The sequence below is a fragment of the Hemitrygon akajei genome, chromosome 16 (assembly GCF_048418815.1).
Source record: "Hemitrygon akajei chromosome 16, sHemAka1.3, whole genome shotgun sequence".
Classification (NCBI taxonomy): domain Eukaryota; kingdom Metazoa; phylum Chordata; class Chondrichthyes; order Myliobatiformes; family Dasyatidae; genus Hemitrygon; species Hemitrygon akajei.
The window spans coordinates 89,403,211-89,475,299 of record NC_133139.1 but is presented as its reverse complement, the minus strand read 5'-3'; the positions used below and the strand labels follow the sequence as shown (position 1 = coordinate 89,475,299).

The 72,089-nt window shown below is 44.3% G+C and overlaps 1 protein-coding gene across 1 annotated transcript; it reads left to right on the top strand.

Annotated features, from left to right (window-relative positions):
• The first annotated feature begins 36,450 nt into the window (after positions 1-36,450).
• LOC140740282 (uncharacterized) lies at positions 36,451-66,578 on the top strand. Its single transcript, XM_073069415.1, has 9 exons — positions 36,451-36,609; positions 42,764-42,868; positions 48,725-48,799; positions 50,195-50,269; positions 51,661-51,735; positions 54,085-54,144; positions 55,070-55,221; positions 57,055-57,167; positions 62,968-66,578. The coding sequence occupies exons 1-9, from the start codon at positions 36,516-36,518 to the stop codon at positions 63,098-63,100; spliced, it is 882 nt and encodes a 293-aa protein (XP_072925516.1). The 5' UTR covers positions 36,451-36,515; the 3' UTR covers positions 63,101-66,578.
• Positions 66,579-72,089: the final 5,511 nt, after the last annotated feature.

Genomic DNA, 72,089 nt, shown 5'->3' with positions numbered 1-72,089 from the left:
GAGAGGGAGGAGGAAATGGGCAGGTGTAGCACTTCTGTTGCTTGCAGGGATAAGAGATGGGGGGGCAGAAGAGGAGATTTGTGGGGAGGGACAAATGGAGAAGGGAATTGCAGAGGGAGTGATCCCTGCAGAAAGCAGGCCCAAGGGGTAAAGATATGTTTAGTGGAAGGGTCCCTTTGGAGGTGGTAGGGGTTAATGTGATGCAGAGGCTGATGGGATGGTAGGTAAGGACAAGAGGAATTCTATCAGGGTAGAGCAGGCGGGAAGATGGGGTGGGCGCGGGTGTCCAGGAAATGGAGGCGTTTCCTTCTCTACATTCCTCATTCTGGCAATGCTTTTCCTCTTGTGCTACCTTGGAATACTTACGTATGGAGTACTCTGTCTGGATAGCACAAAGACAACATGTTCTCGGTATACCTTGGGCATGTGACGATAATAATCCACTTATCAATTAGCAAACGTCAATGAATCCAGCGTATGAGCTAAGGACCCAAACTGACAATGGGTGTCCAGTCAGAGTCAGGGGTCACGGGTCAAGTGTGCATTCAAGCTCAAGGTTCAAGCTTTGGACCACATCTACATGAAACATTGCTGTAGAAAAACAGCATCCATCATCAAAGATCCTCACCACCCAGGCCGTGCAATTTTCTGTCTGCTGCCATCAGGCAGAAGGTACAGGAGCCTCAGGACTCACACAGCCAGGTTCAGGAACCCCGCAACCATCAGGATCCTGAACAAACAAGGATAACTACTCTCATTCAATTTCTCGTGTTCCCAGAACTGTCAGTCTCACTTTAAGGACTCTTGTTATTTCATGCTCTTTGATTTCATGTTATTTCTCACTCCTTATTTATTTAGATTTGCATTTGCAATGTTGTTGTCCATTGATCCTGTTTACTGTTACTGTTCTATAGATTTGCTGAGTATGCCCACAGGAAAATGAATCTTAGCATTGTATGTGGTGACGCATATGTACGCTGATAATAAATTTCACTTTCAACTTTGGATTCGGGGGGAGGAATGAAGCTGAAACTCACTGGGTTTCATTCCCCACTCCATTTAAACCCATTCCGTTCACTAGAAAATTTATTGTGCTGCTGTGTAATACGTTAAAACAAAATTAATGTTTTAGGTTATTAATAGAAGTAAAATCCAACAGTCCAGAAATCCATCAAATTTCTGAGCAGACTGGGATCATTGGAGTCTCTGTTAATTGATGTTGATGTTGTGAAAGTCCCACCCAGAACTACCAACCATCGATGATCAGAGGCTGATGACTTCTCCGTGCAACTGCCAACATTACGAGCCACAGCCCAGGCCTTTGTCACAGTTCTGGTTCCCTTTTCCCTATTACTGCAGAAAGAGGCCATTCAGCTCATCAATTCTGTGCTAGCTCCCATTCCTCCATTTACACTCAGTGGCAACTTGATTAGGTACCTAAGAAAATGTGCTGGGATATCTAGTAAAGTGGCCATTGTGTGTAAGTTGCCTCACATGATATTGGTGGGCACGGTGGTCAGCACGGGGACGCTGGGCTGAGAGGGCTGTATTGCTCTGTGACTCAGTGACATGCAACCTCTTGCCCCTCTGATTCTCCTAATACCCACCTGCACTAGGGGCAATTCACAGTGGCCAATTAAACCAGCAGCTCTTCAGGATGTGGAAATCAGAATCAGATTCAGTATCTCGTGAAATGTGTTGTTTTGTGGCAATTGCTCGTCAAAAAGGAGAACTGGCAATCTCCCCACAAACAGCCATGAGGTTACAGAGCGTGAGACAGCAATCCCACCAGCTGCTGCACCGTGGTGATGAGTCATTGTCTTTGACTTATTATTGTCACTTGCATCGAGATGCGGTGAAAATCTTTTTTTTACATGCCATCCAGACAGATCATGCCAAACATAAGAACGTGGAGGTAGTACAAAAGAATAAAATAATACAGATTGTAGAATATAGTGTTACAGTTTTAGGTAAGTACAGTGCAGGTAGACTATGAAGCGCTAGGTCCACCATGAGGTAGACTGATAGGTCAGGAGGTCCTGTCAGTGAGATAGAAGCTGTCCTCGAGCTCAGAGGCACAGGTTCTCAAGTCTCTGTATCTTCTACCTGATGGAAGTTGGGAGACAAGAGAACGACTGGGTTGGGAGGGGTTCTTGATGTTGCCGGTTGCCTTCTGACACAGTGGGCAGTGAGGGTTTTTATGATGGTCTGAACTCTGTCCATTCCTCGCTGAAGTTTCTTGCAGTGCTGGACAGAGATGTGATGCATCCAGATTGGATGCTTTCTAGGTGCATCTCTGAAAACTGGTGAGGGTCGTCAGGGACATGCCGCGTTTCCTTAGCCTGCTAGGAAGTTGAGGGATTGGTGTGATTTCTTGACCAATTGTGTGTGATATTTACTCATAGCAACATAGACGGTTAGGGACTCTAGGAGTGACCATTGTCATAACTGTGTGCACTTTGTTAGCAAGAATATCACAGTCTGATTTTACGCATGTACTCAAAAAGGCCATCAGCTCAAACCTTCCAACTTGCTCCCATTAAACAGGAAAACAGTTCTTCAGGGAGAGTGAAAATAAAGAAGATCAGATCTGAGAATATAAAGGTCTGTCACTTCTAACAGGCAGGCAGGTGTTAGAACCAGGGACACTGTGGGGGAATGTGAAGTCTCAGAGCACGAAGGAAGAAACTGTGAGCACGAGGGGAGATGCATCAATATTGTCGAGGTAAGTGACTCTCCGAGGGATGTACTGTAGGAGCTTGTGATTCAGTTTTTTTTTTGCTGAATCATAATGTCATTTTCATACTGCACAGCCACAGGCCCTTTGGTCTAACTGAGACACAAAAGATTCTACAGACACTGGAAATCTTTAGCAACATACACAAAATGCTGGAGGACCTTAGGGAGGGAAAATGAAGAGTTGATGGGTTAGGCCAGACCCTTCATCAGGACTGTTGGACACAATGACTTTAAAGGAATATTCATGGACTTGATCCAAATGGACCAAATGGGACCAGTTCTGATGAAGGGTCTCAGCCAGAAATGTCAACTCTTTCTTTCCCTCTAAAGATGCTGCTTGACCTGGTGAGTTCCTCCAGCATCTTGTGTGTGTTGCTGTAGACTTTGGGTATCTACAGAATCTACAGAATCTCTTGTGTGTCTAACTATAAGTGTTTATTCAAATCATGCTGTTGTTCTCATCAAATCCACCTGCATTGGGAGAAGGTCTGACAGCAAAATGTGGACATTCTGAAATCTGTGATCCACCACAAGACACTTCAGAGCCGTTCCACCATCAGCAAGCTAGACATGTGTGGAAACGCTCTCCACCATACTGGATCAGCGCAGCTCCAACAACACTCAGGAAATTCAATCCTTGTTTGTGCAAAACAAGTAACGGCAAAAGGAATCAAGTTGATGGGCATGTGTGAAAGAAATTAAGTTGTTGGCATACAAAGAAACAGGGTAAATTGAAATGGGATTGATGAGATTGCTCTCTGGGGTGGCAGCATGGTTTCAAGGGGTGAAATAGCCTCCTTCTGGGCTACTATGAGAATATATACCCAGTGGCTACTTTTTAGGAACCTCTGGAATCTAATAAAGTGGCCACTGTGTGTATATTCATAGTCTTCTGCTGCTGTAGCCCATCCACTTTAAGGTCCAACATCTTCCGTGTTCAGAGATGCTCTTCTGCACACCATTGTTGTAACTGTTACTGTCACCTTCCTATCAGCTTGAAGCAGTGTGGCCATTCTCCTCTGATTTCTCTCATTGACAGGGCACTTTTGCTCATAGAAATGGCGTTCACTGAATTTTTTTTGGCTTTTACACCATTCTCTGTAAACTCTAGAGACTATAATACATGAAAATCCCAGGAGATCAGCAGTTCCTGAGATACTCAAACCACCCTGTCTGGCACCAACAATCATTCTATGGTCAAAGTCACTTGGATCACATTTCTTCCCCATTCTGATGTTTGGTCTGAACAACAATTGAACCTCTTCTTCTAATTCCAACCGTTAATGGTGGTCGGCAGTCCAACTTAAAGGTGCATTACCACCACCAAGCAGACTGGAGTGTGGTTCAGAGAATTGGGAAATAAAGCTCCTACGAGCTCTTTATCAAATGGAAACTATATTAGCCCCAAAAACCCTATAGATTGTAAGTAATGAAAGATAATTTTGTGAAATAAGTTAAAGTCACTTCCATAGCTTAAGAACATTTTTAAATGAAAAGTATCAACCCCCAAAGATGGGAGTGAAGCCTGCATTGGATTTATTTCAACCTTATATGCTTCACATTGTAAAAGGATGTGTTCAACTGTTTCATAATGATGACAAAACTTACACACTCCAGAGTGATGTTTTCCAACAAGATATAAGGAATAATTCAGCAAAGTATGCCCAGTTCTAAATTGAGTCAACATAATCCCTTCCTTTCTTGCTTTACCTCCTTCTCCCATCAATCCAACAGTTTTGTGTATTCATTCTGTAAAGGCGTCTCCCTTTATGCCCACTATCCCACAAACCTTGCCATAATCCTTTAATTCTTAGCCCCAACAACCCCTTAGGTTCTGATTTGCTAAATGCAAGGTCTACATCCAGAGATGAACTTTTAACAGCTTTTTTAGCTAAACAATCAGCCTGTCACTCCCCTCAACAGCCCTCTGTGCAGAGACCCATAAGAACCAGGCATGTAAACCAATACTTTGAATATGAAATAATGTTTGAAGAGCTTCTGTCGTGGTTTCTCGTGCCCCACAAACGACCAGGAGACGCAGAAGATTCTTCAAGTATTAAACTTTAATTTGCAAATCAAAGCTGAGACAGTCATTGAGCTAGTCGCTGATTGCCCACCAATCCTTGTACATAGCATTTTTAATAGCAATCTCCTGGTTTAGTTGCATTAGCTTATCCAATCAGTCTACAGTTGTGTATCACAAGTACATCCGCCACTATTGTTTCTACCCATTGACTTAATCATGTTCTAATCTACATCTCTTAGCTACCTCTCATTAACACACCATTATAATCTACATTCTTAAGATTTCATTCTCCTACTAAATTGGATCCATGCATAGCAAATAGCAAACTCAAAGCTGACTACATAGTTCTGGTTACACAGCAAACAATGCAACTTTTATACTCCAATACTTCCAGCAGTAAATCAGACCTACTTCTAGAATGACCTGTTTTAAGACTAATCAAAACTGAAAAAGAATCTGAACAAATCACAACTTTGCAAAGACAGATTTCCTCCACCCACTGTAGGCCCAAAATGATGGCAACCAATTCTGCTGTATTTACTGATAAATGTTTAGTGAGGCATTTCTTTATTGTTTTCTGTAATTCACACAAGAACAGCCGCACCAACATTCCCAATTAAATTACCTTTTGATCCATCATTCAATGTCTGTAGTGAGATGCTGAAGATGTTCTATAGGTCAGTTGTGGAGAGCGCCCTCTTCTTTGTGGTGGCGTGTTGGGGAGGAAGCATTAAGAAGAGGGACGCCTCACGTCTTAATAAGCTGGTAAGGAAGGCGGGCTCTGTCGTGGGCAAAGTACTGGAGAGTTTAATATCGGTAGCTGAGCGAAGGGCGCTGAGTAGGCTACGGTCAATTATGGATAACTCTGAACATCCTCTACGTAGCACCATCCAGAGACAGAGAAGCAGTTTCAGCGACAGGTTACTATCGATGCAATGCTCCTCAGACAGGATGAAGAGGTCAATACTCCCCAATGCCATTAGGCTTTACAATTCTACCGCCAGGACTTAAGAACTTTTTAAAAGCTATTATTAATGCTTTTTAAGATAGTGATTTAGATGCATATCATATTTTTTACTGAGTTAAGTATTGTATGTAATTAGTTTTGCTACAACAAGTGTTTGTGACATTGGAAAAAAAGTTGAATTTCCCCATGGGGATGAATAAAGTATCTATCTATCTATCTATCTATCAGTAAAAATGGTTAGCATTTCACAATAATTCTCCTTAACATACTGATGAACCAGCAGACTCTCGGGCATATGAGGATCCTTGGACTTCATTAAATCGTGCAATCTAAAGTCAACAAAGTCATTGGGAAAGACCATGGTGGGGTTACCAAAAAAGTTGCAGAGGGACATATTGCATAATCCAACAAACCCATACTCCTAGCATGATAAGAACCCGGCCACCCAGAACTAAAAACACTCTTCTTGTGATGTTCCCAACGGTCTTCCAACACACTTTTAACAGGGTGATCATTCCTCTGTCCCCTCAAGTTAACCCAGTATGCTAACAACAACTTCAATTTCTGCAACTGTAAGGGCAATTGTCCCATTTCAACCAGAAAAGCCAAACCAGGGGACAACTTACCACACCACAACACAGTCTTAAAGCCTGAGCTTGTATCACATCCAAACATTTTAAATTTGAAGATGAAGCTGATCCATAAGCCACACAGCCATAATCAAGTACCGATCTAATTAAACAAATATAAATGGCCAACAGAGATTTTCATGCAGCACCCCAAGAATACCCACATAGACACCTAAAGATATTTAATGTCCCTATGTGGCGACCCACTTCCTAGCACACTTGAACCGGCTCACAAATAGCCAGCGCGCCGGCACAAAGGCCAGTCCCAAAAGGGCGCCAGGTCTGCTTCACCAACAAAGGGAAAAGCCTGCGGGGGATTGTGAGTACGTCCCCCTTACAGCATCTGCGCCCGGGGAGGGCGGGATGAGGGAGGCTTTAAAGCAAGGCTGTGAAGTTCGAATAAAATCTTCTTTAACTACAGTTTACCGACTCCGTGTCGTTATTTTAGCGCTGCGTGTAGCACACTGCTACATCTCTACATTTGTCAGTTATCTCACTGATACGGTGCTTCCATGTTAGCTCATTATCCAGCCACATGCCGAGAAATCTTACCACTGACACTTGACCATATCATTTCAAATCAAGTGCAGGTCTATTAATCCTCTTTGTAAAACACATAACTTGGGTTTTAGCTACAGAAAGCTTAAAACCCCATTTATCTTACTCACCGTTCGACCTTATTAATCGCTAATTGCATCCTATATACAGTTAAATTGAAATTTCTACCTCTGACCCATAAAGCTCCATCATCTGCAAAAAGCGATCTACCCACCTATTTCAGAGAAAATATCACAAAATCACAATAGTAAACAATAAAGGGCTATAAATACTGCCCTGTGGGGTCCCATTCTCTATCTCATAGAAGCCCGAATATACCTTACCTACCTTTACATGCACAGACTGCCCCAATAAAAATTATATAGCCTTCTTCTCTCTCCTAATTTCCATAATTTAATCAAAAGACCTTCCCTCTGTAACATATCATATGCTTTTCTCTAAATCAAAGAATACTGCTATTCTAACTTACTCACCTGTGCTTTCCTAATATCATCTTCCAAGCATAAAGTTGAATCCAATTCATTCTACCTTTCCAAAATTAGCTCTAATAAAATGCTGTATCACCTCTTTTTTCCAGAATATAATTCAACTGCTCTACTACCATACATTCCATAAGTTTACACAAATGGGAAGTTAATGATATTGGTCTATAACTAGGAGGATCCAATGGGAGGGGGTTTCCCAGGTTTTAGGATAGACAATATTACTAACATTTTCCATGAGGAGGGAAGATGGCCTAAGCTCCAAACATGATCCATAATTTTTTAATTATCTCAAGAGAGTTGTCAGCCATATGTTTAAACATACAATAACGTATATCATTCCTTTCCAACTGAACCTCTTGACCATGCACGTGTGCATTTATGCACTGAGTTGCTGCCGCATGATTGGCTGATTAGATATTTGCATTAATGAGCAGGTGTACAGGTGTTCCGCTGAGCGTAAGTAGAGGCAGTATATCTGATACACATATTCGCTACCACTACCAGCAGGGGAACATGGACATTTACATAAAGTTCTGCCCTTCTTCAATATCATTTCCTAAAGGTGAAAACTCCAGCGTCTAAGGTTCCCAGGTTCCCAGGGCACTGCCACTCATAGTGAAAGAGGTGGGCACCAGGTGCATGGGAACATCACTTAAATGGTGCATTGTGGTCTCTGAAGGCCCCTTTTGAAAACAACTTCCTTACTCTTGATGTCGTAACCAAGCTACAAAAGGTCTGGAGGGGCTCGCGTGTCAGGCAGCGCCTATGGAGTGAAAAGGGCAGTCGACATTTTGGGTCAAACCCCTCCATCCAGACTGAAAGAGGGGAGAGAGCCAGTATGAAGAGGCAGAGGGAAGGGGTGGAGCAAGAACCATCAGGTGATAGATGGATCAGGAAGAGGAGGGTGGGGGGGGACGTCACGTGATGACGTAGGATCGAGATGCTGGAACCCAGCTCTCCCGTAAAAAATCAATAAATTAATGTTTAAGTGAAGAAAAGTTAGTCAATATTTTCTAAAAGTTACTTATAAACTACTCCGGATTGTTTCAAGTTATGCCTTATAAACAGAAGATGAAGAAAACTACTACCGTGAAGACAACGCAAGTTGGAACAGAATCAAGGCCCACTTCTGCCAAAGAACCGCGGGCTCAGGTACATTTTACCTCCGGCGATACAGAACAGGAAACTGCGGCAACATTGACCATTTCTAAAGAAAAAGACCAACGAGAACTGCGCAAACGCGAAGGAAGGAGCATGCGCAAACGGGAGCAACCAGAACTACAAATCCCAGTTACGACTGAAACCGAAAGTGAAAGTGAATCTGAGGGAGAGTCAGATTCTTTGGAAAAATCAGATGAAGATAGAGGTAAAAGTTTTTCTGGAAATATAGAAAAGACTTTGATGCAAATAATGCGTAAATTAGGCGCATTAAAAGTAATCAAAAGAAAAATGACAAATATGGAGATTATGTTTGATAAAATGACAAAAAGACAGGAAAAAATGGAAAAGAGAATTATAGATTTGGAAACTACAACAGAAGACATGGTTGAAAGAATGAATAAAATGTAAAAATGATACTACTGCCTGGACATCAGAAAGAAAACAATTTATGGAAAAAATTGATAAGCTTGAAAATTTTAGTAGACAAAACAATATTAAAATTGTTGGACTCAAAGAAGATATAGAAGGAGAAGATCCAATAATTTTTTTTCAAAAATGGATCCCTGAAAAATTGGAAATGGAAGGAGAAACTCTAATTGAGATTGAAAGGGCTCATAGAGCCTTAAGGTCAAGACCTCAAGCTGATCAAAATCCACAATCAATTTTTATAAAATGCTTAAGATACCAAGATAAAGAAAAGATCCTGAAGGCGGCTGCCTAATGTGCCAAAAAGAAAAATGGGCCATTGATGATAGCAGGGAAGGCAGTTCTTTTTTATCTTGATATAAGTTATAACCTTTTGAAGAGAAAGAAGGAATTTAACCTAGCGAGGAAGAGGAGGGTAGTGATAGGCAAAATAACTGAATGCCAAGATTAAGGAAGGTATTTTTGTTGATCCACAAATCAAACAGGTCATCAGTGACAACCAATTCAAAGAACTCCTCGTGGGACCGGAGAAAGTCACATGGAAGGCATTCAGGGATGTTGTTGAAAAATTTCTTGGCAACTACAGAGCAACAGACTATGTGCAGCTGGTTGACAACATGCTTCAAGCATACAAAACCATGAAGTGTAACAGGTCACTGAAGATTCGTTTTCTGTAATCTCATTTCAATCAAGTCAAGTCAAGTCACTTTTATTGTCATTTTGACCATAACTGCTGGCACAGTACATAGTAAAAATGAGACAACGTTTTTCAGGACCATGGTGTTACATGACACAGTACAAAAACTAGACTGAACTATGTAAAAAAAACAACACAGAGAAAGCTACACTAGAATACAGACCTACACAGGACTGTGTAAAATGCACAAAAACAGTGCAGGCATTACAATAAATAATAAACAGGACAGTAGGGCAAGGTGTCAGTCCAGGCTTCGGGTATTGAGGAGTCTGATAGCTTGGGGGAAGAAACTGTTACATAGTCTGGTTGTGAGAGCCCGAATACTTCAGTGCCTTTTCCCAGACGGCAGGAGGGAGAAGAGATTGTATGAGGGATGCATGGGGTCCTTCATAATGCTGTTTCCTTCGCGGATGCAGCGTGTAGTGTAAATGTCCGTGATGGCAGGAAGAGAGACCCCGATGATCTTCTCATCTGACCTCACTATCCGCTGCAGGGTCTTGCGATCCAAGATGATGCAATTTCCAAACCAGGCAGTGATGCAGCTGCTCAGGATGCTCTCAATACAAACCCTGTAGAATGTGGTGAGGATGGGGGGTGGGGGATGGACTTTTCTCAGCCTTCACAGAAAGTAGAGATGCTGCTGGGCTTTCTTTGCTGTGGAGCTGGTGTTGAGGGACCAGGTGAGTTTCTCCACCACGTGAACACCAAGAAATTTGGTGCTCTTAACAATCTCTACCAAGGAGCCGTCGATGTTCAGCGGGGAGTGGTCACTCCATGCCCTCCTGAAGTCAACAACCATCTCTTTTGTTTTGTTCACATTAAGAGACAGGTTGTTGGCAAATTTAGGCAAATGAGGGAGAGAGGAGGAGAGTGGGAATGGTGTCAGAAGCTGGGAGGTGATAGGTGGAAGTGACAAGGGACTGAAGACAATGGAATCTGATTGGAGAAGAAGGCGCAGCATGGAATAAATGGAGGTGAACAGGGGAAACTGAGGGCAGAGTGTTTGGGTCACAGGCAGGTGGAGAGAGAGTGGACAGGGAAAGAGGTATGGTGGTGGGATCAACTGGATCAGGAGGAGACAGAAGTCTGAGAATTTGCCATTCACTCTACTAAGTTGGAGACTGCCCAGGCATGATATGAGTTAGGTTCGTTTGATTAGCAAAGTCAAGTTCCATTACTGAAAGTGCAAGTAATTGCTGGCAATTAATGAAGTTTGTCTTTGTATAAAAACTTTCCACCAAGGGATGAATCTGTTCTTCCAATCCAACCAACTAAAACAGAGCATCTGTTGTGTGCTGTCAACAGACTATTGGTTATCTCCTGGACTGCCAGTCTTTTCTGCTCCAGTGGGTCTTCACACTACAGCCTTTCCACATATGTAGTTCTACAAACTGACCCATGCCTTAGACAATCAGAATCTGAATCAGGTTTAATATCATTGACATACGTCATGAGATTTTTTTGCCTTGTGATAGTAGTACAGTGCAAGAAAAAAATATTACAATAAGAAGTAACATACAGCACAAAAGGGAAGTAGTGAGGTCAAGTTCATGGGTTCAAGGATCATTCAAACATCTGATGGGAGAGGGGCAGAAGCTGTTTCTAAACCACTGAGTGGGGGTCTTCAGGTTCCTGTCCCTCCTCCCTGATGGCAGTAATGAGAAGTGGGGAGGTACCTAATGATGGATATGACCTCTTGAGACACGACTTTTGGAAGATGTACTCAAAGGTGAGGAGGCTTGTGCACTTGTCTACAACCCTCTGGAGCCTCTCTTGAACCTGTGTATCGGTGCTTCCGTTCTGGATGGAGATGCTACCAGTCAGAATGCCCTCCACGATAATCTGTGGACGTTTCAGTGGTCAAAGTTCAAAGTAAAATTTATTATGAGGGTATGTACATGTCACTGTGAGATTCTTTTCCTGTGGGCGTACATAACAAATCTATAGAACAGTAACTGAAAACAGGATCAATGAACAACAAACTGTGCAAATGCAGATATAAATAGATAACAAGAGCATGTATTAACAAGATAAAGAGTGCTTAAAGTGAGACGATCTGTCGTGGGAACACCAGAAATAGAATGAGTGTAGTTATCCCCTTTTGTTCAAGAGCCTGATGGTTGAGGGGTAGTAACTGTTCTTGAACCTGGTGGTGCGAATCCTGAGGCATCTGTACCTTCTACCTGATGGCAGCAGTGAGAAAAGAGCATGGCCTGGGCTCACAAATTTTGGGCTAGCAAAATGTGCTGGACCATGGCTTATAAGAGGTCTGTGCTGGGAAGTTCAGCCATATGGGCATTACTTTAAAGATGCTGCATGCACCCTGTTTCTCCCCACACATAGCCAAGTAGCCCGTTGATATCCAGGAGTGCTCAGGTGAACAAACTCAGTGCTACATTTCCTACTTCGCTGTGGTGACTACCCCTCAAAGTACCTCTTTGGTTGTGAGGCACTTGGGACATGTAGAATCACGGACCTTTACATCCAGACTGACAGCTAATTTCACTAAAGTAGACATCGCTGACTGAGCAGTACGCACAGGAACTCAGCAGGGTCAGACAGCAAAAACGGACAGGAATAAACAGTGGATGTTTCAGGCCAAGTTCCTCCATCGGGACCGGAAAGGAAGGTGGGAGGAGGGGAAGGAGCACAAACTGGTAGGTGATAGGTGAGAGCAGGGGAGAGGGGTTGAAGTGAGAAGCTGGGGGGGGGGGGGGGGGGGGGAGGGTGATAGCTGGGAAATGTAAAAGGCTGAAGAAGAAGAAATCTGATAGGAGAGGAGAGTGGACCATAAGAGGAGGGGCACCAGAGGGAGGTGATGGGCTGGCGAGGAGAAGAGAGGGCTAAGTGGGGATTTAGGATTCACCTATCATCTGCCAGCTTGTACTCATATCCCTTCCCCCAGCATCTCAATCTGGTTTCTTCCCTCTTTCCTTTTCAATCCTGATGAAGGGTCTTGGCCTGAAACATCAACAGCTTATTCCTTTCCATAGATGCTGCTAAGTTCCTCCAGCATTTAGTGTGTGTTCCTCTGTGTTGTGTATTTGCTACTTATCTTAGTACTTAATTAGATAGTGCATGTATCATGACTTGACACTTCATATTCAAAATGTGTCTTTATTTCTCATTCTCGTTTCCATGCTCCCTCACATCACATGTTGCTCTGTCCCAGACTGATGACATCATCACTACACTTGACAAGTGTCAAACTGCATTAACTGACATTACCAGCTCAATACATGACATCCCTCCTTTCCTGAGAAATGAACTTCAATGTTTTAGAACACATTCAACTTACAGATATAACCATTTCAATTCAACACACTCTCTGATATGCATGACTATAACCAACACATTTTCTATTTCAACTTAGTGATAATTCTGAAACTGAAACTTCCTTTTCAACTTACCACAAACAGTTTTCATTGTTTCAAAACCAACAACTTAAAGCTCTACTTCATTACAAAACCGTTAAACTTCAGAGGTTGTTTTCTAACCCTTTGAGGTCTCTCTGCTGGTTTCTCTTTGCTTTCAATGTCTGGTAATTGCTTTTGCTTACTGTGAACCTGAGCTTGTCTGTAACTGTCCATTACATTGTCCTCCTGTCCCATCCTGCCCTCCTGTCAAATCCTTGAATTCCCTCTCATTTGTCAGAAATCTCTCTCTTGTTTTGAACTTTCTTTACATGTGTGGTATTCCTTGCATGCTGCAGTCCAGTTGGAGATGCAACTACCACTTGATTTCCTGCTTTCCTCACAACCCTGTGTGGTGTTGTGTTGAAACGTGTGGTGAACGTGCTAGTTAAGCACATTGTCCCTAACTTTTACAGTAGACTCTCGCGCTCCTCTGTGATCGTCTGCATACAGCTTGTACTGTCCTTTTTGTTCTGCAACCCAATCTAGTACTTGCAGTTCTGCTGTGTGTATCTCCTTGATGTCTGGCAACTTCCCCCTCACTTTGTGCTTGTAGAGAAGTTTGGCAGGACTTTTCCCTGTAGTGGCATGTTCTGCACACTTGTACACAATCACGTTCTTCCTCAGTTCACGTTTCCAGTCAAGTCCTTCTGCTTGAGCAATCCTAATCCTTTCCATCAGTGATGCATTTTGGCAATCCACTTCACCGTTTGCCTGAGCCCACTTTGGCGTTGTTCTCAGGTGCTTGATTCCATCAGTCTCACAATATTCCTTGAACTCTTCAGATCTGAATTGAGGTCCATTATCTGATTTGATAGATATGGGCAGTCCATGTCTGCTCTCAATAACTCTCTCTGCAGTTGTAGAGGTCAAAATGTCATATTCATAAAATCGGCTGTAGTAATCAGCTGCTACTAGAATGGAATGGTTTATTGGTAATGGTCCAAGCAACTCAACAGCTACCTCCTGCCAAGGACCATCCTGTAACAAGGACAGTTTTAGTGGTTCTGGAGGGACGGGTCTGGATACAGTTTGACACCAGTGGCATTTTTTGCAGTATTTCCCAGCTGCTTTGTCCGTACCAGGCCACCAAACCTTGGTCCTGAGATGCTGTTTTGTACCAACTATTCCCAAGTGTCCTTCATGAGCTCGGGCAAGTGCCCCTGCGTGCAAGGATTTGTGTAACGCAATTCGTGTCCCTCTGAGGATGATGTGACCCACTACACACAGCTCATATGAAATGGGTGCGTATGCCTTACAGTTCTCAAAGTGCCTATTCATAATGGTTTTACGCACCACCTGCAGCTCTGACTCTGTGGCTGAGGCTCTCTCCACCTCTCGCGTCGTCAGGGCTTCAGGCATTCCACTCACAGCTATGAACCTGACGTCTTCCTCTGAATGACGCTTGTGTCTCTCTCCCAGTAGCCTCGACAGTGGGTGTGCAACGTTCTGTTTACCTGGCATGTGTATGACTGGTTGCAACCTCAGAACCCACCGCTCTGGGCATGCGCACCGTTTAGATCTTGGGTTGTAAATCATCTCCAAAGGTTTGTGATCTGTGATCAGGTCAGATTTTCTCCCATGCAAATAAGGATGAAGCCTCTCACAGGCCCATATGAGTGCTAGTTCTTCTCACTCTGTTTGTGAGTGTTTTTGTTCTCAGCAGACCGGTACCATTTCTCCATTGGAGTGGTTCACCATTGGCTTTATCATGATGAACTCTGCCTGGTCTGTTCCGATTCTGATACTTATTTCACATTCAAACACCCCCTTAACCTCCAGTGATGTGCTAGATGAATATGGCAATAGATAGATAGATAGATAGATAGATAGATAGATAGATAGATACTTTCTCTTTCTCTTTTGCTTAGGAATAATGAACGGCACTTTATCTTCTCAGACTTAAGCTTTTCCCACACATTTTCACCCAGTATATTACTTCTGTCTCCTGAATCTACTAACATACACACATTTACACCTCCTACGCTGAAAGTAATTTCCCAGATAACTCTGTCCCCTGAACAACAAATGCAAATTCTTCTGCTCATCCTCAACATTGTTCATTTTTTGCATCTTTAATCCTTTTGACCAGCATATTTTTGCAAACAGATCCTTTCCAGTGCATTTTCTGCATGTCTGTCCATGAGCTGGACACTCTGGGTCTCTACCCAGGTGATCCGTGTTTCCACATCTGTAGCATGTCCTTTCTTTTGTATTAGTAGACTTTCTTTCCTCTCTGTCTTTTTGCCATGTGCTGTGTCCTCACAGTGTGAAACAGGGTGTACAGACATTGGCTAGCTCCCTTGGGGTGACATGGCTGACAATTGTTCCTCTACTTTTTCACATTGTGTCGCTATTTCCAATGTGTGGGCAAGCGTTAGGGCCTGCATATTCTCCAGAAGTTTTCTCCACACACAGACTGAGTTACGTTTTCCCACGATGGCATCCCTGATTTGGTTGTCTGTGTCTATGTGGTAAACTATGTATACCTGTCTGGACAGGCCCCTCTGCTGACTGCTCCTGCGGCTCCTCCCACAGACCCCTGTATAGAGGCGATTGGAGGCACTGCTGCCCCCTCAGTCTCCGAGATGCCGTGCTCCGTTTTGCTGCTAATAAAAGCCTATCGTTCGCCTCCCGTCTCCGAGAGTTATTGATGGTGCATCAATTTTATTAGCAGCAATTTTAAAACATGGAGAGCATTTTATGACCAGACAGATTGGATCTCGACCCTCAATCCCAGGAAGCCGGCGACGCTTTCGAACTCTGGCTAGCATGCTTCGAATCGTACCTGGAGGAGATTCATGTGACCGACCCTGCCACAAAGCGCAGGGTTCTCCTCTCCAGAGTCAGTGCAAAGGTCTACTCCATGATCAGAGACCAAACGGACTACCAGGGTGCGATGGATGCCCTCAAAAGACGATACCGGCGGCCGGTGAACACCGTCTATGCAAGACATCACTTAGCGACATGGCGGCAGTGGGCCGGAGAGTCGAGCGCTGAGTTTGTCCGGGCCCTACAGACACTCGTGCGGGCCTGCGACTGCAGGGGACTGATGGCGGAACAGCATGCTGAGCTGCTGGTAAGAGACACCTTCGTTACGGGGATCAGGTCAGTGTACGTGCGCCAGCGGCTGCTGGAACACGCCGATCTTACCTTACATTCGGCGATCGAGCTAGCCGACATGCTGGAGGCCATTCTGCACAACGCTGACATTGTCCAGGCGCACGATCTCCCGCCGGCCTCATGGACACTGCAGACCCCGCAACCCGCTGGCGAATCGACCTCAGCTGCTGCCAGTCGTGAGTCCGTGAAGTCCCCGCAACCCACCGGTCAGTGTTACTTCTGCGGACTCGAAAAGCACCCCCGAAATCGCTGCCTGGCCTGAAAGGCTACCTGCTCCAGCTGTGGAAAGAAGGGCCACTTCGCCAAGGCCTGTACATCCAAACCACGAGCGGGGTCGAGCAGCGCCGCGTGCGAGGCATGGGGGTCGCCATCTTGGTCGCCGCCATCTTGCCTGCCCGCCTCGTGCGAGGCATGGGGGCGGCCATCTTTGTCGGCGCCACCTCGCCCCACCTCTGACCCACGGGTGCTTACTGGGCACCAAGACAGCGATTCAACTCTGGCCACCGTAACCCTCGACCAAAGCACTCCACACCAGCTCGCAAGGTCAATGATGGACATCCTGGTGGAGGGACACCGGACTGGCTGCCTGTTTGACACGGGCAGCACTGAGAGTTTTATTCACCTGGACACAGTGCAACGCTGCGGATTCGTGACACGGCCGGTAAGCCAGAAGGTCCCCATGGCTTCTGGATCGCATTCCACAGACATCCGGGGGGGGTTGTGTAGTGACACTAATGGTGCAGGGCACAGAATATCGGGACTTTGCGTTACTGGTCGTGCCTCAACTGAGTGCCCCTGTGCTATTGGGGCTCGACTTCCAGAGCCACCTGAAAAGTGTGACAATGGAGTATGACGGGCCCCACCCACCAATCACCGTCAGAAATCCTCAGTTCTGTGGGACTTCGTCATATACCCCACTACTGACCACACACACACACCAACCCACACATCCCACCCAACACCATGCCAACAGCCATGCTACTGACACCACTTGCAGCTTCTCCACCCTCAAGATCCCTCCCCCACTGCTGTTCGCCAACCTGACCCCCGACTGTAAACCTGTGGCAACTAAAAGCAGGAGGTACAGCGCGGGGGACAGGGCCTTCATTCAGTCAGAGGTGCAGCGGCTGCTCAGGGAGGGGATCATTGAGCCAAGCACAAGTCCTTGGAGGGCCCAGGTGGTTGTTGTTCGGACCGGGCAGAAAAATAGGATGGTCGTGGACTATAGCCAGACCATCAATAGGTTCACGCAGCTTGACGTGTACCCCCTACCCCGCATCGCGGATATGGTCAACCAGATAGCTCAGTACAAGGTGTACTCGACCATAGATCTGAAATCCGCTTACCATCAGCTCCCCATCCGCCCGGAGGACCGCCCCTACACCACCTTCGAGGCGGGCGGCAGGTTCTATCACGTCCTGCGCGTCCCCTTTGGTGTCATGAATGGTGTCTCTGTCTTCCGGAGGGAAATGGACCGGATGGTGGACCAGTGCCAACTGAAGGCCAGATTTCCATATCTGGATAACATCACCATCTGCGGTCACGACTGGCAGGATCACGACATTAACCTCCAACGATTTTTCCAAGCGGCCAAAGCTCTTAACCTTACCTATAACAGGGACAAGTGTGTGTTCGGAACCACCCGACTTGCTATCCTTGGGTATGTCGTGGAGAACGGGGTCATTGGCCCTGACCCCAACCGTATGCGCCCCCTGTTGGAACTCCCTCTTCCCACCACCCTCAGAGCCCTCAAACGGTGCCTGGGCTTCTTTTCCTATTACGCCCAATGGGTCCCTCACTACGCAGACAAGGCCCCTCCCCCTGGTCAAGTCTACCACATTTCCCCTCTCAGCCGAGGCCCGTGTGGCCTTCAGCCACATTAAAGGGGACATTGCCAAAGCAACGATGCATGCGGTGGACGAGACCATTCCCTTCCCAGTAGGGAATCGACGAGTACTCGCGGTTCCCCTTTGCCATTCCCTGCCCCGACACCACTACCACGTCCATCATAAAAGCCCTGCTCTTCACTCTGTTTGGATATCCCTGCTATGTCCACAGTGATAGAGGGTCCTCCTTTATGAGTGACGAGCTGGGCCAGTACCTGCTGTCTAGGGGCATTGCTACTAGTCGAACCATGAGCTACAATCCCCGGGGGAATGGACAGGTGGAGAGGGAGAATGCCACTGTGTGGAAGGCCACACTCTTAGCCCTTAGGTCAAAGGGATTGCCGGTCTCTCGATGGCAGGAGGTCCTCCCCGAGGCACTCCACTCCATCCGCTCCCTGTTATGCACGTCCACCAATGCCACCCCTCATGAGTGACTCTTCTCTTTTCCCAGGAAGTCAGCCACTGGGACCCCTACCGGCTTGGCTGACGTCCCCAGGGTCAGTGCTGCTCCGGAAACATGTGAGGAGCAATAAATACTCGCTGCTGGTCGAGAGGGTTCACCTACTTCATGCGAACCCCCAGTATGCCTACTTGGTCTTACCTGATGGGTGGGAGGACACGGTCTCCGTCCACGACCTGGCGCCCGCAGGAGCACCAGACCCCTACCCCAAAAACTCCACGGTGACTATGAACCCCGTACCCACCGATGTATATATCCACGAGACACTGCGCACACCAAGCCCTACACAGACTCCTCACGACACTCCCATACCCGGCGCCACGCACACGCATGAGGGATTACTGACACCTAACGGGCTGGCACCTCAAGTCAGGCCGGAGCCAGCACAAATACCGTCACTGGTGCAATCACAGCCGGTGCTACGTAGATCGCAGTGACAGACTCGACCACCTGATAGACTTAACCTGTAAATATACTTGTAAGAAACTTCGCCCCGTGGGGACTCTCTTAAAACAAAGGGGGGGTGAATGTGGTAAACTATGTATACCTGTCTGGACACGCCCCTCTGCTGACTGCTCCCGTGGCTCCTCCCACAGACCCCTGTATAAAGGCGATTGGAGGCACTGCTCCTCCCTCAGTCTCCGAGATGCCGTGCTCCGTTTTGCTGCTAATAAAAGCCTATCGTTCGCCTCCCGTCTCCAAGAGTTATTGATGGTGTATCAGTCTATTAGAAATTTTTGCTGCTGCTGAAGATGAGTAGAGATCTGTTGAACCATCTCACCTTGATGAAAATGCTGCCGGGCAAACATAGTGTTGACCTGGGGAAGGGAGTAAGTATTTAGCACTTGCCCCGTAGTCTGTGACTTGTCCTGCGTTTAGTAGTGTTGAGAATATACCCTGTACGTCTGGTCCTGCGAGGTGCAAAAGTAGTGCTCTCCATCTTTGTTTTGTATTATCTGTTGCGTTATTGTCCGCTATCAGTCCTTTACCGTCGGCATACAGTTCAAATGAGCTGAGCCACTGTGTTCACCTCGGACCTAGCATAGCAGGCTCCGTAAAACATTGGAAGTGTTGGATCCTGGATTCTCCATTCTCATGAACTAATGTTGAACTTACTTTCAAAATCCATATCCTCGTCACCACTGTTGTGCATTTGCAACCTATCTTAATACTTCATTAGATAGTGCAGATATCATGACGTGAGTCTTCATGTTCTGAACGTGTCCTTATTTCCAATTCTCGCTTCCATGCTCCCCCAAATCATGTGTTGTTCTGTCCCAGACTGATGATATCATCACCAACCTTGACAAGTGTCAAACCACATGAACTGACCTTACCTTTTCAAAACATGACTCTGGATTCCAGCATCTGCCGCATCTCTTGTGCTCACCTTTGACTGAGTTTGAAGTAAAGGCTGGTAACCGACCTTAGGGGGAACATGTCTGATCTCGTTATATGCATCTGACGTTTTAGTCGAAGAGGAGGTCTTAATGGACAACTTATCTTCAAGGTAATGTCATAATCACTCCATCTGCTACAGTGCATCACACTAAGGGTACATTGCCAACTGGCTCATCAAAGCATTCCTGATTTGTGTACGTTTGCCATCTCTAACAGAATATATTCCCTGAGAAGTTATCACATGACCATCTCCCCACTCTCCTATCATTGGTTGGCAAACACATCAAGCTCCATGGCAACCCTCCTTCTCCCAACCAGGAGGAGAGGAAAGACATTTTTCAGTGACTGATTGGATAGATCCTGACTGTCAGCCAGTTTTTTAAGATATCCTCCAAAAAGAACTTGACAAGTTTTAAAAGAAACTGAGAAGTGATGTATCATTTTGTCAGCATCAATGATTCTATTTTTTTCATACATGTGGCAACATATGTACTTAAAGTTATCGATAAAATTATGAATAAAATGCCAGTTATTTTCTTTACATTGCCATGGGAGATTTAAATGCCGTGCTTTTCTTCAGAACCACTGCTCTTCTGGGGTTTGTCTACCTGTGACTATTTCCAACAATGGAACTGTGTTCAAGTATCATGGGAGAAAAGTTCAAAGTTTGAAGTAAGTTTATCATCAAAGTACTTATATGTCACCATACACAACCCTGAGGTTCATTTTCTTGCAGGCATTCACAATAGAACAAAGAAATACACAATAGAATCAATAAAAAAGTACACACAGATGAAGACCGACAAACAACCAATGTGCAAAATAAGACAACATGTGCAAATACAAAAAAAACCAAATAATAGTAATAACAAATAAATAAGTAATAAATAATACTGAGAACATGGGTTGTAGAGTTCTTGAAAGTGAGTCCATAGGCTGTGGAATCAGTTCAGTGTTGAGATGAGTGAAGTTGTCCCATGTTGGTTCAGGAGCTGATGGTTGAGGGTAATAACTGTTCCTGAACCTGATGGTGTGGGACCTAAGGCTCCTGTACCTCCTTCTCTTTGCAGAATACCTAGATTTTAAATGGGGTAGTGGAAGCCACATCTACACTTTTGGGTACAGTTTGTCAGTGCATCTTCTAATTCAAATATCTGTTGAATTTGTTCTCTGTGCAAAGTTTGTGTTCACTTCCTTGTTGATCCAATTTCTGAAAAAAATGTGGATGATGCTGGTCAATGCTGTGGTCCTCCCAGAGTCCAAAGACATACTGGTCGGTAGGTTAATTGTAAATTGTCCCGTGATTAGGCTCAGATTAAACTGCCGGATGGCGTGGCTTGGAGGGCCAATAGAGCCTATTCCATGCTGTTTCTCGATAAATCAATAAATAATAGCTTTGGTGTGTCCCAGAGTGGCATGGCCTGAAGATTGACAGGTTGATTATAAAATGTGAGGTGCAGGTTTACGTCAGACAGTATATTGTTACTGGTACTGTTATAATGAAACAAACAGTCGTGTAAGTATGTGAAGCAACAGCAGTTCAAAGTAAATCTTATTATTTAGAGTACGTATATGTCACCCGAGGTACATTTCCTGTGGGCATACTCAGCAAATCTATAGAGTGGTAACTCTAACAGGATCAGTGAACAATCAACCAGAGTGCAGAAGATAACAGACTGTGCAAATGCAAGTATGAATAAATAGCAAGAGCATGAGAGAGTCCTTAAAGTGAGATCATTGGTTGTGGAAACATCTCAATAATGGGGCAAGTGAGTGTAGTTACCTCCTTTGTTCAAGAGCGTGATGCGGGGTCTGAGTCTCCTGTACCTGCTTCCTGATGGCAGCAGTGAGAAACGAGCATTGCCTGGGCAGTGGCGAACTCTGACGATGGATGCTGCTTTTCTGTGACAGCGTTTCATGTCAATGTGCTCAACAGCTAGGTCCATCCACCCAGTGTCGTTCAGATAATGCAATCTCCATGCTCGCCCACTTACTTCTGCAGCTTCTCCGGATGGAGAACCTCACTTTTAAAGTCCAAAGGTCAAAGTGCGTGTACGTCACCTTGAGATTTATGTCTTGCAGACATTCACAGTAGAACAAAAAACTACAATAGTTCAAAGTAAGTACATTTATTATCAAAGAACTTATATGTCCATCATCAAGATAGCAATTCGTTGGACCCATGAAGGGCAAAGGAAACGTAGGAGATCAAAGGCAACTTGGTGCCCTACCGCAGAGTCTGAAGTAATCTGGCATGGCAATGGGAACCGGAGTGGTAGTGCTGAAGATGAGGAAATTGGGTTACAAACAGAGGCAATGTGTAGTGAGCCTCCAAGCAAGGAGAGGCTGACGACAGGGCAAAATTGCAGTCAACAGGATGAGTTGCAATAAAAGGCAGACAAAATCAGAAAGAGTGAATACAGGGGTAAAGGCATTATATTTGAATGCACACAGTATACGGAATAAGGTTGATGAACTTGTAGCACAGTTACAGATTGGTAAGTATGATGTTGTAAGCATCACAGAATCATGGCTGAAAGAAGATTGTAATTGGGAGCTTAATGTCCAAGGATACACGTTGTATCGAAATGATAGGCAGGTAGGCAGAGGGGATGGTGTTGCTCTGTTGGTAAAAAAATGTAATTCAATCATTAGAAGGAGGTAACATAGGGTTGGAAGATGGTGAATCGTTGTTGAAAGAGCTAAGGAACTGCAAGAGTGGTTTCCGGTGATGTCATCGTCAAGAATGGCAGCTTAAGTCACTAGCTTCTCTGGAAAAACACGTATTAAGCCCCGTTAACCCGTCAAATATAATATTTTTCGAAAAATATTTGAACTGAAAAGAGGGGCAAGAATGGGGAGAAGAAATGGAAATAAAAAAGTGACACTGCGGAGCCTGCGTCTGAGAGGAGTGCAGCGAGCAGCTCTCCGACCCGACCGCGTGCTAGCGAGGCGGGCACCGGGCCTCGTTCAGGCAAAGCGGCAAATATATTCGAAATCCTGAAAGAAATAATGGAGGTCCAGAAATATATAAAGCAGCAGCTCCATGATATTAAGGCAGAGTTCGCCAGCATTAATCAAAAAATAGCGGTGGCAGAGACTCGAATTGAGAAGGTGGAAGATCGCGTTCAAAATGTGGAACGGATACTGAGCAAGACAATAAAAATAATACATCACCAAGAAGATAAACTACTTGACCTGGAGGGAAGATCACGGCAGAAAAATATCAGAATCTACAACGTTCCCGAAGGAGCGGAGGGCTCGTCTATGACGGAGTTTGTCGGAAAGTTACTGCTGGATGCGTTGGATCTTCCCCCGGCTATGGAGCTGGAAGTCGAAAGAACCCACTGCGTGTTAGTCCCAAAACCTACCCAGGATAGAAAGCCACGCTCAATTATAATTAAATTCCTTCAGTACAGCACCAAGGCGGAGATTCTACGAAGGGCCTGGAGTAAGAAGAGAGTGTTTTTAGAGGATAAATTAATATATTTCGACCAAGATTACCCCCCCCCCCCCCGCGGTCCTCCAGAAATGCAAAGAATACTCTGAAGTAAAGCGAGTACTAAAGCAAAATAAGATTAGATTTCAAACTCCGTACCCTGTTAAACTTTAAGTGTTTTATGACAACGGGATGCGGTTGTACCAGACAGTGGAAGAGGCGACTACAGACATGAAGGCCAGAGGGTTGCCCGTCAGCATGACCAAAACAAAGGAAAGCCTGACTGAGGAATTATCCCACTCCACTTGGGAAATAATACGAGAATCGAGAAGGCAGGAGACGGGAGGAGACTGAGAGAAATATATCAGGAAGAGACCGGGAGTTTCCCAAAGACGGTCCTCATCCCCTTCAGAAGAGCCATAAGGTTTGGCTAACTTTAAAAACGTTGAGAAGCTAAACAGAAGCAAAAGTACACGGTGATATACCCATCTCAAGAAATACTTATTATAATGTGGATTTTATATTACTTAGTTGTTATTCTTTATTCGCTCACTTACTCCTTTTTCCCCACCAAAATGAGAATAAATATATGTGTGCATATATGTGTATGTGTGTAATGTGTGTGTATATATATGTGTGTATGTGTGTGTGTATGTATGCATGTATATATGTATGCATATGTATATATATGTGTGCGTATATATATATATATATATATATTTGTGTGTGTGCATGTGTATATATATATATGTATATATAGGAGGAGTACACAGGGAAATCTTTTCTGTGTAATGGATTTGTTCACTGACTTTTATGAATACTGCAATGGGGGCCCTCAACTCACAAGTAGGAGGGGTTATCCCCCATAGCTAGACATTTCCTCTAGCTCAACGCAGGGTCATCTGCTAGAGACCACAGCCTTGGAATCACACGTTCATTGCCATTTTTGTTATTATTTGCGTTTCTTGGTTCTTATTTGTTCAGGGAGTAGATCGATTAAGTTTTATTCTAATTTCAATGATACACTGACAGATGAATACAGATGGCTAAGGACAAGGTAAAATTCATTTCTTTTAATGTAAATGGGCTATTAAATCCAATTAAACATAAGAGAATTTTATCCAAAATGAAAAAAGAACAAGCCCATGTAGTATATTTACAGGAAACTTCTTTAAGTGATAATGAGCATAAAAAACTAAAGAGAATGGGCTTCACTAATCTGTTTTTCTCCTCATATAATTCAGGACATAGGAGAGGAGTTGCTATTCTTATCTCAAGTAGGCTAAATTTTGAAAAAGTATTCAAAATGGGAGATAAAGAGGGCAGATATATTCTGGTAAGGGGGAATATAGATGGCAATTCAGTTACTCTATTGAATATATACGCACCCCCGGGAAGTGATATTGGTTTCTTTCAGAAAATTACTGATATTATGGTAGCGGAAACAGAAGGTCTCCTGATATGTGGGAGAGACTTAAATTTACAATTATAACCAAACTTAGACTCTTCCAATAGAAAAACCTATGAAATAAAATCTTCACATAAGAAAGTCAATACACTTTTTGAGGATGTTGGTTTAATTGATATATGGAGGGACCTTTTCCCTGACAGAAGGGATTACACTCATTATTCTGCTCCCCATTCTGTATATACAAGAATAGACTATTTCATAACATTTGGAAAAGACAAAGACAAAATAAGCACCTGTGGAATTGGGACAATAGATGTAAGTGACCATGCACCTATATACTTATCTGCTGATTTTGACCTACAACCAAAGAATACTATTTGGAAACTAAATTCAAGTCTACTCAATGATCCGTACTTTAAGGAACAAATTAAAAAAGAAATTGGTCTCTACTTAGAATTTAATGATAATGGAGAGGTTTCACCTCCCATTTTATGGGATACTCTGAAGGTGGTCTTAAGAGGGAAAATTATAGCGATATCTTCATATAAGAAAAAAATAAGGAATAAAACATTAGAGGAATTATAAAACAGGCTGAAGGAACTAGAGAAAAAACACAAATTGAATTTGGCACAGGATACATTAAGGGAAATTAAAAGAATAAGGAATGAAATAAATAATTTGGCTATGCAAGAAATCAGGAAAAACTTAATGTTTCTGAAACAGAGACATTATGAAAGTGGATCGAAATCTATGAAAATACTGGCATGGAAACTGAAAAAAAAAGATAGCAGAAAATACAATTCATAGAATTACGGACCCAAGAACGAAAATTATAAAAAATAAGCTAAGTGAAATTCAAGAAGCTTTTGAAATGTTTTACAAAACTCTATATTCCAAAGTTCCAGGGAGATGCATAACCCAAATTGACACCTTCTTGAATTCTCTAGAGTTACCCACTTTAAGCGAAGAACAAAATAGAACGATGACTGCTGACATAACTGAAGTTGAATTAAAAGCTGCAATTAGTAGGCTTAAATTAAGCAAGTCACCAGGATCAGATGGGTTTACGGCAGAGTGGTACAAAGAATTTAAAAATGAGTTAATTCCTGTTTTACTCCCCACACTGAACTGGGCTCTAAAAAAGGCACAAATGCCACCTAGTTGGAAGGAAGCGATAATCTCAGCTATACCGAAAGAAGGCAAGGATAAAATGGAATGCGGATCATTTAAACCAATATCTGTTCTTAATGTAGATTATAGGTTATTTACCTCCATCATGGCCAAACAATTAGAAGAGTTTCTACCCATACTGATACGTAACGATCAGACAGATTTTATACGACAACGCAAAACACAAGACAATATACGAAGGACACTTCACATTATGGATCATATACAAAAAAATAAAATTGAAGCAATAGTGATAAGCGTGGACCCTGAAAAAGCATTTGATTCGGTTAATTGGAATTTTCTTTACGGAGCTTTACATAGATTTGGTTTCCAAGTCACAATTATTAAAACTATACAGACACTATATGACAACCCTACTGCTAGGATTAAAATCAATGGATATTTATCAAATAGTCTTACCCTAGAAAGGGGCACGAAACAGGGTAGTGCATGGTCAGTACTTCTCCTCGCATTATATCTGGAACCATTAGCTCAATACATCAGATAAAATGAAGATATCAGGGGAATTACTATTAAAGGGACAGAGCATAAATTGGCTTGTTACGCGAATGACATTTTGATCTATCTAGGGCAACCAACATACTCTTTACCTAAACTCATGCAATCCTTTGAACAATGTGGTCAATTATCAGGATACAAGATCAACATAGATAAAGCCCAATTACTTTCATATTACTATAGCCCACCTAGAGAAATTGAAAGTCGATACCCCTGAGCATGGCACACAGAGTCTTTCAAATATTTGGGCATCATTATGCCAAAAGATTTGGCAAAATGATCAGAATGTAATTATCAGCCTTTATATAAAAAAATTAAGGAAGATGTGGCAAGATGGAACCTGATTCCTTTTTTCAGTCTCAGTTCAAGGATTGAGTCTATTAAAATGAATATACTGCCCAGACTGTTATATCTCTTTCAGACCCTACCAATGGAGATTAATCAAAATCAATTCAATGAATGGAACAAGATGCTATCAAGGTATATTTGGCAGGGCAAAAGGCCTAGAGTTCGTCTCAAAACTTTGCAATTAGCAAAGGAAAAGGGGGGATGGGGCCTACCTTCTCTTAGAGATTATTATTTTGCAGCACAGTTGAGAGCTGTGATATGTTCGTGCAACCCATCATATGACGCTCAATGGAAAAACAGTGAGGAGTGGGTACTTCCCATCTCCATACAAGCAATTTTGGCTGATAACATCCTGCAAAGGTACATAAATACTATTTTTAACCCATTAGTGAAATTGACTCTTAAAACATGGAAAACTACTATAAAAGAATATAATCTAGAGGGAGATATTGCAATTCTTAAATGGTGTGCATATGACTCGGATTTTACACCAAATAAATTGGATGCTAGATTTAAGGACTGGACAGCTAAAGGAATAACAGTTCTTTGCAACATAATGAAAGAAGGAACACTGTTCAGTTTTGAAATGCTTAAAGAGAAACACTTAATAGAAAAACAAGATTTTTATCGGTATTTATAGATGCGACAATATGTTAATAAGACGCTTAAAAATGTAACCAAGGCAAATACATGCTTGATAGAGCTCTTTAGAAGAGCATATTATTCAGATAATGGTAGTAGAATCATTTCAAGCATGTATAAGGGGTTGTCAAATCTTAAAACACATTCGACTTCATACATTAAAACAAAATGAGAGAAGGAAGGAGGGATAATTATAACTGAGGAAGAATGGACAACAATATGGAGATATCAATGGAAGTGTACCAGTTCACAGAAATGGAGGGAGTTTGGATAGAAAAACTTGATAAGATATTTTATTATACCCTCTCATAAATCCCATTATGATAGTAACTTCCCTGTTTGCTGGAGAAATTGTGGAAATCAAAATGCAAATCATTATCATATTTTTTGGGACTGCCCTGTTATCAAAAACTATTGGAGGGGGATACACAATGCCCTACAAGACATCTTTAAATGTGAAATACCCTTGGAGAGTAAGACATAAATATATGAGTATATATTTTGGATATATACCTCAAGAATGGTTGAAAAGAGATAAATATTTAATGAATATACTGTTGGTGGCTGGTAAAAAGTCTCTTACTAGGAAATGGTTATCACAGGAGAGCCCAACTTTAAATACATGGATGGAAATTACAATGGACATTTACAAAATGGAGAAGATAACAGCATCTGTTAACCATAAGCTGGAACAATTTGATTCATACTGGGAAAAATGGTTTAACTACATAATGCCTCATAGGCCTGATTTTATTCTCACAAATCAATGAATCTGTTGTAAAAAAAAAAGATCACTCCCTACTTGTACATAGTTCTTTCCTTTTGCTTGTTTTTTCTTTCCATTCTTTTCTATAAGTGTATACCCCAGATAAATACTTTGTGGAGATTTGTGATATATATGATATATATGTACAATGTCTGAAATACATCTTATGGAAATGTTTGTTTGGTGATGAATTTCAATAAAAAAATAAATTACAAAAAAAAGGAACTGCAAGAGTATAAAGACCCTGATGGGATTTGTATATAGACCCCCAAACAGTAGTAAGGATGTGGTCTACAAGTTACAACGGGAGATAGAAAATGCATGCCGAAAAGGGAATGTTACAATAATCATGGGTGATTTCAATATGCAGGTAAGTGGGAGAATCAGGTTAGTGCAGGATTCAAAGAAGGGGAATTTCTAAAATGCCTACGAGATAGCTTTTTAGAGCAGCTCATGGTTGAGCCCACTGGGGACAAGTTATTCTGGATTGAGAGTTGTGCAATGATCTGGAGTTGATCAGAGAGCATAATGAAAAACAACCCGCAGGAGCAAGCAACCATTATATGATCGAATTCACCCTGAAATTTGAGATGGAGAGGCTAAAGTCAGATGAATCAGTATTAGAGTGGAGTAAAGGAAATTACAGAGGCATGAGAGAGGAGTTGCTAGAATTGATTGGAAAAGAATACTGGCAGGAATGATGGCTGGAATTTCTTGAAGCAAGTTGGAAGGCGCAGGATATACGCATTCCAAAGAAGAAGAAATATTCTAAAGGAAAAACGATACCACCATGGCTGACAAGGGAAGTCAAAACCAACATAAAAACCAAAGAGGGCATTTATAGACCAAAAATTAGTGGGAAGTTAGAGGATTGGGAAGCTTTTAAATACCAACAGAAGGCAACTAAAAAGCCAATAATATTAAAGAGGATACATGAAATGAAAGAGAGAAGTGAGAGTGGATATTGTACCACTGAAAAACAATGCTGGAGAGGTAGTAATGCGGGACAATGAAATGGTGGATGAAATGAATAAGTATTCTGCACCAGTCTTCATGGTGGATACTAGCAATATGGTGGAAGTTCCAGGTGTCAGGGGTCATGCAGTGTGTGAAGTTAACATAACTAGAGAGAAGGTTCTTGGAAAACTGAAAGTTCTGAAGGTTGATAGGTCACCTGGACCAGATGGTGTACACCCCAGCGTTCTGAAAGAGGTGTCTGAAGAAACCATGGAGGCAATAGTGATGATCTTTCAAGAATTACTAGAAAGATTGTTCCGGAAGACAAATATTATTCCACTCTTCAAGAAGGGAGAGAGGCAGAAGAAAGGAAACTATAGGCCAGTTAGTCTGACCTCAGTGGTTGGAAAGATGTTGGAGCCGATTATTAAGGGTGAGGTCTCAGGGTACTTGGAGGCACTTGGTAAAATAGGCTGTAGTCAGCATGGTTTCCTCAAGGGGAAAATCTTCCCTGATAAATCTTTTGGAATTCTTTGAAGAAATAACAAGCAGTATAGACAAAGAGAATGGGTTGATGTTGAATACTTGGATTTTCAGAAGGCCTTTGATAAGATGCCGCACAGGAAGCTGCTTAGCAAGCTATGAGCTGATGGTATTCAAGGAAAGATCCTAGCATGGATGAAGCAATGGCTGATTGGCAGGAGGCACAGATTGGGAATAAAGGAAGCCTTTTCTTGTTGGCTGTCATTGACTAGTGCTGTTCCACAGAGGTCTGTTTTGCGACTGATTCTTTTTACATAATTTGCCAATAATTTGACTGATGGAATTGATGGTTTTGTTGGTGATTGGCGGAGGGGCAGGTAGTTTTGTGGAAGTCAAGAGGCTGAAGAAGGACCTAGACAGATTAGGAGAATGGGCAAAGAAATGGCAAATGGAATATAGTGTCGCAAAGTGTATGGTCAGGCACTTTGGTACAAGAAATGAAAGGGTTGATTATTTTCTAAATGTAGAGAAAATACAAAAATCTGAGGGGCAAAGGGACGTGGGAGACCTTGTGCAGAATTCCCTGAAGGTTAATTTGCAGGTTGAATCTGTGGTGAGGAAAGCAAATGCAATGTTAGCATTCATTTCAAGAGGACTAGAATATAAAAGCAAGGATGTAATGTTGAGACTTTATAAGACACTGGTGAGGCCTCACTTGGAGTATTGTGAGCAGTTTTGGGTCCCTTATCTTAGAAAGGATGTGCTGAAACTGGAGAGGGTTCAAAGGAAGTTCACGAAAATTATTCCAGGATTGAATGGCTTATCAAATGAATAATTTGATGGCTTCGGGGCTGTATTCACTGGAATCCAGAAAAATGAGGGGTGACCTTATTGATACCTATCAAACGGTCAAAGGACTTGATAGAGTGGAGATGGAGAGGATGTTTCCTATGGTGGGAGTGTCTAAGACCAGAGGACACAGCCTTAGAATAGCGGGGTGTTCTTTTAGAATGGCGATGAGGAGAAATTTCTTTAGCCAGAGAGTGGTGAATCTGTGGAATTCTTTGCCACAGGCATATGTGGGGGCCAAGGCTTTATGTATATCTAGGGCAGAGGTAGATAGATTCTTGATTGATTAGGGCATGAAGGGATATAGGGAGAAGGCAGGAGATTGAGGCTGAGAGCAAAGTTGGATGAGACATGACAAAATGGTGGAGGAAACCCTATTGGCCTAATTCTGCTCCTTATGGTCTTCTGGTGTTCTGGTCTAAATGAAGACACTGAACCACACCAAGAATGCCAAGGACAGGGAGAAATGGAGAACCTTCATTGCTGCCCAAAACACCAGCAGTGTAAAGGTGGAAACTAAGTAACTAACCACTTAGATCTCACCATACGCAACCCTGAGGTTCATTTTCTTGCAGGCATATTCAATAAATCCAATAACCATAATAGAATCAATGAAAGACCACACCAACCGAGTGGACAGCCAGTGTGCAAAAGACAACAAACAGCAAATATGAAAGAAATAGTATAAGTAATAATTAAATAGACAGATAGATAGACAAACAAAACATAAATAAATAAATAACATGAGATGAAGACTCCTTGAAAGTAAGTCCATAGGTTGTGGGAACGATTGAGTGATGTTGAGTGAAATTATCGTCTCTGGTTCAAAAGCCTGAAAGCCTGGGGAGTAGTAACTGTTCCTGAATCTAGGAGTGTGGGACCTGAGGCTCCCTTTGCAGAATTCCCAGATTTACAATGGGGTGATGAAAGCCACGTCTATTCTATATTCTCATGTGCAGTCTGTCTGTGCAAACTACTGAATCTTGTGTTCACTTCCCTTCTGAGGAAAGTGGATGATGCTGCAAAATCTGGAGTTCCTCTTTCGAAGAGAAATTTCATCCCAAAAAAAACCTTGAGGGATGTTAATGAAAAACTAGAAGGAAATCAACAAGGAGGCAGAAAGGACAAATGCCTGCTTCAAGACGTATAATGAGAAACAGCAAAGCATTTTATTATACCAACCGGTGAAGAAAGGGGTGGCAGAAAAACAATGAGGTTCAAGTTCAAATTCAAGTGTATTGTCATTCTACCATCACATGTATACAACTAAACAAAACATAGAAACATAGAAAATAGATGCAGGAGTAGGCTATTCAGCCCTTCGAGCCTGCACCGCCATTCACTATGATCATGGCTGATCATCCAACTCAGAACCCTGTACCTGCTTTCTCTCCATATCCCCTGATCCCTTTAGCCACAAGGGCCATATCTAACTTCCTCTTAAATATAGCCAATGAACCGGCCTCAACTGTTTCCTGTGGCAGAGAATTCATTCAGATTCACCACTCTCTGTGTGAAGAAGTTTCCCCTTTATCTTTAAACGGTGACCCCTCGTTCTGGACTTCCCTAACATCGGAAACAATCTTCCTGCATCTAGCCTGTCTAATCCCTTTAGAATTTTATACGTTTCAAAAAGATCCCCCCTCAATCTTCTAAATTCCAGTGAGTATAAGCCTAGTCGATCTAGTCATTCTTCATATGAAGAAAGATTCCTGATTGATCCCAGGAATCAATCTGGTGAACCTTCTCTGTACTCCCTCTATGGCAAGAATGTCTTTCCTCAGATTAGGGGACCAAAACTGCACACAATACTCTAGGTGCGGTCTCACCAAGGCCTTGTACAACTGCAGTAGAACCTCCCTGCTCCTGTACTCAAATCCTTTTGCTATGAATGCCAACATACCATTTGCCTTTTTCACTGCCTGCTGTACCTGCATGCCCACCTTCAATGACTGGTGTACAATGACACCCAGGTCTCGTTGCATCTCCCCTTTTCCTAATCGGCCACCGTTCAGATAATAATCTGTTTTCCTGTTCTTGCAACCAAAGTGGATAACCTCACATTTATCCATATTAAATTGCATCTGCCATGAAGTTGCCCACTCACCTAACCTATCCAAGTCACCCTGCATCCTCTTAGCATCCTCCTCACAGCTAACACCGCCGCCCAGCTTCGTGTCATCCGCAAACTTGGAGATGCTGCATTTAATTCCCTCGTCTAAATCATTAATATATATTGTAAACAACTGGGGTCCCAGCACTGAGCCTTGCGGTACCCCACTAGTCACTGCCTGCCATTCTGAAAAGGTCCCGTTTACTCCCACTCTTTGCTTCCTGTCTGCCAACTAATTCTCTATCCACATCAATACCATACCCCCAATACCATGTGCTTTAAGTTTGCACACTAATCTAAAACATTATTCCTCTGGGGTCAGGGTGCAAAACATAGTACATACAGTCACACACAGCACATATAGTTACAATCCAGTCCATACTGTCCCAAAATTGGGGCTGAACAGTAGCATTCTGGTTAGCACAAGACACGTCGAGCAATGGTGGTACAAAACCAGATGGGAAGCACCAAAAGGGGCTTACTTATGTAAATAAATAGTACTGAGAACATGAGTCATGGAATCCTTGTAAGTGAGTGCATAGGTTGTGGAATCAGTTCAGTGTCGGAGTGAATGAAGTTGTCCATGTTGTTTGAGGAGCCTGATGGTTGAACAGTAATAACTGTTCCTCAACCTGATGATGTTGGACCGTAGGCTCCTGTACTTCTTTCTTGAAGACAGCAGAGAGACAGGAGCATGACCTGGATGGTGGAGGTCCTCGATGATAGATGCTACATTCTAGTAGCAGTGCTCCTTGTAGAAGTGATCAGTGGTGGAGTTGGCTTTGTTTGTGATGAATAAGTATCCATCAATTTTTGCAGGCTTTTCTGCTCTTGGGCATTGCTGTTTCCATACCAGGCCGTGATGCAACCAGTCAGAAGACTCCCCACCATGGATCTATAGAAGTTCCATGGAGTTCCCCAAGTTTTGACCTGTCCACCATTACTCCTAATCCTTGGACTTGGAAGTACTGTGTATTATTTCTGTCATATGAAAATGTTGTAAGCTTCTAAGTTTAGTGATGGAATAGCAATAGATTTCAAAAGATTGGTGGAATGGGTGAATACATGGCAAATGAAAATTTATTCACACGGGGAAGAAGTGTCTGCTTATACACTCTGATCTACGACTTACTGCCCGAAAGAATAATGGATGGAGATTTGATTGCCACTTTCGGAAGGGAACTGGAAACACATGGCCAACATACAAACAGCTGCAGGAACTCAACAGATCAGGCTGCATCTGTGGAGGGGAATAAACAGTCGATGTATCAGGCCAAAAAACTTCATCAGGACTGGAAAGGAAGGAGGAGGAAGCCAGAGTAAGAAGGTGGCGAGAGGGGAAAGAGGACTAGCTAGAAGGTGATGAGTGAAGCCAGGTGAGCGGGGAGGACAAACGAAGTAAAGAAGCTTGGAGGTGATAGGTGGAAAAGGTAAAGGGCTGAAGAAGAAGGAATCTAATAGAAGTGGAGAGTGGACCGTGTGAGAAGGGGGAAGAGGGGGGGAGACTTTAAAACAAGATTGGAAATTATTAGAAAAGAGACAGAAAGTGGAACTAACAGGATTGTTCATATGGGAAGCCAGTAAATTGCATGGTAGGCTAATAGGTTGCCTTTCATACAGTAACAATTCTTGTAGAATTAAGGCAGCAAGCAGATAGAAACAGCAAACAGCAAACCTGTTGTATCAACTGTTGTATTGTGACAGCAATTGCAAAATGCCCACTGACCAACGGTGACATTTGCAAAAAGCTCACTAAATTACTAGATACTCTCATTGATATACTTCTGAACTGCAATCACTGCAGTCTGAAATTCCTCTTTTAATTATGAGCTGACTATACAATCTGGTGCTTTTGCCATATCCTGGGAGATTTAGCGAACTAGACTCTTGACAGCTAGGGTAGCCATTGCTGGGCATGGATGCTGTGTCAAGGCCAGATGACAGAAGACGAATTCTGTGGTTAATTCTATTACTCCACACCAATTAAAGCATCAAGCAAGATTAAAAACATCAAGGACAAGAGTGGAAAACGAAGAGGTGTTCAGCACCACCTGCCTGTATTTGACTAGTCTCCCTTTCTTCTCGCTTCTAACATCGGGCAGGAAGTGCAGGGGGAGGGGGTTGAGTACCTGTCTTTTTTTTCTGCAGGGAGAGGGTCAGGGATTGTATTGTTGCTTTTTGTTCTGCGGGGAGGGGGTGGGTGATTCTAGGGTCTGCGAGTTTTGTTTATTTCACTTTTTAATGGGTATTCCATGGCTATCTGGAGAAGACAAATATCAGAGTTGATTTGTACATGCATGCTTTGGCAATAAAATGAACCTTGAACTGCAAAATCTCTTGTTTTTGTGAGGTCAAGAGCCCGTATTATCAAACCATTCAATAGTCTTATAAGAGTAGCTGTTCTTGAGTTTGACTCCAGACACCATGAAGTCTCATGGCATCAAGTCTAACACAGGCAGGGAAACCTCATCCTGATTATCACATCTCTTCCCTCAGCTGGTAAATCAGTGGTCCTTCTCTCTGAATTCCAAGAACACTTAAAAGAGCAAAGTGACATAACATATTTTGGACAGGAAAGTTCAATATGTGTAAAAGAATCCATGGCTATGAGATAAAGTGTTACGTTTACAGCTTGTACCTATAAACATAAAGTCACTGCTGTCTCAGGGCTCTCGTGATCTAAGTTCAATTCTGATTTTTTAATGAATTTATTTATTGAGATACAGGGAAGAAAAGGCCCTTCTGGCTCCTTAAGCTGTGCCGCCCAGCAATCCTCTGATTTAATCCGAGCCTAATCACAGGATAATTTACAATGACCAATTAATCTACCAACAGTCTTTGGACTGTGAGAGGAATCTGTGGGGGGAAAACCAAACTCCTTACAGGCAGTGGCGGGAATTGAACCCAGGTCACCGGTACTGTAAAGTGTTGTACTAACCACTACACTACCACTCTGGTGCTGAATGAGTTTCTTCCAGTTTCCTCCCACATCCCATGGACTTTCAGGTCAGTAGGTTACCGTCCTTAGAGTAGGTGAGCGGCAGGAGAATCATTGTGGAGTTAATGCGGACGTGATGGAAAATAGGTTACACGGGAAAATATGGATTAATGAGATTGATGGCATAGACTCAATAGGCAGAGTGTACTCTTTAATGTCAGTAAAAGAGAAGATGGTTTTTCAGAGCCACAGAGTCTTAGACAACTTTGGCCCATCAAGTCTGCACTGACCACCAGATTACATCTACTGCTATGTCAACTAATTTGGTGTCACCCTACCAGAGGTATTTCCTTTGATCAACCCATTTCTTCCCCCCCCCACCCTCCCATCTTTTCTCCCACTAAAAACTAACTTATTTTCTTTCTTTCCCATCGTTTCGAAAGGTTGTGAGACTGAAATGTTAATGGGTTCACTATCTCACTTCCAAAGAGTTTCTGTTTTCATTTCAGATTTTCAGGATCTGCAGCTTTCTTGACTTTTCAGCCAGCTCATGTTATTGTTTCCTCAAAGTGTTGTAGGACAATCCTGTGAGAGGGATGAAAGATATTTTAGAAATACTGAACTTTCTTACTGAGAAGAGTTCTATTTACTGAAAACACCTGCTGCCAAGGAGCCAAATCACTGGCCTTAACTTACATATTTTCTTAACTTTTAAGGATCTAAGTCTTTTATAATGCCACTTGTCCCCAAGTGCGGATGCTAGCAGAATTGTCTGTGTTGCAATACAGTTTAATTTTAATATAAAGGGGAAATCGAGGTGTTGATGCAAGCAGAAGTGGTTTTCTCCACTGCAGTCAAAAGAACTCCATAAACTGATTTCCACTCAGCGTTCGAGGAATTAGTTCAAGTATGTCTGAGCAGAACCTGTATGAAATTGGTGACTACCAGCTCAAAGAGAACCAGCAGAAAACAATGCATGAACAGAAGCCCGTTGAAGAAGCAGGTATTTGGGGATTACGGGGAAGGCAAACCTTAACAAGTCTGATAAGTTCAACGCACGTAATAAGACGTTTAATAATATGTTTAATAAGATGCCATACCATGAAGTGTGAGGTGACAGATTTTGGACAGGAATAATAAGATAAGATAGCCCAAGTGATGCCGTTTTCAAAGGTATGCAGGAACCTGTGACTAAATAGTTAAAGTTCTTCAGCAGAGGGTAGTTATTAAATGTGATGTTGGCCTTATATAAATAGAAAAGCAAGGAGGTCCAATTGAGCAAGAAGCTGGAGTGATAGTTGCTTGAGAGATTGAAGGCTCAGAATCAGAATCAGGTTTAATATCATTGGCATTTGTCGTGAAATTTGGTGCTTTGCAGATATAGATATATACATATCAATATTTACTGTAATTCAGTTTTTTTATTATTATGTATTACATTGTACTGCTGCTGAAATTTCATGACGTGCCAGTGCTATTATATGAGTGCCTATAAAAACTATTCATCACCCTCGGAAGTCTTCATGTTTTACCAAATCACAGTGGATTTAATTTGGCATTTTTTGACATTGATCAACAGAGAAGAATCTTTCATATCAAAGTGAAATCAGATCTCTATAAAGTGATCTAAATTAACTACAAATATAAAACACAAAATAATTGATTGCATAAGTATTCACCCCCTTTAACATGAGACACTAAATCATCACTGGTGCAGCCAATTGGTTTTAGAAGTCACATAATTAGTTAAATGGAAATCACCTGTGTGTAGTCAGGTGTTTCAATTGATTATAACACCTGGATCTGGAAGGTCCAACTGCTGGTGAGTCAGTGTCCTGGCAAAAAAATACACCACGAAGACAAAAGAACACTCCAAGCAACTCTGTGAAAAGATTATTGAAAAGCACAAGTCAGGAGATGGATTCAAGAAAATTTCCAAATCAGTGAATATCCCTTGGAGTACAGCTCAGACATTCCTGAAGAAATGGAAAGAATATAGTACAGCTGTAACTCAGTCTGGAGCAGGTCATCCTTTAAATCTGATGGTGATGGAAGCAAAGCAGGTTAAAGACATGCAAGGAGGTTCTCAGACAGACCCATGAATATACAGAATCTGGATGCAGAAGGAATTCCATTCAGATAGGTGTTTAATTACTCATTTGATTGGCTCAGCACGGTGAGGATTCTTAATGATAAGTGTTGCCATCGTGAGACAATACCACATGTATACTACTGATGTCGGGGAAAGAAAGATTAGAAAGACAAGCTGTGCGGTTTGTCATGTGTATATCAAAACGTGTCATTTTATTTTTGTCAAATCAGCAATGATTGATTGTGCAACGCAGCCCACAAGTATCACCACACTTCTGGAACCAACATGGCATGACCACAAGGTTAGCGTGATGTGCCATGAGTCACTGGTCTCTGCAGTGTTCACTTGCTTGTTGAGATCCAGCACAGAGTAGGCCCTTCTGCCCCTTTGAGCCACACCATCCCCAAACCCTACATTTCATCCTAGCCTAATCTACAATTTACAATGGCCAATTAACCTACCAGCCAGTATGTTCTTGGACTGTCGGACGAAACCAGAGCACCCAGAGGAAACCCACGCGGTCACAGGGAGAACGTACAAACTCCGGAAGTGAACCTGGGTCTCTATACTGTAAAGTGTTGTGCTAACCATTACGCTACTCTGAACGTTTGATTTGCTGTACCTGACAATGATGCAGCCAGTCAGGAACCAGGGGCATACATCTAACGCAATGGAAGGAGGCTGTGAGGAATGATGTTAACATTAGAAACGAGAAATACCTGGTATGTTAGATTTCCTGTATCGGCAGTTGCTTTTTAAAGAAATTTTAATTTACTGTAACATTCTGACTAATTACTCATGACTGCAAAGAGGGTGAAAATTGTGAATGAGAACTGTCGTTCCTGAGCGGTGTAGTTTGCCTGTCCTCTCTCTACTCACCGCACCACCTTACCCGTCTCCTCTCTACTCACCGCACCACCTTGCCCGTCTCCTCTCTACTCACCGCACCACCTTGCCCGTCCCCTCTCTACTCACCGCACCACCTTGCCCGTCACCTCTCTACTCACCGCACCACCTTGCCCGTCTCCTCTCTACTCACCGCACCACCTTGCCCGTCCTCTCTCTACTCACCGCACCACCTTGCCCGTCTCCTCTCTACTCACCGCAACACTTTGCCCATCTCCTCTCTACTCACCGCACCACCTTGCCCGTCTCCTCTCTACTCACCGCACCACCTTGCCCGTCTCCTCTCTACTCACCGCACCACCTTGCCCGTCCTCTCTCTACTCACCGCACCACCTTGCCCGTCTCCTCTCTACTCACCGCACCACCTTGCCCGTCTCCTCTCTACTCACCGCAACACTTTGCCCGTCTCCTCTCTACTCACCGCACCACCTTGCCCGTCTCCTCTCTACTCACCGCACAACCCTGCCCGTCTCCTCTCTACTCACAGCACCACCTTGCCCGTCCTCTCTCTACTCACCGCACCACCTTGCCCGTCTCCTCTCTACTCACCGCACCACCTTGCCCGTCTCCTCTCTACTCACAGCACCACCTTGCCCGTCCTCTCTCTACTCACCGCACCACCTTGCCCGTCTCCTCTCTACTCACCGCACCACCTTGCCCGTCTCCTCTCTACTCACCGCACCACCTTGCCCGTCTCCTCTCTACTCACCGCACCACCTTGCCCGTCTCCTCTCTACTCACCGCACCACCTTGCCCGTCCTCTCTCTACTCACCGCACCACCTTGCCCGTCCTCTCTCTACTCACCGCACCACCTTGCCCGTCCTCTCTCTACTCACCGCACCACCTTGCCCGTCCCCTCTCTACTCACCGCACCACCTTGCCCGTCCCCTCTCTACTCACCGCACCACCTTGCCCGTCCTCTCTCTACTCACCGCACCACCTTGCCCGTCCGCTCTCTACTCACCGCACCACCTTGCCCGTCCGCTCTCTACTCACCGCACCACCTTGCCCGTCCGCTCTCTACTCACCGCACCACCTTGCCCGTCCTCTCTCTACTCACGGCACAACCCTGCCCGTCCTCTCTCTACTCACCGCACCACCTTGCCCGTCCCCTCTCTACTCACCGCACCACCTTGCCCGTCCTCTCTCTACTCACCGCACCACCTTGCCCGTCTCCTCTCTACTCGCCGCACCACCTTGCCCGTCTCCTCTCTACTCGCCGCACCACCTTGCCCGTCTCCTCTCTACTCGCCGCACCACCTTGCCCGTCTCCTCTCTACTCGCCGCACCACCTTGCCCGTCCTCTCTCAACTCACCGCACCACCTTGCCCGTCCTCTCTCAACTCACCGCACCACCTTTACCGTCCTCTCTCTACTCACCGCACCACCTTGCCCGTCCTCTCTCTACTCACCGCACCACCTTGCCCGTCCTCTCTCTACTCACCGCACCACCTTGCCCGTCCTCTCTCTACTCACCGCACCACCTTGCCCGTCCCCTCTCTACTCACCGCACCACCTTGCCCGTCCTCTCTCTACTCACCGCACCACCTTGCCCGTCCTCTCTCTACTCACTGCACCACCTTGCCCGTCCGCTCTCTACTCACCGCACCACCTTGCCCGTCCGCTCTCTACTCACCGCACCACCTTGCCCGTCCGCTCTCTACTCACCGCACCACCTTGCCCGTCCGCTCTCTACTCACCGCACCACCTTGCCCGTCCTCTCTCTACTCACGGCACAACCCTGCCCGTCCTCTCTCTACTCACCGCACCACCTTGCCCGTCCTCTCTCTACTCACCGCACCACCTTGCCCGTCTCCTCTCTACTCACCGCACCACCTTGCCCGTCTCCTCTCTACTCACCGCACCACCTTGCCCGTCCTCTCTCTACTCACCGCACCACCTTGCCCGTCCCCTCTCTACTCACCGCACCACCTTGCCCGTCCTCTCTCTACTCACCGCACCACCTTGCCCGTCTTCTCTCTACTCACCGCACCACCTTGCCCGTCTTCTCTCTACTCACCGCACCACCTTGCCCGTCTTCTCTCTACTCACCGCACCACCTTGCCCGTCTCCTCTCTACTCACCGCACCACCTTGCCCGTCTTCTCTCTACTCACCGCACCACCTTGCCCGTCTTCTCTCTACTCACCGCACCACCTTGCCCGTCTCCTCTCTACTCACCGCACCACCTTGCCCGTCTTCTCTCTACTCACCGCACCACCTTGCCCGTCTCCTCTCTACTCACCGCACCACCTTGCCCGTCCACTCTCTACTCACCGCACCACCTTGCCCGTCTCCTCTCTACTCACCGCACCACCTTGCCCGTCTCCTCTCTACTCACCGCACCACCTTGCCCGTCTCCTCTCTACTCACCGCACCACCTTGCCCGTCTCCTCTCTACTCACCGCACCACCTTGCCCGTCCTCTCTCTACTCACCGCACCACCTTGCCCGTCCTCTCTCTACTCACCGCACCACCTTGCCCGTCCTCTCTCTACTCACCGCACCACCTTGCCCGTCCTCTCTCTACTCACCGCACCACCTTGCCCGTCCTCTCTCTACTCACCGCACCACCTTGCCCGTCCTCTCTCTACTCACCGCACCACCTTGCCCGTCCTCTCTCTACTCACCGCACCACCTTGCCCGTCCTCTCTCTACTCACCGCACCACCTTGCCCGTCCCCTCTCTACTCACCGCACCACCTTGCCCGTCCCCTCTCTACTCACCGCACCACCTTGCCCGTCCTCTCTCTACTCACCGCACCACCTTGCCCGTCCGCTCTCTACTCACCGCACCACCTTGCCCGTCCGCTCTCTACTCACCGCACCACCTTGCCCGTCCTCTCTCTACTCACGGCACAACCCTGCCCGTCCTCTCTCTACTCACCGCACCACCTTGCCCGTCCTCTCTCTACTCACCGCACCACCTTGCCCGTCCTCTCTCTACTCACCGCACCACCTTGCCCGTCTCCTCTCTACTCACCGCACCACCTTGCCCGTCCTCTCTCTACTCACCGCACCACCTTGCCCGTCTCCTCTCTACTCACAGCACCACCTTGCCCGTCTCCTCTCTACTCACCGCACCACCTTGCCCGTCTCCTCTCTACTCACAGCACCACCTTGCCCGTCTCCTCTCTACTCACCGCACCACCTTGCCCGTCTCCTCTCTACTCACCGCACCACCTTGCCCGTCTCCTCTCTACTCACCGCACCACCTTGCCTGTTGTTGCCTATCTCTGATTCCAAAGAATTGAGACTCCATGACTTTCATGTGCATCTGGAGACCCCAGACTGTCCTTTCGGGTGAGGTAACGGTTCACCGGCGAATCCGTTGGGGTCATCTATTATATCCAGTGTGGCCTCCTCTACATTGACGAGACCCGTCGGAGATCGGGGGACTGCTTCGTCGAGACCCTATGATGCACGCTCTGCCACAAGCTGGACTTCCCAGTGGCTGAACATCTTAATTCCGATTCCCGTTCCGACGTGCCGATCCAAGGCTTCTTCCCATGCCAAGATGAGGCCACTCGCAGGGTGGAGGAGTAACATCTGGGTCCCCTCCAATCTGATGGCAAGAACATCGATTTCTCCTTCTGGTAAACAAATTCCAACAAACTCCCCCCCCCCCCCCCCACCCCACTCCTTTATTCCTCACTCACTCTGTCCTTTCGCTTCTTCTCACTAGCCTATCACTTCCCACAGGTCCCCTCATCCTTCCCTTTCTCCTATTGTCCACTCCCCTCTCCACTATAAGATTCTTTCTTCTCCAGCCCTTGACCCTTCCTACCCACCTGGCTTCACCTATATCACCTTCTAACTAGCCTCCTTCCCCTTCCCCACATTTTTATTCTGGCACCTTCCTTCTCAGTCCTGAAGAAGGGTCTCAGCCCCAAACGTCGACTGTTTATTCATTTCCACAGATGCTGCCTGGCCTGCTGAGTTCCACCAGCATTTTGTGTGTGCTGCTCGAGTGTGGACAGGTGAACAGCAGAACGTGAAGAGAGTGGATGTGGATGTGGCAGAATAGGTTGCAGGGAAATTTAGTGGGATTGGTATGTGAGCCAACAGAATCTCAATGGGCTGAATGGCACCCTTCTCTGTTGTCAGGAAATGGAGAATTGCAAGTGCTTTAACTCTAATGACATTTTCTGTTTTTATCAGGGATCAGCTTTGCCAAGAAAAAGAAGGTGCTGCAGATTGTCTTTGGTCTCCTGGTTTTCTCTCTCTTCTTCTCCCTGTTGTGTCTTATCATAGGCACCGGGAAAAGTAAGTACTATACAGTCAGAATAAGTACTCTATGTTGTGTATTTAATATTTCAGTAATGTTTGAGTGATCTTGTATAATTATCTATTAAGTACTTTGTTTAAATAATTCAATATGGGTTGTATGTATAGATGCATGAATCACGTATGTCATCATGCTAGCACGTGATACATGCAAGTGTCGCTTAAACTAAACTCAAATTCAAGGTTAATTATCATTCAACAAACGTGAATGAAGCCAAACAAAAGAACGTTTCTCCGGGGCCAAGGTACAAAACATACACAGCACATTCAAAATAACAAGCAAAAAATACAGTCACTCAAAAAAAAACCATGGAGATAGCCCAAGTCCCTGAGCAACTAGTTCTGCAAATTGATGGTTCAGTTCCTGGCATCGCACAGACACACACGAATTTGATGTTAGACCAGCCATTTGGGACTCCCATGTCTTCCTTTGAATTAGATTAGTATTTTGAATTTACAAAATATAACACTATAGTGTACTACAGCACAGAAACAGGCCCTTTGGCCCATTTAGTCAGTGCCAAACCATTAATCTGCCTATTCCCATCGACCTGCATCAAGACCATATCCCTCCCATCCATGTACCTATCCAAACTTTTCTTCAAAGTTCAGATTGAACCTGCATCCTTCACTTCAGCTGGTGGCTCGTTCCACGCTCTCACCACCTTCCGAGTGAAGAAGTTTCCCCTGTGTTCCCCTTAAACTTCTCACCTTTCACCCTAAGCGATGACCTCTGGTTGTAATCCCACCCAACCTCAGTGGTAAAAACCTGCTTGCAATTACCCTAACTATACCCCTCATAATTTTGTATACCTCTCATCTTCCCACTTAAGAATGCTGAGGACTTGTTGCTGATACGTCCCAGACCCTGGCACTCGGGAGGCAACATACCATACGGGAATCTCATTCTCACCTGTCCATTCCCCTAACTAATGACTCCCCTGTCTTCACAGTGCACCTGTCTTTCCCCCTTTTTTGAGTCAGAGGCAGACTCAGTGATGAAGCCCTGACCACCGTGACTTTCCTCTGTTAGGCCCTCCCCCTCCAAATGGTATCCAAAGTGGTATGCCCAGTGTTGAAGGGGATGGCCACAGGGGTACTCTGAACTGGCTTCTTAACCCCTTTCCCCTTCCTGACTGTCACCCAGTTTCCTGTGTCCTGCACCTTGGGGGTAACTACCTCTCTATACGTCCTATCCATCACCCCTTCAGCCTCCCAGATGATCCAGAGCTCACTCAGTTCCTGCTCCGGCTCCTTAATGCAGATTATTAGAAATGGCAGCTGGATGCACTTCTCGCAGTTGTAGTCGTCAGGGACACTGCAGGTTTCCTGCCTTCCCACATCCAGCAAGAGGAACAGTCAACTTTCCTGCGTGGCATCTCTCCTGTCCTGACTGAACAGATGTAGTTTACCTGGAGCTATTCGTTTCCCAGAAAAACGCGATCCACTGCTACCTTTTTCTCCTCAGTCAGTGGACCTGCGTACAATCTCCTCCTGATGCCTGGATTCGTAAGCAGCCCTCCCTGTGATTACACAGATCCAATCATAATGAAGATGCAGCAGAGTTTTTACTTTCCCTGAAGGTTAAAGAGGTTTGCCGTGTCAGTGAATGCTCAAAAGACAAGCTTCTGCAGATAGATGTCCTGACTGGTTGCACCCTGGTCTGGTACGACAGTTGGAACGCAGAGGAATGTAAGAAGCTGCAGTGACAGCCAGCTACGTCAGTGACACACTGTTCCCCCCACCCCCTCATCATTAATACCTACATGAGGTGCTGCTTCAAGAGGGCAACATGTATCATCAAAGATCTTCAGCAGATCTTTTTGCAGCTACCATCAATGCTGGTGGGTATTGTGGTGAACTACATATACCTGTCTGGACACGCCCCCCCGCTGACTGCTCCTGTGGCTCCTCCCACAGACCCCTGTATAAGGGCGGTTGGAGGCACTGCTCCCCCCTCAGTCTCCAGGATGTTGTGTGGTGGTCTCTTGCTAATAATCGTGGTCTCTTGCAGCTAATAAAAGCCTATCGTTCGCCTCCCGTCTCCGAGAGTTATTGATGGTGCATCAGGTATGGGGCTGTTTCCGTTACGGCAATTGTCTCTTGCTTCCAACCAGCAGCTCATGGATGTGCCTCCAGTTATGGAGATTTGTTTAACAGCGTGTGAGCAAGCATAGAGCCAGGGAGAGGGAAATACCTGTGATAGGATGGAATGTGAAGTACTGTGCAAGAATGTCTAAGACTTGCACAGTATTGTAGTAATTTTATTTATTTTCCACTGTACTGCTGCAGCAAAACAAAACAAATCTCCTGACGTATGTGAGTGTGGATGAACCTGACTCTAATGTGGGTCTCCATTGTGGACTGAGGGTGGGAAGAGGGCAGGGGGAGGGGAAGGGGAAGGGGAAAAGGAGAGGGAGGGAGTGGGAAGCCCAGACAAGCAGTGCAAAGAGATCAGTTGGCAGAGAGGCACAGAGGGCTGTCATTTTCATCGATGAGGGGGCCAAGCCAGTCATATCAAAGAGGCCTAAATCCAATCCGCTGCTAACTGCCAAATCATGGGAGATGTGGGCTGATGTGAGGAGGAAGCTGCAGTTCCCAGAGGTGGTGCAAACCACACTTTGGTAGTCCACCAAAGACAAGGAGGTCATCCTGGTGGAACTCACAGTACCATGGAGGAAGGCTGTGAGGACGCTCACGAGTGTATGATACAAGTATAATGAAGAATAATCCGATTATTTGAAATTGGATGACCTTGCCTGGTGTTTCAAGGCTGGGTGTGTCTACACCTACACTACCCCCACTCTGGCACTCCTCTGTCAACTATCCCACACCCCTCACACAGCGCTCCAACCTCGCCATTCCCAACATCCTGTGCTCCCGCAGATTTACAAACCTCGTTCTCTGCTCCACACTGACAAGTACAGCACAGTGCAAAACTCTTGGGCACCCTAGCTGTGACTATGTGTGTCTAAGATATTTGCACAGTACTGTATAGAGAGGAAATTCCAGGAGCATATGGTGACAGTAGCACAGCTCGTGGAATTGCTGCTTTGGAGCACCTGTAAAGCCGGTTCAGACTTGTGATGTCTGTGGGCAATCTGCACATTCTCCCTGTGACCATGTGGAGCTCCCCCTAGTACCCTGACTTCCAACCACATTCCAAAGTTGGTGAGTTAATTAGCCACTTTTAACCCCCACTGTGTAAACGAACGGTAGAGTCTGCGTTAAATTAATGGAAATGTTGGAAGATGAGAATGGAATTAGTATAAATGGATGTCTGATGGTTAGCACAGACCTGATTGGCTGAATGGCCCTTTTTTATGAGCATCAATAGTGGGCTGATTAAGAATCCAAAAATTCTTATTAAAAGGCCAAGAGCTCAGATTTTCAGGATTACAGACTAGGAGGAGCTGCAGAGATGTTCAGAATCTGAGGTTGGGTGGGACTACAACCAGAGATCATGGGTTAAGGGTGAAAGGTGAGAAGTTTAAAGGGAGTGTGAGGGTCGTGAGAGTGTGGAATAAGCTGCCAGCACAAGTGGTGCATATGAGCTCATTTTCAAAGTTTATGAGAAGTTTGGATGGGTATGTGGATAGTAGGGGCAAGGAGGGCTGTGGTCCCAGTACAGGTTGATGGGAGTAGGCAGCTTAAACGGTTTTTGGCATGGACTAGATGGGCTGAAGGGCCTGTTTCTGAGCTCTTCTTCTAATCAGAATCGAATTTAATATCACCGGCATACATCATGAAATCTGTTATCTTTGCGACAGCAGTAATAACGTAATACATAGTGATAAAGGAAACAGTGAATTATACTAAGTACATGTATATTAAATAAGTAGTGTAAAAATAGGAATTTTAAAAAGTTGTGAGGTAGTGTTCATGGGATCAATCTCCATTCAGAAATCACAAGGCTGAGGGCAAGAAGCTGTTTCTAAATTGTTGACTATGTGTCTTCACACTTCTGTACCTCCTTCCTGATGGTAGCAATGAGAAGAGGGCATGTCCTGGGTGATGGGGATCCTTCATGATGGATGCTGCCTTTTTGAAGCACCACTCCCCATAGATGTCCTGGATGCTCCGAAAGTGAGTGACCCCAATGAGCTGACTGAGTTTACAACTCACTGAAGTTTACTTTGATCCTGTGCAGTAGCTCTGCCCCCTCCCCCCAACTCCCCACCCCCACCCATACCAGACGGTGATGCAGCCAGTTAGAACGTTCTCCACAGTATTTTGGACCAAAATTTAAATGTAGTTAGAGATTGGTGGGGCCAAGGAAGGATTTCAAAATGAGGATAAGAAAACTTAAATCTATGTTGCTCAACTAGAAGCTAGTGTAAGTTCATAAGACCTTAAGTCAGCAGAATTAGGCCATTTGGCTTATTGAGTTTGCTTCATCATTATATAATGGCTGATTTATTATCCCATTCTCCTGCCTTCTCCTCATAACCTTTGATGCCTCAGAAATATATATCTCATCTCTGTTCTGAAGGGACATCTTTGTATTCTGAGGCTGTATTCTCAGATCCAAGACCTCTCACTAAAGGAAACATGTTCTATCCATCCACTCTATCTAGACCTTTCAATATTTGATAGGATTCAATGAGCATCCCCCTCATTCTTTGAATCTCCAAACTCCAGAGAATACAGGCCCAGGGCCATCAAATGCTTCAGGAATCATAGAATTATAAAATCCTACAGCAAAGAAACAAGTCTTCAACCTACCTAGTCCATGACAAACTATTCATCTGCCTCGTCCCATCAAGTGGCACTTGGACCAAAGCCCTCCATACCCCTTTTTTATGTAGGCTTGGAGTTGAGAGTATAAACAGCTTCAAGTTCCTCGGCATCCACATCACCGAGGACCTCACGTGGTCTGTACACACCAGATGTGTGGTGAAAAAGGCACAACAGTGCCTCTTTCCCCTCAGACAGTTGAGGACGTTTGGTATGGGACCCCAAATCCTATGAACTTTCTACAGGGGCACAATTGAGAGTATCCTGTCTGGCTGCATCACTGCCAGGTATGGGAACTGTACTTCCCTCAATCGCAGTACTCTGCAGAGAGTGGTGCGGACAGCCCAGCGCATCTGTAATTGTGAACTTCCTATGATTCAGGACATTTACAAGGACAGGTGTGTAAAAAGGGCCCGAAGGATCATTGGGGACCCAAGCCATCCCAACCACAAACTATTCCAGCTGCTACCATCCGGGAAACGGTACCGCAGCATAAAAGCCAGGACCAACAGGCTCCGGGACAGCTTCCTCCACCAGGCCATCAGACTGATAAACTCACACTGATTTGAGTGTATTCTATATTACATTGACTGTTCTATTTATTATAAATTACAACGATTGCACATTTAGACAGAGATGTAACATAAAGATTTTTACTCCTCATGTATGTGAAGGATGTAAGAAATAAAGTCAATTCAATTAGCAATAACTTTCTCCACAACCACTCCATTATCTGCTCTGGCACTCTGGTTCCCATCTCCCTGCAACTCTTAGTTTAAAACATTGCAATACTAGGAAACCTAACAGGGATATTAGACCCCCTCCAGGTCAGATACAAACCATCCAACGTCTCCTGATGCATTAACCCTTTCACTCCTGTGATCGCTCCAGGTTCCTGATGAAGCATGGATGGGTGAATAGGAGTTAGTGAGGTAAAACCACAGCCAGTGGAGTTTACAAAAGAGTTGCAAGGGACAAGTGCACACATACAGTACATCATACAGCTGAGGATTTGGCCAATTGAGGATCTTCATACACATAATGAAGGTCTCAGTAAACAATAGTGCGACTCACTCTATGTTGTCTTCTGTCACACAGTCTCAGTGATTTACAGCGAAGTGAAGGAACTACAGGATAAATTAATGATGGAAAATTCTCAGCTCAAAAGCAACGGTGAGTTTGCCAAAACCTCTGACAGCTTATCCCCAGACACTCCTCGAAGTGTCTGTAAAAGAGAAGGCAGGCCTTGAAAATCATAGATTTGGGGTCTGCTTCATCAAACACCTTCGCTCCCTCTGTCCCAAAGGATAGCAATTCCCAATGATCACCCATTTTAATTTGACTTCCCATTCCCATTCTGACATGTCTGTCCATGATTTCCTCCACTGCCTCGATGAGGCCACTCAGACTGGAGGAGCAACACTTCATAAACCATCTGGGTAGTCTCAAACTTGCTGGCATGAGCTTCTCACTTGCCCATCACCTCCCCCTGGTGTCCCTTTCTCCTCTGGTCTACCCTTGTCTTATATCAGATTCCTTCTTCAGCCAGTGCAGGTTGATGGGAGTAGGCAGCTTAAACGGTTTTTGGCAAGGACTAGATGGGCCGTTGGGCCTGTTTCTGAGATGTACTTCTAATCAGAATCGAGTTTAATATCACCGGCGTATGTCATGAAATTTGTTGTCTTTGCGACAGCAGTAATAACGCAATACATAGTGATAAAGAAGAAACAGTGAATTACAGTAAGTACATGTATATTAAATAAGTAGTGTAAAAATAGAAATTTAAAAAGTAGTGAGGTAGTGTTCATGGGATCAGTTTACAATCCCATGAACTCTGCCCCTCTCCCCCCCCCCACCCCCCCCCCCCCCCATACCAGACAGTGATGCAGCCAGTTAGAACATTCTCCACGGTACATCACTGGAAATTGTCGAGTGTTTCTGGAGACGTACCGAATCTCCAAACCACTGATGAAGTACAGCCATTGTCACGCCGTCTTTGTTGCTGCATCGATATGAGAAGCGAGGAACCAGTATGGTCAATGCTGACCAAAACTTTCACCTGAGATGGGCCCATTTTTCCAAATGCCGAACTATTCATCTGCCTAGTCCCATCAACTGGCACCTGGACCATAGCCCTCCATTCCCCTTTTTATGTAGGCTTAACAACTTTCTCCACAACCACTCCATTATCTGCTCTGGCACTCTGGTTCCCATCTCCCTGCAACTCTTAGTTTAAAACAGTGCAATACTAGGAAACCTAACAGGGATATTAGACCCCCTCCAGGTCAGATACAAACCATCCCACCTTCACCTGATCCATTAACCCTTTCACTCCTGTAATCGTTTTCATGGAACTCCCTGGTCCCTGATGAAGCATGGATGGGTGAATAGGAGTTAGTGAGGTAAAACCACAGCCAGTGGAGTTTACAAAAGAGTTGCAAGGGACAAGTGCACACATACAGTACATCATACAGCTGAGGATTTGGCCAATTGAGGATCTTCATACACATAATGAAGGTCTCAGTAAACAATAGTGCGACTCACTCTATGTTGTCTTCTGTCACACAGTCTCAGCGACTAACAGCGAAGTGAAGGAACTACAGGATAAATTAATGATGGAAAATTCTCAGCTCAAAAGCAACGGTGAGTTTGCCAAAACCTCTGACAGCTTATCCCCAGACACTCCTCGAAGTGTCTGTAAAAGAGAAGGCAGGCCTTGAAAATCATAGATTTGGGGTCTGCTTCATCAAACACCTTTGCTCCCTCTGTCCCAAAGGACAGCAATTCCCAATGATCACCCATTTTAATTTGACTTCCCATTCCCATTCTGACATGTCTGTCCATGATTTCCTCCACTGCCTCGATGAGGCCACTCAGACTGGAGGAGCAACACTTCATAAACCATCTGGGTAGCCTCAAACTTGCTGGCATGAGCTTCTCACTTGCCCATCACCTCCCCCTGGTGTCCCTTTCTCCTCTGGTCTACCCTTGTCTTTTATCAGATTCCTTCTTCAGCCAGTGCAGGTTGATGAGAGTAGGCAGCTTAAACGGTTTTTGGCAAGGACTAGATGGGCCGTTGGGCCTGTTTGTGAGATGTACTTCTAATCAGAATCGAGTTTAATATCACCGGCGTATGTCATGAAATTTGTTGTCTTTGCGACAGCAGTAATAACGCAATACATAGTGATAAAGAAGAAACAGTGAATTACAGTAAGTACATGTATATTAAATAAGTAGTGTAAAAATAGAAATTTAAAAAGTAGTGAGGTAGTGTTCATGGGATCAGTTTACAATCCCATGAACTCTGCCCCTCTCCCCCCCCACCCCCACCCCCCCATACCAGACAGTGATGCAGCCAGTTAGAACATTCTCCACGGTACATCACTGGAAATTGTCGAGTGTTTCTGGAGACGTACCGAATCTCCAAACCACTGATGAAGTACAGCCATTGTCACGCCGTCTTTGTTGCTGCATCGATATGAGAAGCGAGGAACCAGTATGGTCAATGCTGACCAAGACTTTCACCTGAGATGGGCCCATTTTTCCAAATGCCGAACTATTCATCTGCCTAGTCCCATCAACTGGCACCTGAACCATTGCCCTCCATTCCCCTTTTTATGTAGGCTTAACAACTTTCTCCACAACCACTCCATTATCTGCTCTGGCACTCTGGTTCCCATCTCCCTGCAACTCTTAGTTTAAAACAGTGCAATACTAGGAAACCTAACAGGGATATTAGACCCCCTCCAGGTCAGATACAAACCATCCCACCTTCACCTGATCCATTAACCCTTTCACTCCTGTGATCGTTTTCATGGAATTCCCTGGTCCCTGATGAAGTGTGGGTGGGTGAATAGGAGTTAGTGAGGTAAAACCACAGCCAGTGGAGTTTACAAAAGAGTTGCAAGGGACAAGTGCACACATACAGTACATCATACAGCTGAGGATTTGGCCAATTGAGGATCTTCATACACATAATGACGGTCTCAGTAAACAATAGTGCGACTCACTCTATGTTGTCTTCTGTCACACAGTCTCAGCGATTTACAGCGAAGTGAAGGAACTACAGGATAAATTAATGATGGAAAATTCTCAGCTCAAAAGCAACGGTGAGTTTGCCAAAACTTCTGACAGCTTATCCCCAGACACTCCTCGAAGTGTCTGTAAAAGAGAAGGCAGGCCTTGAAAATCATAGATTTGGGGTCTGCTTCATCAAACACCTTCGCTCCCTCTGTCCCAAAGGACAGCAATTCCCAATGATCACCCATTTTAATTTGACTTCCCATTCCCATTCTGACATGTCTGTCCATGATTTCCTCCACTACCTCGATGAGGCCACTCAGACTGGAGGAGCAACACTTCATAAACCATCTGGGTAGCCTCAAACTTGCTGGCATGAGCTTCTCACTTGCCCATCACTTCCCTCTTTCCCTTTCTCCTCTGGTCAACTTCATCTCTTATCAGATTCCTTCTTCTGCAGCCACTTACCTTTGCCATCATCACCGCCCAGTTTCTCACTTTATTCTCCCAACCACCCGCCTACCCGCCCGCCCGCCGGTGTGGGGAGACAATCGGTTCAGTGTCATATCAGGGTGGTTTGTGAGCTTATCGTAAGTTTTATAACAGTGGAGTAGAAGCAGTCCTTGACCCTGCTGGTACACGTTTACAGCCTTTTGTGTTTTCTGCCTGTTGGAAAGGGGAGTAGAGAAAATGTCTAGGAAGGGTAGATCTTTGCTTTTTTGAGCAGCAAGAGGTACTGATAGAAGATGTGTGGCCATTCCAGGACAAGATCCAATCTTCAGGCCAGGCCGCTCAGGGACTTGTGCTAATATTGTTTCTGTGACACTGTGCTGGATTGTAACTGTATCTGGTGTGCTATCTGTGAGTGTGTGTACTGTGTTTTGTACTGTGGCCCCAGAGGAATGCTGTTTCATTTAGCTGTAGGCATGCGTGTGGTTGAATGACAATTGGACTTGGATCTGAATCTGAACTTGAGGATCGTTCCCACAATGGGCTGAGCCAAGCCCTCAACTCCTTGACAGTTGTTCCCTTTCGAGATACCACCAAGCACTTCACAGCAACCTGGAATTGTGATCACTGTTGCTGTTTAGGGAATGGAGTGGCTTCTTTGTGCACAGCAAGATCCCATAGAATGTAAGAAAACCTCACGCCACTTTATAGTGTTTTTCCCGGGCAGTTAATCTGATCGATCATTCTAGTTGGTACCCCCCACAACCCCCTCTATCTATTACCCCAGTCACAGCACTGTAAACACGTTAAACCAGTTTTTTTAATATGCTGTTTACATCGTGAGTACATGCTGGTATTTATGTACATTTTATGTCTTGTCCATAATTTAACCTCTTTATTCTTTAGAGTTGTTGAACGTTGTTGTGTTTTGTTGCATGTTGCACCAAAGTACCACAGCAAATTCCTAATACGTGTAAGTGTACATGACGAATAAAGCTGATCCTTGATCCTCGATGATAAGGAGTGAAGGATAAATATTGGTCAAGGAGTTCCTGTAAGAACTCCTCCGTTCTGCTAGATTATAGTATCATACACCCTGCTGGGAACAGATGAGAGATTGCATCTCCAACCATGCACCACTCTCTCCGTTCCTCACCTGGTGTCAGTATAAAATTTTGTATCCAGCTGTCCACAACCTTTCAGAGGAGAGAGTGGGGCCCACCGAACCACATGATGTATTAGAGGGGGAGGGGCGTATGCAGATGTAAGAGAGAAGGAGAATGAGATTGGCTGCTGTGCATGGGGTTGGAGTTGGGAGAGTCAATTATAGCAGGACAAATTTCTTGTGCAAGTATTATCTAGGTGATCACCAGATGGGCTGAATGGCCTGTTCCTGGTTGTTCTTTATAAAAGCAACTATAACAGAGGCTGCACAACTTAAATAGAGAATAGCATCCTCCAAGAGCACCACAACCTTGTGGTAGGGTTTGGAGGCTTGCGTGCCTCAATGACCCAGAGAGCTATATTGGCTGGAGTCAGGGCTTTTTGCTTTGGTTCTTGGTAGGGTCACCCATGCCAAACAGGTCAAAGGGTAGAGGCCAGACTAAGAGTGGTCCATCGGTCCTCCTGGTTTGGAGGTTCAGCTGAGGGTTAACAACCCTGACTGGATTTTGAAAAATTGTTACAGAAACAGCAATAAAGAATCCTCTATACAGACAGAAGATATTCATCGCCATCGTAAACACCAGTGGCGAGACGGGCAGTAAGTAAGTGAAGTCAGTAACTTATCTGTGAACATCCTCTCCAACTTACCATTAGCCCCCACCTTTATGTGTGCCAACAGTTGGATCAGTTCCACACCATGAGTTAGTTTGGGTGAATTCCCACTGCCTGTTCAAACTAAACTTCTGTAACAGCACATCCAAGATCCTGAGACAAAGATCAGATCATCTCCACTTGCTAATGTTTGATCCGTATTTGCTTCTCAGTGTCTGAATTGCAGAGAACCCAGAGCATCATGGCCAAGAAGCTCTCCAAGCTGAAAATCAGTAAGTATGAACACTCTGATCCATCGACTAATTTTGAACCTTGGTTGTCACCGGTACAGCTTCACTTTGTTCCCATTGTCTGTGAATATTCCCTCCAATTTAACACAACCCTTTCTTTGAGTATCAACAATGCATTTAGTTCACACTCTGAGTGAATTCCCACAGCCTGTTTAATGACAGGATGGTCACACACACAAACTGTATCCTTTGTGCTAGACTCTGCAGTAATAAATAATTGCTCTGTGAGTACTCTGTCCAATCTTTGATCATTTTAAACTATTCCACTCAGTGGTCCCTTTATTAGGTACAACTGCTCATAAATGCAAATATCTAATCAGCCAATCACGTGGCAGTAACTCAGTGCATAAAAGCATGCAGACGTGATCATGAGGTTCTGTTGTTGTTCAGACCAAACACCAGAATGGGGAAGAAATGTGATCTAAGTGACTTCGGCCGTGGAATGATTGTTGGTGTCAGATTGGAGTATCTCAGAAACTGCTGACCTCCTGGGATTTTCACACACAGTCTCTAGAGTTTACAGAGAATGGTGTGAGAAACAAAAGAAATTGAGTGAGTGGCAGTTCTGTGGGTGAAAATGCCTTACTAGTGAGAGAGGCCAGAGGAGAATGGCCAGACTGGTTCAAGCTGACGGGAAGGTGACAGCAACTCAGATAACCACACGTTACAACAGTGGAGTGCTAAAGAGCATCTCCGAATACGTAACACGCCGAACCTAGAAGGAGATGGGCTACAGTTGCAGAAGACCACAAACATACACTCAGTTATCACTTTATTAGGTGTAGGAGGTGGCTAATAAACTGGACACTGGGTGTCCCAGACTTTTAAAAAAAACTTCTATTCAACCATGTACAGTAAATGTAAATGATTTTTTAGTAGCTCTGAATCCCCTCCTCTCTCTCTCTAGATTGTTCTTTGACCCCATGTCCTGGAAACTGGGTAAGGTTCAACCAGTCGTGTTACTACTTCTCCACCAGTTCAGGCAACTGGCACTTTGCGAAACAAAGGTGTTCCATGCTGGATTCACATCTGCTTGCGATCAACAGCGTTTCAGAGCAAGTAAGTGTCAAGGTCATTGCGTAGGTACAGGAAAGTGGCACAATGGTGTAACATATCGCAGAGTGAGCAACCTAGGTTCAATCCCATTGTTGTCTTCCTGTGACTGCTGCAGTTGCATCCTACATTCCCAAGACGTGTGGCTTTTAAGATATTGGCGGTATTATATCGACACCGGAAGCGGGGTGACACTTGCAGGCTGCGGACAACACACCTTCAGACCGTGTTGCTCGTTGATGCAAACAACTTATTTCACTGTATATTTTGATGGGCGTGTGAGAAATGAATCTCATCTAATCCGAATCTTCATTTACACACGGGTGCGATAAAGAATGTACCTGCAGCAGCATCGCAGGCACGCAAGAACCTTCACAAGGAAAAAAATAACTTGAGCATGAATTGTACATAAATTCTCTATATTGCAGTGTGGGCAGGTGTACAGGAGTCGTGAGAAATTGTGAAAGGTGCTGCAAGGGAGCAGAATCAGCTTTAATATCAGCAGCCTATGTCATGAAACGTATTCGCTTTGCAACAGCAGTCCAATGCAACATATAATTGAGAAAAAACGGTGAATTACAGGAAATGTCTATTATAATAATTGTATATAATAGTTAAATAAGAAGTGCAAAAATGGAAATAAAAAAGTAGTGAGGTAGTGTTCATGGGTTCAGTGTCCATTCAGAAATCTGATGGCAGAGGGGAAGAAGCTGTTTGTGAATCATTGAGTGTGTGCCTTCTGGCTTCTGTACCTCCTCCCTGACGGCAACAATGAGAACAGACCTGGGTGACGGCGGTCCTCAATGATGGATGCTGCTTTTTTGAGGCACCGCTCCTTGAAGATACTCCAGATACTATGGAGGCTAGTGACCCTAAGGGAGCTGTCTGAGTTTACAGCCCTGAGGCTTGCTTTGATCCTGTGCAGTAGCTCTGCCCCACTCCCCCATACCAAACAGTGATGCAGTTAGTTACAATGCTCTCCAAAGTACATCTGTAGAAATTTGCGAGTGTCTTTGGCGACATACCAAATGTGTAATGGAGGGGTGCTTCCCTCCATTACAGATAGGACATTTAAATCTGTCAGTGTTTTGTTTTGGTGACAAAGCACAGTGATCATATGTATTGTTGCATCCTGGTCTGGTACAACAATTTGAATGTTCAGAACCATAATTTGCAGAGAGTAGTGGACTCTGCCCAATACATCATGGGCACATCCCTGCCAACCATCAGTAGTATCTATTGGAGGCATTGCCTCATAAAGACAAAATCCATCATCAATAACCCCCACCATGCAGGCCAGGCCATCTTCTCACAGCTACCATTTAGCAGGAGGTACAGAAGCCTGGAGCTCCATACCGCCAAGTTCAAGAGCAGCTGCTTCCCTTCAACCTCTCAAAAGGCAAAAACCCTGATCACTACAGTTTAGCAACACTATGACTGCATTGCACTAAATTAGACTCTTTTATTGTTCTAATGGTGTTCTATCTGGTAAACTTTGTGCATTATGTTTACCAGTCCTCTCCACAGACCCTCAGCCACTCAGCATTTTTCATCCTCCCCATGCAGTGCCACTTTAAGCTTGACTCAACAGCTCATACCTACACTAACACGGTCACTGTCCTACTGCGCTGTTGTACGCCCTGGTGCTGCCTCTTGCCTAGGGTTACTTTCTCATTTTATTACTTCCTGTCAGAGTCACCTACTCCTGTGCTTAGTGTCACTCAGTCCCATGGGCAATGCTCCTCTTCCATCAGATTCCACAACCCAAGAGCAGTAAAGATGCAACATCAACTCAAGGGCATTTTTGTTCACTTCCTGTCTTGTTTAATATTTTTACAGACATTTATTAAAAAAATATCGGTATCCACAATGTACTGGATTGGCTTGTCGGACTCTGCCATGGAAAAAAATTGGCAGTGGGAAGATGGCACAAGCTATGATTCAACACCACAGTAAGTCTCTCTGCAACCATTGATGGTACTTTTTGTATGGTACACAGATTCTTCTCACCTGCTCATTACTTCCACCTGGGTCGTCCCCTCCTCCTTCTCCTTGGGTCTACATATATACACAAATGCATGCTTTGCTGAAGTGATAAATCTAACACGATATTGATCAGTTGCTGAGACGATGAATGTTACAGTAGATTACCAGAAGATGGTCATTGTCTTGAAGGTCCTTGTGATGATTTCCCCATGTGATGGATAATTATACGGAGATAAACACAGTGCACTTTCTTGTACAAGAGCTGGGAATTCCCTTGCCCGATGATCTCCACTCTCTGTAGTGGAGGGAAAGTGTTTGAGTGATCGATTCCACCATGCAAGGTGCCTTGAGACTTGCTCAGTTTGGATCCTCAGAACCCTTGGCCACCAATCTGGTGTTGTCTCCCCTTACAGCATGTCCTCAATTTATACTTCCATGCATTTCTTTTAAATTCAATCATTTCTAACTTGCCTCCCACTTTCAGCTAGGAGAGTTGGTCAGCCATGAAACTCTGGCTTCTCTGTACTTCGTACATTGGGATGTCCAGCAGCTGCAGAATCTCTCATGTTTATGGTACGCAGAAGTTCTTCACCAAAATGAGCTAGTCAGCCCAATAGCCCTTCTCCCTTTCCCTGTTTTAAAAAAAAAACACTTTTCTATTCCTTTCTTCCTCGTACTTATCCATCTTCCCTTGCATTTATCCATGATATCGGTCTCCACTGATACCTCCAATACCTAATTTCACATTCACATTCTTGCCTCTTTCCATAGTAAACTGAAGATTCAAAGTCAGCAGTTCATATCCCAAACTGGCAGCTGGGTACTGTTAGTAAAACGTTAAATGGGTTTATTATTGTCACATGTACTGAGGTACAGTGAAAAACTTCTCTTGTGTACTGTTCATGTGGATCTATTCTTTACAATGGTGCACTGGGAGACTACAAGGTAAAAGAGTGCAGAATAAAATGTGGCAGTAGGAAGAAATTGCAGTACAGGCAGGTAATCTGCTGCAAAATCACAAATGAGGTAGATGGTGAGGTGAAAAATCCATCTATATTTCATTAGGATTTTGAGGAGATTTGGTATGTCTGCAGATCTACTGTGGAAGCATTTTAACTGGCTGTATCATCATCTGGTATGGAAACTGGGGGAGGGCTACTCCACAGGATCAAAATAAGCTGCTGAGAGTTGTAAAATTAGCCAGCTCCATCATGGGCTCTGGCCTCCCCAGCATCCAGGGCATCTTCACGGAGCAATCTCAGAAAGGCAATGTCCATCAGTAAGGAATCCCCACCATCACCCAGGACATGCCCTCTTCTCATTGCTACCATCAGGGAGGAGGTACAGAAGCCTGAAGGCACACACTCAATAATTCAGGAACAGCTTCTTCCCCTCTACCAGCCAATTTCTGAATGGATATTGAAACCTGAAATCATATGCCGGTGATATTAAACCTGATTCTGACTGTTATCGTACCAGGGAAGCATTCAATAGTTTTATGAGAGTGGGGCAGAAACTCTCCTTGAGCCCAGTGATACCTGCTTTCAGGCATTTCTTTATTCCGATCAATAGGCAGGAGGGAGGAGCAGAGAGAACGTCCAGTGTGGCTGGCGTCTTTGATTACGCTGGCAGTTTTCCCAAGGCACCCACCAATGAGCTGTGTCCACAGCTCTGTGCAGTTTCCTGGTCTCGAGTGGAGCAGTTGTCATACTAAGCCATGACACATCCGAATAAGATGCTTTCGATGGTGCATCAATGAAAATTGATGGTAGTGAAACTCCAACAATCTGTTATCCAAGCTTTGGAAAATCCTAATGGTGCAGCACTGGTCACCAAGTGATATTCAACACATTCTCCATCTACTCATTGTGCCCCAGTTCTCACATGTCCTTTACAATCACCTAGTTCTCTTTCCCACACTCTCTTTACACTTAGCAGGTCCCCTGAAATGCTACATAAAAAAGAATGGAATAAAAATGTGCTGAGTACCCATAAGAACAACACTGTAAAATCTGCTGGTTCAGCACCGGTGCATTCCAGATTAACAGAATTTTACTACAGTTAAGTGAATGAACTCAGCCTTGTAAAATATTCTTACAGCAAGCATGGAACTATGAGGTTCTCAAAGTTCAATTTCAAATTTGATTATCATTCAACTATATGAACACTATTGAATTCAAACAAACCAAATAGCATTACTCCAGGGCCAAGATGCAAAACACAATACCAACAGTCACACACAGCACAAGCACATACAAGATAGCACTACAATTCAGTCACACAGAAAACAATATAGTCCAAGTCCCTAAATCCACGAACATTGTAGAAGTCTGCAATCAAACACAATACAGCTTGTCTTCTGCTGAGCAAACACTGGAAAGCAGCACGACGCCTCTCTCCTGGACAGTTACAAACCGGCAACGCCACAAACAAGGCCACACAGCTCCTCCACTGTCTGCACAGCATAAGGTACATATAGCACGTATAAGTTAGCAGTACTGGACAGTCACATGAAAAAAAGAATATGGTCCAAGTCCCTGAATCCATGAATATTGTAGCAGTCTGCAGTTGAATAGAGTGAGAACTGAGGGCAGGGCTGGCACTGACTCTGATAGCTCTCTCCTGGACAGCTGCAAGCAGGTGATACTGCAGCTTGGGGCCTAGTCCTTGTAATGACCGAGATCACACAGCTCCCCCGCCACTCGCTTATAAACCAGGTATCTGGACTTGCAGTATCCCACATTACCAATGTCCAACAGTTTTGCGATCACCAGAAAACCAACAAAGACAATCGCTCGCTGTTAGACTGCCACACCCACTGACCCCAATGTCTCTCCAGCTCCTTCAGTTTCTATGGCAACAAGCAACTTGCTGATGGGGTAGACCTGCAATACTTTAAATTCTTAATGTCCAGCAGGGTCTTGCGATCATAAAAAATACATTTAAAAATACATTTTAAAAAAGACAATACCACCTTATGGTTGGCCCCATAGAAGCCACCATCTTACCGAAAGAAAATCACATCTTCAGGAAGGAGATACTGTATGCCATCCAAACCAATTCTGATATCTGACTGCCCTGAACTATCCCCTGAGATGATTCAACTGTCCTCTGAAACAAGCCCAATGGGGCATTATTAGGGGCGGCGCACTTTACAGTACAGGCGACTTAGGTTCAGTTCCCACCACTGCCTGAAGGGGGAATCTGTATGTTCTTCCCACAACTGCATGGGTTTTCTCCCTGAGCTCTGGTTTCCTCCCACATTCAAAGGTGTACCAGATGGTAGGCTAATTGGCCATTGTAAATGATTAAATTGGGGATTACTGGGCAGCACAGCTTGAAGGCCCAGAAAGGCCTACTCTGAGTTGTATCTCAATAAAAGATAAAATAAAATGAAATGATGGACAGGTAATAAGTGTTGACTTTGCATCAATACCGCATGCCAGTGATGAAATTAATCAATGAATAATATCAAACATTAGGCTTACTTTGATTTATTAGTGAATGTTATTTTTATATCGGGTGACTTCTGTTTCCTCTACGAGCACGTGAATATTCTCCTCATCTGCCTGTTGAGCTTCCTCATAACCATAACTTGTTGACGTGTGTCCTCTCAAGGAGCATGGACCTCTTGTGAATGGGTACGTTCCTCCCCCTCCAATGCACGACTTCCACTGCCAGCTCGTATTACACTCTCACCACCCTCTGAGTGAAGAAGTTTCCCAAGGTACCCTTAAATATTTCACCTTTCACTCTTAAGCCATGACCTCAAGTTCCAGTCTCACCCAACTGAGTGGGGAAAAAAACTTACTTACATTAATCCTTTCTGCACCCGTCATCATTTTGTATACTGTACCTTGATCAAATCTCCTATGGTCCTGGGAATAAAGTCCTAAATTATTAAAACTTTACCTGTAACTGAGGTGCTCAAGTCCAGGCAACATCCTTGTAAAGGTAATGCTCCTGATGGATGTGAAGTGTGCAGATGGACGTCTGTTCAGAACTTTTTTTTTTGTCCTTCCCCCAATAAAGAGTCAGATATAGAGTAATCGATTTGTCCAGCACAAAACATGCCCACTCTAATCCCATTTACCCACATTAAGTGCGTCGGTAGCCTTTTAGGCCTTGCCAATTCAAGTTTCAGTCTAGATGCTTCAGAGGCCAACACCGGGAACCATCCAGGCTCCATGGCAGGGTGGTCCAGGCTTCGAGTCCTGTTGGTGGCGGCCCAGTGGGGGTCTTGGGCTGGACCCCTCATGCTTCCACTACATCTGCCCACAAAAACCTCCAGACAGCAACAAGAACAAGAAGAGGCATGCCAGTTCAGAATCACCCAGATTAACAAGGTTGGCACCAATGGTTGGGGAACTGGGACCATCTGGTGAGAAATTGGCTACTGGAACAAGCCATAAATGGACAAGATGGGGTTAAAATATATATATATATATATATTAGTAGAGTGAAAAGAGAATTATGGTAGTCATGGGTTGGTTCGCCTTCCATTCAGAAATCTGATGGTGGAGGGGAAGAAACTGTTCTGAAAATGTTGAGTGTGTGTCATTTGGCTCCTGTACCTCTTCTCTGATTGTAGTAATGAGACGAGGGCATGGCCTGGGTGATGTGAGTCTTTAATGATGAATGCCACCTGTTTTGAAGCATCGCCTTTTGAAGATCTCCTCAATGGTGGGGAGGCTAGTGCTTGTGATGGAACTGGCTATGTTTGCAACCCTCTGCAGCTTTCTCCGATTCTGTACAGGGGCCCCTCCACACCAGACAGTGACGCCACCAGTTAGAATGATCTCCACAGTACATCTATGGAAATGCGTTAGTTTTTGGTGACATACCAAATCTCCTCAAACTCTTAATAAAATATAGCCACTGGAGTGCCTTCTTTGTACCTGCATCAATTTGTTGGGCCCAGGATAGATCTTTGGAGATGTTGACTCCCAGGAATTTGAAACTGCTCACCCTTTCCACTGCTCTACTTATATTTATTGTGCAAAGAGAAAAAAGATAACCTTCATTAAATATTCAGATGTTCAGACTGAGACTTTAGACCATAAGATATATCAACAGTATTGGGCTATTCAGCATTATCATCTGATTTATTATTCCTCTCAACCCAGCAGTAGTACAGTGCAAAGGCATAAACCCTAAAATTAAAGTACATAAATAAGATAAAATTACCATAAAATTGCCATAAATCACAAAATTAAATAAACCATTCAGAAGTGAAGGAACAGTGAGCTAGTGTTTATAGTTTCATGGGCCAGCCACAAACCTGATGGTGGAGGGGTAGATGCTTTTCCTAAATCGTTGAGTGTGTGGCTTCAGTCTCCTGTGTTTCCTTCCTGATGAGAAGAAGCCTTGTCCCAGATAGTAAAGGACCTTCATAATGGCCTCTTCTTGAGGCACCACCTCTTGAAGATGTCCTCAATGGTGGGTAGGGTTGAGCCCCTGTCTGAGAATAATTCCTTTCCTTAGCTTATTTGTCTTCTCCCTCTCTGCAACCTAAACCAACTCTCCCAGTCTGACAAAGTTTCTTCAACCTGTAATGTTAACTGTGCTTCTCTTTCTGCAGATACTATCTAATCAACCTGTATGTACAAACGTTTGTATTTCCAGTACTTGTACTCTTCTGATTTTACTTTTCTGTATATTTGTTTTGTATATGATCACCATGGTGACCTCTACAAATGAATTACTTCCAAGGCAATTTTCTGTATCAGGCCAATTAGTAACTCTGCAACTTTTTTTTGTTTCAAGTTTCTGGGCTATTGACGAGCCCAACGATGCCTTCCAGAACGAGGACTGTGCCCACCTTGATGCTAAAGGACAGTGGAATGACAATAAATGCTCCATAGAACTCCAATGGATCTGTGAGAAAATCACAGAATGAATTTCACAAAACCTGTCTTAAAAGTACAAACAAGCTCACATTGCGCATTGGTTCTGTGACAGAAGTTCTGTGTGTTGAGCTTTCATGTATTACACTTCAATCAAGCTAACCAAATTTAACTCACATCAATCCAATTTACTAAATTCAACTCAGTTCAGTTTCTCTCGTCACATTCTATCCTAGTTGCAGCCACCCTAACTTTTCCCACCCCTATTCATCGAGTTACATAGCAAATAATTGGGTCCTTTGCCTTATTGCATTTACCCCAGCTCAACCATATCCCAACCCAACTCAACTCAACCGTAACCCAACTCAACTCAACCGTAACCCAACCCAACTCAACTCAACCGTATCCCAACTCAACTCAACTCAACCGTAACCCAACTCAACCATATCCCAACTCAACGCCATCCCAATTCAACTCATTCTATCTCTACTCAATCCATGTCTACTCATCTTTTCCCAATTCAATCCATTCCAACTTAGAATTCTTATCTCAATCCATTAGCTTCAACCCTATCCCATCCCACTCAAGTGAACCTCAAGTTACCAATTCAACCCAAATGAACTCACCAGCCCAAGTTAATATCTTCCCTAAACATGGCACCATCCTATAGATGACCAGGCAAATAGTGCATGAGACCCAATCCTCATAATGTGCATCAATCAGGTAGTCTTTCATATTGGGGAACTACATGAACTTTTTCTGGCTTTTTCCTCCTTCCTTTCCAGTCATGATGATGGGCCTTGGCCGAAATCATTGATTTCCATAGATTCTGCCTGGCCTGCTGAGTTCCTCCAGTGTTTTGTTTGTGTTGCAAGCATTTTTAAATGTCATTTACATAAGAATTTAAGAAAATAAGTGTGGGAGTAAGCCACTCAGCCCCTCAAGCCTACCACACCATTCAATGTGATTGGCTCCAGGCTTCATTCCCTTGCTTGTGCCAGTTCCCAACACCCTAGATACCCCAATTTTCCTTCCCCTTTCATGCCCCTGTTGACCCATTCTCCATAACACTCCACTCTCTGCACAACTTATCGCACAATCTCTAATCTTATAACCATGCCTCCAATTTAAGGCTCTTCCACTAGAGGAAACATCTCAACATCTACCCTTAGTATCTTGGGTGTTTCAGTAATATTAGCCCCCATTCTGTAGCAAATTCAAATCTAGTTTCTTTGTCCTCTGGTGAAAGGATTTTCTTCTTGAGCTGTTATTGATTTAACACAATGATCTTCATTCCAGATTGCAGTCACTTGCAAGCTCTTCCTCTTTCATGTCCAGTTTTTCTCAGCTGATTGGTAGTCACATCTCAGCCATGGCTCAGTGGTTTCGATTCTCCCTGGGCTGGGCAGACGGTTCTGGTTCTGGATCTATACCCCATTCCACAGAGAAGATCTCTAATGCTCCGGTGCTGAACTGAGGGAGTGCAGATCTGTGGGAAATGCCATCACTTTGATAGAATGATAACCCGTGAGGCTATTGTCACTTTTAGATAAATGTAAACAGCACTGTTTATTCACATGGTCTTTTGTGGAAGTGCACTTGGTACAAAATGTCAGTGATACTTTTGTTGCCGTAGCAATAAATATGTTCAAATAAAAGTACCTTATTGATGGTTAAATGTTTTTAGATATTTTGAAAGTTGCTATGGAAATACATGTCCTTCTTTCTTTAATGTATTATTTCTTCCTCCTTCTCTACCAATTTGTTTTGGGTTTAGACAGTTCTCCTGAGTACATTAAGGTGTACGGTGCCATAGTGGTTAGTGCAATGCCATTACAGCTCAAGGCATCAGAATTCAGTGATCGTTCTGAAGCCCTCTGTAAGGAGTTTGCACTGTGACCGCATGGATTTCCTCCAGCCTCTGTGTACTCCGGTTTCCTCCCACAGTCCAAAGTCATACCAGTTATTATGTTAATTAGTTATTCTGTGATTAGGCTGGGGTTAAATAGGTGAATTGTTAAGCAGGGCTGGAAAGGCCTTACTGTCTGATTTCACTGCACTTTCTCTGTAAGTCTACATTGTATTGTGCATTCTGTTACTGTCTTCCCTTGTAATTCCTCCATGAACTGATGTGATGAAATGATCTGTGTGGATGGAGTGCAAATCAAAGTTTCTCCCTGTACCTCAGTACAGGAGACAGTAATAAACCAATTCACCAATTTATCTAAACTACACATTCGCAAGCCAAACTTCCTCCTTCCTGTACTCCAGTACAACCAAATGCATTTTACCACTCAATGAACCCCAGAGATGCATTTAACCCATTAGTTTCAGGAATAGTTACTACCCTGCAACTATCAGCCTTCTGAACTAGCACAGATAACTACATTCACCACTACTCTCAATTAATTCTACAACCTACAGACTCGTTCCCAATGACTCTTTATAACTCAGGTTCTCAGTATACTTGTTTGCACAGTTTGTGCTTTGAACATTGGTTGTTTGTCTTTTACTTCTTACTTAGAGAGACAGCACAGTATCAGACTCCACACTGCCCCAATTACACCCAATTAACCAACCAACCCACAAGCCTTTGGAATATGGGAGGAAACCGGAATACTTGAAGCAAACTCACACAGTCGTGGGAAGAATGCACAAACTCTTTAGAGGGAGTGGTGGGAATTGAACCCATGTTGCTGGTTGCTGTAACCTTGCTGCTGTTCCGGTATAGCTTTTTTGTAAAATTCTATTGTATGAAAATTAATCTCAAGGTAAAATATCATAGCGTATATGTACTTTGATAATAAATTTACTTTGAACTTCAAAACAGCTCTGTTAAACTCCTTGGCACACCTACACGTTCCAAACACACTAAAGGAGTTCTGATTATTTATTCACTTCACAAAGTGAACAATCTCAAAATCTCCCGTACCTGGCTCCAATCCACCGTCTACATTTCAAAGCATCCTGCACCTGGCACCTATCCACCTTCTGTATTTAAACTCTTCATCCTCCGCATAGATTACATTTACAGCTGCCATTCTTCGAAATCTCCCACTGCCGCATTCTCTCCGAGCTGCATTGAAACATTGCATGTTGTGAACAATCTTTTTTATCAGAGCTGTCCTTTAATAGAAGAGTGTACTCAAACTATCCTCCAGTTACTCACCACCACATTCCAAAGCATCATGTACTGTTAAGCTAGGTCTTGTAAGTATGCAGGTCTCTGCTTTAAGCCATGCCATAAAACACATACACTGCAAGCTTCCAAACAAATCAACACCCCAACAAAACACTCTGGGATCACACAGATTCCATTTTGCCACATTATGTTTTACAGAGGTATAAATTCATAAAGACTTCGGGGTTATAGATATACTTTCACATTAGTCAATTTTGATGCTAAGCCTATTAGGAACTGTGGTCACTAAAAGGTGAGTGAATGACCACCAGACAAATGGAACACACCATAGTTGTACATCTGGAAGTACAGAAGACAAGGGCTTTGCCTACTCATATATGATTAAAATTTTGGAATGTAATATGCTCTAAAATGTTGACAGCTTCCATTTTTTATATCAAAATAAACTTTAATCATAATAAAAATTACTCACAAAAATAAACCAGTGTCTTTCATTTTTATATCCATAGTCAGTGCTTTCAGTTCTGTTCAAAATCAATAGAACTGTTGCCTCTGACGTGGTCCACCACTGCAATAATTGAGGAGCCTTCTCATTCAACATGACCCCTCCCTCTTCACTAGTGGAAGTACCCTATACTGTGGTCCTTCCCCCACCAAGTCCTTGCAGAGGCTGTGCCAAGCTTCAGTGCATCCCCCTGCGTGTATTCCCACAGTCTGTGCCCATCGCATTCCTCCACAGACATCTTGATGTGCTGTCAGACCAACAAGTCTTAGGAAGACCAAAGGGTGTCTTGCACTGAGTGGATGATCTGCCAGCTGCACGTGATCCTGGTCTCTCCTGGGAACAGCTCACAGATCAGATTGTCTCCTGAGAGTTCATTACTATAACACTGCTACCTAGCAAAATGCTTTGAGGTTCTTTACAGGGGAATAATCAAACTGAAACTGACATCAGCTACACAATTAGGACATATTCTGGTCTCTTTCCCCCTCCTTTCTGTGATGAGAGGTCTTGACAAGGATGCTAAGTGCTGAGGCATCCGAGACTAGAATCGAGACACCTTTCGAGACTGAGACAAGAACAGGGTTTTTGACTAGATGCTAGGTGAGAACTTGATGAGAGTGTACAAGAATCTAAACGAGGCAAAAATCTTAAAAGCAATCACAGACTGAACCAAAGTGGAGCCGACGATTAGCACTGAACCTGAGTTATATCCAAATCTTGGCGCCAAAGCATAGCCACCAGTTAGCAGAGTGGGCCAGAATCTTTAAAGTGGTTGCACTAGTTTTCCATACTCTCGAGAATTGTAGCATCTAAACCCAGAGGCTGGCGCAATCGGGAGCGTGCTGTAACACCGTTCCAGTCCTGGTGAAGAGTCTAAGCCCAAAATGTCAACTGTTTACTCCTCTCTACACATGTTGCCTGACCTGCTGAGCTCCTCCAGGTTGTGTGTGTTACCTATGAAGGCAGGTGGCCAAAGCTTGGTCAGAAGAGGAGGTTTTAAAAGGCATCTTAAAGGAGAAGGGAGGCAGAGAGCTGGAGAAGTCTAGGCACCAATGCAGTCCAAATACGTGCCGAGGGCAGCACACGAGAGTCACCAGACTTCCAGTGCCAACTTCGTATCCCCACAACTTATAACCCTAAGCAAAACACCTTTGGGACGTTGGAGGGAACCGGAGCACCCAGAAGAAGCCTGCCTGGTCACAGGGAGAATGTACAAACTCCTTAGCAGTCAGCAATGGGAATCGAACTCCAACCGCTGATTGCTGGTTGATGCCGTAAAAGCAATATGCTAAGCGCATTACCATGTCTGATGGTTCATGTGAAAAGGTGGGGGCTGATCGACCTCATTCTGTTCTGTGGTTATGTAACGGAGCCTCGCGGATAAGGTGGGAAGTCACAGACCTTTTCCCAGGGTAGGGAAGTTTAAACTTGGAGGGTTTACGTTTAAGATGAGGGGGAAAGATTTTGAAATCAAGTCAAGTTTATTGTCTTTTAATTATATACATGTATACCATCAAAAGAGACAGTGTTTCTCCAAATCTGGGTGTAGAACACCAGCATACACATAACACACATAGTATGCAATAACGTATCAAAGTAAGGATAAAATCTACAGATGGATTCCACATAAATACACAATTAAAGTGCAGAAATTAAATATTGTGAGGTACAGAACAGATTAAGCAGTGACACTTTGAGATTGATGAGGCAGGGTGTTCAGAAGCCTAATGGCCTGAGGAAGAAACTGTTTCCCATCCTGACCCGCACACACAAAATGCTAGAGGAACTCAGCCATCTATGGAAATGAATAAACAGTTGATGTTTCAGGTCAAAACCCTTCATCAGGACTGCATAGAAAAAAGGTCAAGTAAGAAGATGGGGGCAGGGAGGAGGAAGTAGAAGGTGGTAGGTGATAGGTGAAATCAGGAGGGGGGAGGGAGGAAGTAAAGAGCTGGGAAGTTGATTGGTGAAAGAGATAAAAGGCTGAAGAAGGAGGAGTCTGGCACGAGAGGATAGAAGAACATGGAAGAAAGGGAAGGGGGAGGAGCACCAGCTGGAGGTGATGGCCAGGTAAGGAGATAAGGTGAGAGAGGGAAATGGGAATGGGGAACGGTGAAGGAGGGGTAAAAATACCAGAAGTTTGAGAAATCAATGTTTATCCATCAGCTTGGAGGCCACCCAGATGGAATATAAGGTGTTGCTCTTCCAACCTGAGCGTGGCCTAATCACAGCATTAGAGGAGGCCACGGACTGATGTGTCAATAGGAAGTAAAATTGAAATGGTTGCCATCCAGACTGTTCTTGTTTTTATGCATCAGAGTCTCCTGCCTGATGGTAGAAAGTCAAAGAGGGTGCTGGATGGATGGGCGGGATCCTTAATAATACGAAAGATAGAGAGGTAAATAGATAGATACTTCCCGAATCCCAAAGGAAGTTACAGCCACAGTAGCATTACAAGTGCACAGATATATAGAAGAAAAGTAGGAAGAATAAAAAATAAAAAATTCCCCACTATAGGTTGACTCATTATGGAGTCTAATGCCCGAGGGTAAGAATGACCTCATATAGCACTCTTTGGAGCAGTACAACTGTCTTAGCAGTGAAGTTGTCTTGAAACGCAGAGACCTGAAGGCCAAGTTTGACCACACGGGGAATGGGTGGGCATACGGAATGGGTTGCCAGTGAAAGTGGTTGAAGTAACTACAGTAACAACATCTAAAAGACACTTGGACAGGTAAATAGATAGGGAAGGTTGGAGGGGAATATTTGAGAGGCAAATTTCTCACACGGGGGTGATGGGTACATGGAACAAGCTGGCAGGGGAAGTGGTAGATTATAGTTATAACATTTAAAAGATATTTAGACAGGCACATGGATAGGAAGGGTTTAGAGGGTTATAGGACATCAGGTTGCTGGTTCCTGGGGTCAGACGTCCGGTAAGCAGGAGGCACAAGAGCCAGTCGGTGAGTGAGCCCAGAGGTCAAGCCTGGAGTAGCGATCGGCTGCTCAGTGTTCGATACCGAAGATCAAAGCCCGAAGTTCAATTGGGAGTCTAGAACTTGAAGCCCAAGTTCTAGGCCTGTCCCACTGTTAGTGAACAGTCCATGTGTGTGGGTGGCGGGAGAAAAGCAGCTTGTTTTGTTTCTGTGTTGTTCTGCCGGGCTTTGCTGTTGCCAGAATGTGTGGCATCACTTGCAGGCTGCCCTCAGCACATCTCTAAGTGTGTTAGTTGTTAATAACAACGGCACATCTCACTGTTGTTCACATGACAAATGAATCTGAAACAAGATCAGTTTCCCAGGCATTGTCCATGATAACGCTTGTTAATCAAATGCACATGGATACTACCCCCTCAATCTTTCCTTCAGTGTCACCTAAAGAGACAGGATTGGAAAGGAGAAATAATTCCTACAACACAGAGACGCTCACGTTGTTGAAGAGCTTGCTTTAATTTTGCTGAGCGTTGCAGTGCAGTCAGTCAGATCCTTTTGTGATATTGCTGGAGTGTGTACTTCCCCAAGTCAGCATTTCTTCAACTGGTTTCAATCATTCAAAGTCAGGAGTGGGGGTGACCTTGGCTCAATCAGCCTATCCCTGAAGTAACACATTGCTGTATAAGTACACATTCCTCGATCAACTCAGTAGGGCCACAATAGCACCAAAGCCACTGTAAGGTGACACTGAGAACTTCAACCTTCATAGTCAACAAAATCAATGAAAAACTGGGCGGACTACAGGTGAATCAGAGAAAGTATATCCCCATACGGACTCGCAGACGCTTCGGACGGACACAAACTTCGCCTAGAGCTGTGAATCTGATTTTTTGACCTCCTGGCTATATCCTTAGCATTGGTTGGACAATTCCTTTAGCGGTCAGGATCTTTGTCAATACTGTGGCTTGAACAACGTCCAAATAGATTGAAGCACTCTTTTGAATTGGATCCTTGTTAAAGATATCTTGAACTACTGGTTGACTCAATGTTTATATGCTTATCTTTCATCCAATGTCATTAAAATTATTTAATAGTAATGTAGACACAGTAAGATTACTGTTTATAGAAGATGGTCATGCAAGTTGGGTTGCTCTATTTCCTTCAACAGCAACTACACTTCAGCAGTACTGGAACTAAGCTTTAGAACTAAAGTGTACAGATGCTGGAAATCTGTGGTGGAGAAAGAGAGAGAGTGGGAGAGAAAGGGAGAAGAGTGTGAGAGAAAAAGAGTGAGGAGAGAGGAAGGAAGGTAGAGATAAAGAAATGAAGTGATTTAAATAGAAAATACAGAAATCAGATTACAAGCAAGGGACTTAACACTTACACCATTAAAGGATATCAGATGTATTAGTAACACTACTTTTTAAAATGGGAAAGAACAGCCATAAAATTATTGTCTGCTGCAGATGAAAACTGGAAAAACTGTGTGTTAGTACAAAGTGCATGACTACGACTGGCCGAAAACAGTGGGCAAAGGTTGAGGGAGAAATGAGTAGGGTTGGAGGAGTTGTGGGGAGAATGGGGGTGGGGGAGTTGTCCCTCATCCATAAAAGGTCTTTGACCTGAAACATCAACTCCGTTTCTCTATCCACAGATGCTACCTGACCTGCTGAATATTTTCAGCATTTTTCTTTATTTCAAAAGGACTTACAGTATGTCACCACATACAACCCTGAGATTCATTTTCCTGTGGGCAAACTCAGCAAGTCCATAGAATAGTAACTGTAACAGGATCAATGAAAGATCAACCAGAGTGCAGAAGACAACAAACTGTGCAAATCAAAAATATAAATAAATGACAAGAACATGAGATAATGAATTAAAGAGTCCTTAAAAGTGAAACCATTGGTTCTGGGAACATCTCAATGAATGGGCAAGTGAGTGTATTTATCCCCTTTTGGTGGTTGATGGTTGTAACTGTTTCTGAACCTGGTGGTGTGAGTCCTGAGGCTCTTGTACCTTCTACCTGACGGCAGCAGTGAGAAAAGATCATGGCCTGGGTGGTGAGGATCTCTGATAATGGATGCTGTTTTCCTACAACAGTGTTTCATGTGGATGTGCTCAGTGCTTGGGAGAGCTTTACTAGTGACGTACTGGGCTGAATCCACACCAGGCTGTGATGAAGCCAGTCAATACACTCTCTTCTACACATCTATTGAAGTTTGTCAAGAGTTTTTAATGACATGTCAGATCTCTACAGAAGGCTAAAGGAATGGAGGTGCAGCCATATTTTCTTCATAATTGTATTTACATGCTAGGTCTAAAGTTGTGCAGGTTGGTAGATGAAGTGATGACTGTAGATTGCCCCTCATGTAGGCGAGTGACTGAATCTAGGGGGAAGTTGAAATGAACATACACAGAGTGGCCACTTTATTAGATACACCACTATCCCTGCTTGTTAA

Excerpts from the sequence above, each read along its gene's own strand:
- LOC140740282 (XM_073069415.1), top strand. The coding sequence starts at position 36,516 with ATGTCTGAGCAGAACCTGTATGAAATTGGTGACTACCAGCTCAAAGAG. Across the intron at positions 48,800-50,194 it reads TTCTCAGCTCAAAAGCAACG|TCTCAGCGACTAACAGCGAA; the intron begins GTGAGTTTGCCA and ends TCTGTCACACAG. Across the intron at positions 54,145-55,069 it reads GCTCTCCAAGCTGAAAATCA|ATTGTTCTTTGACCCCATGT; the intron begins GTAAGTATGAAC and ends CTCTCTCTCTAG.